This window comes from Sorex fumeus, unplaced genomic scaffold (genome assembly GCF_029834395.1).
Source record: "Sorex fumeus unplaced genomic scaffold, SorFum_2.1 ptg000130l, whole genome shotgun sequence".
NCBI lineage: Eukaryota > Metazoa > Chordata > Mammalia > Eulipotyphla > Soricidae > Sorex > Sorex fumeus.
The window spans coordinates 712,096-781,866 of record NW_026606187.1 but is presented as its reverse complement, the minus strand read 5'-3'; the positions used below and the strand labels follow the sequence as shown (position 1 = coordinate 781,866).

General features: G+C 56.9%; 1 protein-coding gene and 1 long non-coding RNA gene across 3 annotated transcripts; both read left to right on the top strand.

Moving 5' to 3' along the window:
* Positions 1 to 12,351: 12,351 nt before the first annotated feature.
* Positions 12,352 to 20,083, top strand: LOC130045883 (uncharacterized). Its single transcript, XR_008795642.1, has 3 exons — positions 12,352 to 12,450; positions 15,055 to 15,189; positions 19,970 to 20,083. It is a non-coding gene; the product is annotated as an uncharacterized LOC130045883 (long non-coding RNA).
* Positions 20,084 to 27,399: 7,316 nt separating this feature from the next.
* On the top strand, positions 27,400 to 68,734 carry SBK1 (SH3 domain binding kinase 1). 2 transcript variants are annotated; one of them, XM_056138842.1, is made up of 4 exons: positions 27,400 to 27,684; positions 64,178 to 64,410; positions 66,085 to 66,287; positions 67,892 to 68,734. In XM_056138842.1, the coding sequence occupies exons 2-4, from the start codon at positions 64,185 to 64,187 to the stop codon at positions 68,714 to 68,716; spliced, it is 1,254 nt and encodes a 417-aa protein (XP_055994817.1). In that variant the 5' UTR covers positions 27,400 to 27,684; positions 64,178 to 64,184; the 3' UTR covers positions 68,717 to 68,734. The 2 variants fall into 2 exon arrangements, with proteins under 2 accessions (XP_055994817.1, XP_055994816.1); XM_056138841.1 differs by lacking the exon at positions 27,400 to 27,684 and adding an exon at positions 52,606 to 52,869.
* Positions 68,735 to 69,771: the final 1,037 nt, after the last annotated feature.

Here is a 69,771-nt window from a genome sequence, read left to right as displayed (position 1 = left end):
TGTCAGCACCTCGTGGCCCTGGGCTGCTCCTACCGCAGGATCCAGACAGAGCAACTTTGTGTGTAGGACTTTGCTCTAGTGAACTGCCATACTCCTTGCTGGTAGGCTGAGGGGTTCCAAATAATTTTTCTACAAACCCCAGTCAACTTCTGGGCAACCACTTGATGTGAGACCTGGCCCCTGGCCTGGAACCTTTGTCCTCAAAAGACTGATTGAGTCTGGAGAGATAGCAGAGCAGGTAGGGAGCTTGCCTTGCATGTGACTGACCTGGGATCATTCTACCTATAGTCTCTCAAGCTCACGAGGGGTGATCTCTGAGCACAGAGCTAGGGTTGAACCCTGAGCATAGTGGGACGCCCTTCATGAAAAAATTATAGATATATATTGAAAATATCCAAGACTCACATTGTTGGAGCCCATCTCTGTCCAACTCCAAGATATACCAGGTACCCCAGAAGTCCCAGCAACTGAGGTTCAGGCTAAACACCATCAGCCGGGACCCAGACCTTCCGCCTTCTCCTTGAGCTTGCTGCTGAAATGGACTGCAAATGTTGCCATGGAAAACTTTGGAAGAAATTATAAAGTGATACAGCAGGTCATATGTATTATTAATAGGGAAAAATGCAATTGCAATACCTCGATTCCAAACAGCATGTGTAGTGGTTATTTTTGATCTCAGTTTTTCCCAAAAACAACATCTAAATTTAGCCAACTAGTGTGTTGTGCTATTGAACAATAATTACTTTTTTTATCAGAGACAAAATGGGGAGGGTAATAAAAGCTCACAAATGGATCCAAAATATGGTGCTGACAAAGAACTGAGCCCTGGTCCGTAAACAAATGAGGACAAGTTGAGAGCAAAATAACTATTTTCTCTCTCTCTCTCTCTCTCTCTCTCTCTCTCTCTCTCTCTCTCTCGGCTTTCTGAGTCACACCCTGTGATGCTCAAGGTTTACCCCTGGCTCTGAACTCAGGAATTACTCCTGGTGGTGCTCAGGGGACCATATGGGATGCTGGGGATCCACATGGTCCAGCTGCGTGTTAGGCAAATGCCCTACCTGCTATCCTGTTGCTTCAGCCTCCAAAATAACTATGTTCTATGCAGATTAGAACAATTAAAAAAAAAGCAAAGTGAAAAAAATGAAAAGGCAACTTATGACAAAGCGATGACAAATGAAAAACCTAAGTCTGTATTGAGGACAGATATAAAGATTTATTCAGGGGCCAGAGGTCTAATTCAGAGGTTAAAGGTGCTTGCCTTGCATGCAGCTGACCCTCGACCCATTCCTGGTATCCATTCCCAAAATACCGATCCATTCCCAGTATTCCCTACTGCATATGATCCCCAGGGCAGAGCCAGGAGTGATCCTTGAGCCTGGAACCAAGAACCAGCCCTGAGCATGTTAGGCTGTGGCCCCACATCCTTCCCATAAGCAAATAAATAAATAGAACTTTACAAAAAGACTCATTATGCGATGCAGCTAGAATATGGCCAAAGTCTGAAATAAAGGTGCCACACACGTGCCCACGGTTCCTTTCTTCTCTGGCTCCTGGAAGCAAAACAGAAAATATCTTTGTTTCCCCCAAACAACAAACTCCCACCAGAGCAGTGTTTCCAGCAGAAAGACTGGTGGCTTTGAGAGAGACACATTGTTGGCCTGGTCGCCAAGTCCATCACAATGGTGCCCTCACCCCCAGCAGTCACTGGACTAGTCAGACAGGCCCATGTGGTTTCGCTGCAGCGGGAAGAACCGACACCATCACACCCCACGGGAGCACCCAAAGGCCCATTCTCTCCTTCCCCCACAGCCTTTTCTCAGCTGCCCTGCTACAAGCTTGTTGTTGTCGTTGGGCCACAGGCAAGAGTGCTCAAAGCTTACTCCTGGCTCTGTGCTCAGGAATCACTCCTGGCAAGGCATGGGGAACTCTAGGGGGTACTGGAGATCAAACCCAGGTCAGCAGCACAAAGGCAAACACCCTGCCCGCTAGACTATCAATCTGGCCTCTACAAGCTCATTCTTACCCTTAGCCCCCAGGGTCTCATCATGCCTGACTATGTAGTTCATCTCTCCTCCCTACAGAATTTCCTTCCCGGTCTCAGTTTCTCTCCCACTCTGATAGAGAGGTCATCCAACATTGCCCTCAACATTACCCCCTAGCTGTTCTCCATTCTCACCATAGGAGCTCAGCAAACAAAAGGGTCCTAATGCTGACAGCACCTTCGAAGGTGATTTTATCCCTGATTACCTGAACCAACTTGAAATCTCACCCTCAGTGCCCCGATACCCTAAGTGTTCTCTGGCCATTCTCTTTTTTTTGTTTTGTTTTGTTTTGTTTGTTTGTTTGTTTGTATGTTGTCACATCCAGCAATGCTAGAGGTTACTCCTGGCTCTGTACTCAGGAATTACTCCTGGTGGTGCTCAAGGGACCATATGGGATGCTGGGGATCAAACCTGGATCAGCCCTGTGGAAGGCAAATGCCCTGCCCGCTGTACTATCACTCCAGTCCTGTCCAGCCATTCTTGTGGATGATCCATCTTGTTACCCAGGAATGCATGATGCAGGGGACATCTGAAAATCCTACCTTTGCTCTGCAGGCCCATTTTTCCTCTACACTTAGTTCTTTTTTTTTTCCCCTGGATTTTTGGGTCACATCTGGCAATGCTCAGGGGTTACTCCTGGCTCATGCACTTAGGAATTACTCCAGGGACGATATGGGATGCTGGGAATTGAACCCCGGTTGGCAGCGTGCAAGGCAAACACCTTACCCGTTGTGCTATCGCTCCAGCCCCCTACACTTAGTTCTTGAAGTTGAGGTAGGACTGGGCCCACTGCGTGGTGTTCAGGGTCAGCATATGATCTGATTGGAACGTGGTTTCCATTCATCCAATCAAGCGCAATGTGGGATGGGGGGAAGCATGCCCACCAGAGTACAGGTGCATCTAAAACAGCATTGCCCAAAGTGGGTGATCCTGCCCGGGGGGTGGCATGGGTAGAACTTGAATGATCCAGGGCATGGGACTCTGGGTACAATTACAGGATGATTTTCTGTTTGTTCACTTAAGCATGAGTTGCTGATTTTTTTTCCTGAAAAGGAAGTAGTAAGTCAAGTAAGTTTGGAAACTTGTGATGCAGAACAATGTTTCTCAACTGTGACCACATGGCTGAGAAGTGCTGGTCAGAGGATGAAATCACAGAGGAAGAATCGGCTGGTCAGGGGCTCTGTGGATTTGGATTGTGCCCCTTCACTTCTCAGGGAGTTAGATGCGCTGTTAACTACACAGAAGTGTCTGTTTCTGATTGGCCAATAAGATATGTTGTCAAGCATCTGTCTGTCTGTTTGTTTTGTTTTGGGGGCCAGACCCAGCACCGCTCAGGGCTTAACTCCTGACTTTGCACTCAGGAATCACTCTTGGTAGAGCTCAGGGAGCAAACATCCTACATGCTGTACTATCTCTTCAGTCCCATATATTGTCAAAATTCTGAAGTTTTGTCTCTTTGGCCCCTCTTGGAGAGCCCAGAAAGCTACTGAGAATATCTCGCCCGCATGGCAAAGCCTGGCAAGCTCTCTGTGACATATTTGATATGCCAAACACAGTAACAAGTCTCACAATGGAGACGTTACTGGGCCTGCTCGAGCAAATCGATGAACAATGGGAGGACAGTGACAGTGACAGTGTCTCTTTGGGAGGTAAAAGTCTTTCTAGGCATCACAATTTTTTTGTGAAATTGTCTATGTACTTTATCCTCTGCTATTGAGTTATTGGATCATTTTATGTCAATTTCTGCTTTTTTTTCCTTTTTTGGGTCACACCTGGTGATGCACAGGAGTCACTCCTGGCTCTGCACTCAGGAATTATCCCTGGCAGTGCTCAGGGGACCATATGGGATGCTGGGAATCGAACTTGGGTCGGCCGCGTGCAAGGCAAACACCCTACCTGCTGTGCTATCACTCCAGCCCCCTGCATGTTTTTTATAAGATTAACTCTTGGTTATATATGAGTGACTTGCAAATATTTCCCCAGATTTTTATTTGTCTCTTGATTTTGCTTATACTTTTAGTTTTCCATGAAGATGGCTTTAATCAATTTTTTTAATAGTTGGATTGCAGTTTCTGGATTTTGAGTCTTAATGAGGATGTTTCTGCCAATGTTAAAAGAGAACTTTTGTCCATGCTTTCTTCATAGACTTCATGTATTTTTATAACTTTGAGGGGGGTAAATAAAGATAAATGATCTACTTGGAGTACCTTAGGGTGCCCAGTGAGAGGGAACAGTCGTAGCTGGCTGAGATCAGATAAGCAAGACCCGAAACAGTGACAGAACCCAGTTGCCAAGCCCCTTTCATTTCCAGAAAGATTCCAGGCAAATTGTCAGGACCTGATGCATGGGACAAAAGTACCCAGACCTTGTTCTGTCTGGACTCCAGATCAGCCAGCAACAACAGCATGTTTCAGTAGGTGACAGCAAGAAGCAGAATCAGAGGCCTAGTCAGCACAACAGGAAAAGGGACTGGAAGTTGCTTCCATGGTCCAGACAAACCCTCCACATGACTTGACCTTGGAAACTCCAGTGACTCCCCGTCTCCTGTCTGTTCTTATCCCAAACACAACTGATCTGAAAGTAGAGGCCTTGGAGGATGGCCCTTAGCCCAGAGAATGCTCATTCTGAAGGGAGAGTTGTAGGAGTCTCCCCAATCCTACTCCCTAAGCAAAGTAAAGATCAAGGAACATGAACCAATACAGTTTTTTTTGGGGGGAAGGTGCTTGGGGGGGTGGGGAACCATATCCAGTAGTGCTTAGAGCTAACTCCTGGCTCATCATTCCTGGCAGATTCAGGGGGCCATATGGGATATCAGGAATTGAACCTGGTCGGCCACATAGAAGGCAAACGCCCTCCTGCTGTGCTACAGCTCCTACCCCAGAACCAATAAGTTCTGACCAAGAGGACTGGCTGAGGAGAGAAGAACACACTAGCTGGGCCCCAAAAAGCTGGTGAACTTTGGAGTTTGGGGCTTGTTTGTTCTAATTATAATACATTTGCTTTTGTTTTGTTTTGTTTGGCGAGGAGGGTTACACCTGACAATGCACAGGGCTCTGCACTCAGGAATTACCCCTGGTGGTGCTCAGGGGACCATATAGGATGCTGGGAATCGAACCCAGGTCAGCCGCATGCAAGGCAAACGCCCTACCCACTGTGCTATTGCTCCAGCCTCGATATAATACGTTTTAAGAGAAGTGACTCCTGCTCAAGAACAAAGCCAAGAGTAAACCCTGAGCACTGCCGGGTGTGGCCCCCAAACAAACAAACAAACAAACAAAAAGAGTAACATTTGAGTGCTGCAAATATTTCATAAGGAAAAAAATTGCTAGTCCACGCATTCAGTCTTCTTTTTATCTTCCATCTGCGTTTGCAGGGATCTCTCTTAGAGATGTTATGCACTTCTTATTAAGACTATTCCTAGCTCTTTACCTTTCAAGTTGTTACTGTAAATGGGGTCACCACTTCTTCTGTGTCTTCTAAGTGATTGCTGTTGGTGTAAAGAGGGAAGCTATTGATTTCCTTAGTTTAATTTTAGATCCAGCCAACTAACTGTTTTTATTGTTTCATTTTCCAGGGATCCACTTGTGCTTTCCAGATGTAAAACTCTCATCTGCAAACCTGGTTCATTCTACACCCCTTTTTCCATTTTCTGGAAAGAGCTAAAAGCGTCCACACTTTTCATTTCCAGCCCTCCGTGTTCAGTGAGGAGGAACAGGAGAGAAAGGCCCATTGCCTGCGGTCTGTCTGGCCTTTACAAATGGCCTTTGCCCTCCACTCTTGTTGCAAAGTGGATCTCTAGGTAAGCTGGAGATCAAAAGCCACCTCCGCTGAGAGGCCCTCCTTGACCTCTTAGCCATGTCTAGCCAGCCTTTACTTCTCCATAGCGGGGTCCACCCCCAACTCTCTCACCAAATTATAGGAGTATGTGGGTCTGGGCTTCCCCTGGCGAGAATTCTGAGAGGGAAGAGTACGTGTTCTTTAGAGGCACGGTGGGGAGGTTTCCGTCTGCCGGCTCCATGCTGAGTGCCACCAGCCAGTATTGAAATATTTCTTTTTTTTTCGTGGGGGGTGCATAATGATGAAGGGGATTTGGGCAACACCCAGCAGTACTCAGGGCTCAGGACTTACTCCTGGCTCTGTGCTCAGGGATCATTCCTGGTGAGACTCAGCGGTGCTGGGGGCTTGAACCCGGGTGCAAGGGTACAAGGCAAGCATCCTATTCATTGTACTGTCACTCCAGCCCAGAAATAACCCTGTTTCCCATAGCGGGAGTACAGGGCCTAGCAGGAAGGATGTCTCCCTGGGAACCTGAGATCCTTGTGCTTCAGGACGCAGTGCCCACGCTGCGTGACAAGTCCTTATTCCCAGCCCTGAAGCTGCCATTCCCAAGTTCCTGACCGACTCCAGAAGAGCACAGGCCTGAGAATTTCCCTTTGGCTTAGATTCAGCACAGTCAATGCCAGGGAGCTGCCATGCTCATAGACACCCTGAAATCTTAGTGACTTCACACTCGTGTTTATTTTCGGTTCATGCCCCAGTGTACCCCCTTTTAGGTCCCTCTTTGGTCTTTGGGATGTGCTGGTAAGAAGAGGAGAATGCATGGCAGATTCTGAAGGAGCCTGGAGATACCCTTTTGCCATTTCCACTCCAAATTCCATCACTGTCACTGTCACTGTCCTCCCATTGTTCATCGATTTGCTTGAGCGGACCCAGTAATATCTCCATTGTGAGACTTGTTGTTACTGTGTTTGGCATATCGAATACATCAGGGGTAGCTTGCCAGGCTTTGCGAGATACTCTTGGTAGCTTGCAGGGCTCTACGAGAGGGGTGGAGGAATCAAACATGTGGAATCAAGGAATCAAGCATGTGGTCAGGTCGGCCACATGCAAGGCAGACGCCCTACCACTGTGCTATTTCTGTGACCCCCAGGCAAAGGAGGCTAAGAATCGCCTAATGGCCCAGCAGGAAATTCCTCAGTAGTAAAGCCTAGATGGAAGCCTAAATGTAAGTCAGAGCAGGGGAGAGCCTGAGAGAGGCAGTGTGTAGGCCTGAGCCTCCCCCGGCACAGAGAGACAGAGAAGGAAGGCCCACCGCCACGAGACCAGAGAGGAGGGAAGGACTGAAATGAAGAATATCTCAGGACCTGCTGAAACAGAGATAATGACTCACCTTTTCTCCTTTTCCCGTGATCTGTCCTACAACAAGACGCCAAATTTAATAGTAATGAAGGTAATAGTAATACAAAGTAATAAAGGAACACAGTTCTGGACTTGACCCTCCTGGCCTTTTTCTGAAACCCCACACCTGTGTGTAATCTCTGCTTACAAAGACATGTAATCTTTTAAAAAGCAAATGCCAGAGAGATAGGACAGCGGTTAAGGCGCTTGCCTTGCATGTGGCCAGCTCGGGTTTGATCTACAGCACCACACATGGTTCCCCAAGCACTGCCAGGAGTGAGGACTAATTCCTGGGTATTTCCAGGTATGGCCCGAAACACAAAGAATCAAACACCCAGGGGACGCCAAGCCAGGTTAGATCCCAGCATCCTGCATGGTCCCATGAGCACGGCCGGGAATAAATTACTGAGTGCAGTAACACCTGTTACAAGTTGGGGTGCTGGTGATTTTTTTCCTGCCAAAGATTGCCTACCCCCTGGCTTCGACAAGCCTAACATTGCTTTCTGCTTAAGAGGAAGGAAGAAAGCAAGGGAGGGAGGGAGGGAGGAAGGGAGGTTAGTCTGAGTGCTAGGAGAAAAAAGAAGTAATGGGGGAGGGTCAGGGCTGTAGTTCAGTACTAGAGCAGCATGAGGTCTTGAGTTGAATCCCCAGCACCCCTACATGCCTATTGTGAGTCCAGTAGCATGGAACAACCAAATGCAAGCACCTCAACCAAGTAGGCAGTCCCTGGACATCACAACAACAACAACTGCAACGGAGGCAAGAGAAAGACAAAAAAATAAATAAACAAAACCGACTATAGCTTGCCGCCAGCCAAGTGCATCTTGACCCATACATTCATCACTGTATTTTTGGCCTCTCCCCCAGGGACCTGCTGGAAAGTGTGCATGCAATATTTATGCAATAAACAAGTGAGTCACGTGTCACACTGCTTGTCCTCACAACAGCCTTCATCTTCTGAACATTGTTAGCTGACTCCCAGACGGCCTCCTCCCTGCTAGGGGCCCTTGTCCTCTGCTTCAGAGCCAGACTCAGGCCTGGGGAACAGGAGCCTCAGGCCCTCCTCCAGCCAGGGAGACTGTACACTGGAGGAATGCTGGCTGCACAGAGAGCACTTGGGCCTGGGAAATGCTCAGAGGTGAAGCAAGGCTCCCCAGCAGAGCAAACTCATCATGTGTGCACGCCATCTCGAGATCTCTCTGGATCCAGCCCTGGTCCGTCCGTGCTCTGCGCTGGGGCCGACAGCAGGCAAGCCGGGCTTCAGGCCTCATCCTCGCCACCTTCACGACACCTTATTTGCCAGGAGCCCAGAGTCTCAACATAGTTGGTTTGTGAGAAAAGCGAATCAAACTGCCTTTCACAAACAGGCTGGAGTGATAGGACAGCGGGTAGGGTGTTCACCTTGCACGCGGGTTTGATCCCCGGCATCCCTAAGCACCGCCAGGAATAATCCCTGAGCACTGCTGGTTGTGACCCCCCGAAACCAGGGTGATTTTCTGATTTCCATATACAGAAATCTGCCTCTGTGTGGCTTTCAGATCCAGGACTTCTGCCAGGTGCCTGGGGCTTGGTCTTTCTCTGGGGGAGTAGGGGCCCACCTGGCCTTGCTCAGTACACACAAGGCAAGCATCCTTCCCCAGGAGGGGAAACCAGCCTGACTACCCTAAGTGTAGTCAGAACCTTCCTGAGGTATCCTGACAGGCCCTTAGAGGCCTGCAGCACCCAGGCCTGGGTTTCCCTAAAGGCAACAGGCCCCAGGAGGGAGGTGGGGCCAGGTTCCCTTTCTCCAATGTCTTTGAAGAGCCCAGGTTTATTTTATTTTTATTATTATTATTGTCGTTGTTGGGCTGGAGCGATAGCACAGTGGGTAGGGCATTTGCCTTGCATGCGGCCAACCCGGGTTCAATTCCTCTATCCCTCTCGAAGAGCCCGTCAACCTACTGAGAATATCCCGCCCGCACGGCAGAGCCTGACAAGCTCCCTGTGGCATATTCAATATGCCAAAACCAGTAACAACAAGTCTTACAACAGAGACATTACTGGTGCCCGCTCGAGCAAATCGATGAACAACAGGAGGACAGTGCTACAGAAAGTGCTATTGTTGTTGTTTTGTGTTTTGAGGCCACACCTAAATGGTGCTCAGGGCTTACTCCTGACTCTGCACCCAGGAATCACCCTGGAAGACTTAGGGGACTATTTGGGGTGCCAGGGATTGATCCCAGGTCAGCCACATGCAAGGCAAGCACCCTACCTGCTGTACTGTTGCTCTGGCCCGGAGACCCAAGATTTTCTTAGAATGTTCGAGCTGGCAGGGGACCACTGGGACAGAGCCAGGAGTCACCAGGAAAGGGGGACAAGGAACTTTCTTGCATCACTGAGTTAAGGTGGCCACACCTGCCCCAGTTAGTGACAATAAAGAGAGACCCGCTGTGCTGAGGGAAATAAAGTCACAGTGCTTGCAGCAGCCACAAAGACCCAAAGGGAAGCCTTAAGTCAGAAAGAGAACTCAAACGCCTGACTGTGCATTTGCTTTATTTGGTTTGGGGGCCATACCCAGCCGTGTTCAGGGCTTATTCCTGGCTCTGAGCTCAGGGATAACTCCTGGCCGGTCACAAGGTAACTTATGGGATGCTGGGGAATGAACCCAGGTTGGCTGCACGCAACGCAAGCGCCTTACGCACCCTCCTATTGCTCAGGCCCCGCCTATATCTTTTGCACGTGGTAGCCCTGGGTTCAATCCCGAGAACCTTACGTTCGCCATGCACTGCTAGGAGTGACACCCCCCTGCCCCCGCCCCCACCTGGCACTGAGCCAGCCCTCATGCCACAGAAATGCCAAAAGGAGTTGGGGGTGTGGGTGGGGCTGTCTTATTTTTGTTGCATAGTGGCAACTGAGATATGCAGCTCCTCGGTGATACCATGGTCTCTGGGATTCTAAGCTTTGCATGCAGTGGGAGCAGGATGGGATCATGTCCATGGAATTATAGGAAAGAGATGGGTCAGCCACCCCTGCCCTGTCTTTGGGCAGGTCAAAAGCCTTCCGAGGAAACTTGGCCAGCCTCCTCCTCCCACCTTATTGATTAGAACTGAGAAATCCTGTTTCTCTGAACTGCAAGAAAGGCAGGGAAAGGACACACTTAACTCTTCTAGAACATATTGTAGCTGGAGCAAGAGAAAAGGAGGTAAGGAATGACCAGTGGCTCTTTCCTGTAAATGCAACGGGATAATGTCATTCCTTGCAGAGTTTCTTGTAAACGTGACAGGATAATGTCTGGGACCTCCATACAGCCTCATTTTCTGATATTTCCTCTTGGTCCCTGATGTCAAGTCAAAACCTGTCCTTGGGGCTGGAGCGATAGCACAGCGGGTAGGGCATTTGCCTTGCACCTGGCCAGCCTGGGTTCAATTCCCAGCATCCCATTTGGTCCCCCGATCACCACCAGAAGTAATTCCTGAGTGAAGAGCCAGGAGTAACCCCTGTGCATCACCAGGTGTGACCCAAAAAGAAAATTTAAAAAACTGTCCTTGTCATTTCTAGAAGAAGAAAGTGAGAAGGTGGGCAGGAGGGAAAAGGAAACAAAACACACGCATCCAGAATGTTTGTGTTCCAAACCTCAGTCCCCGCTGGAGAAATAGAAAATCCAGAAACAAGCCTCACGTCTTCCGACCTGTATGCAGACAGGAAGAGGAGAGGAACAGAAAGGGTTCGAGAAGTCTCCAAGGACCAGCCCCTGGCTCCAGTTCCTGGGAACTGTGCCAGCTCCAGTGATCTGAGCCTTGAGGAGGGTCCAGAAGAGGCCATAGGAGCAGCCCCGCCAGGAGTGTGGGCACGGGGAGCGAGCCAGGGAGGCAGCACATCAGAGGCCTTCAGGCCAGGCCCGCCCACACTGCCCACACTGCCTGCCGGCCACGTGGAAGGCCACACAGGAATAAGGCTCATTTGCACAAACAGGTGGCAGGGCCAGGCCTCACACAAGCCTCGCATGTGTGAGGCCCTGGGTTCGATCCCTGCAACCACAGGGTCCCCCAAGTGTCCCTCAGTGGAGTCCTCATGATGAAGGGCACCAGCATTTTCCCACCTTATAAAAAATGCAAAGAGGGAAAGGTGTTTGATCATTGTATGACCGAGACAAACCTGAAAGCTTTGTAACTTTTCTCACTGTGATTCAATAAATAAATATAAGGCAAAAAAATAAAAATAAAATAAAATAAAAAATGCAAAGAAAATTCTGCACCATTGAGCATGTGGGCTGAACCTGTGGTCTGGGGCAGAGACGTTGGATTTTCTTCTACCATCCATTTTCCTCTTTATTCTTAGGGGGAAGGGGCCTCCCTAACAGCTAGGCGGGCCATGTTCTGACCATGTGGCAGTGAGGGGCTTCGGGGCTCCACCAGGCACTGTCAGCAAGCTCAAGGGGCCTCACAGTCAGAGATGGAATGGGGGGGGGGGGCGCTCATACATGTGAAGTCTGAGCCTCTGACCTTGAACCATCTCCCAGCTTCCTCCCCTTGCTCCTGAAGAATAAGTGGCGAAAGCACTTGCGTTGCCAGGGAGTGGCCATGGGTTCAATCCCCAGAACCTTCCTAAGCACCATCTTAGTGATTCTTGTTGTCTGGGAGCACTGCGATTCAACAGAGAGGGTGAGCTCTGGGATACCGCAGCCAGGCAAGGATGAGTGCCACGACTTGCCTCCAGGGGTGCCACGGCTGAAACTGAGCAAGCCCAGCGGGCAGACATGTGATCACAACTAAGGAAAGTTTGCCATCCTGCCCAGTGCCATGACCAAGCAAGCAAACAGGAAAAATAAATGCTGAAAGAAAGAGAAAAAGAAGGACCAGAGAGAGAGAGAGAGAGAGAGAGTTCAGGGCTTACGCCTGCCTCACACGTGGCTGATCCTGATTCAATCCCTGGATCCCATATGACTCCCAAGCACTGCCAAGAGTGAAACCTGAGTGCAGAGCCAGGAGTGAACTCTGAGCGCAGTTGGCTGTGGCCTCAAAAACCAAACAGACAAGCAAAAAGAGACCCCTGCACAGTTCCCAGCATCCCTTGCAGCGAGGTGTGGTCACATGACTAAGCCATAGTCAATGAGATGTAAGCAAACTTGCCCTGTGGACTTTCCAGTGGTCACTGTGAATGGAAGGGAGACGCTTTGTTCCTTCTTGTTGTACCCCAGAGCAAGGAAGCCCCTCTAGCCATCTCCACTCAGACATGGCCTTGGAAACAGAAGGTGAAGCCTGAGGTCACACAGTTCGCACTGTTCTATCTCGGGCTGTGTTTTTTTGTTTGTTTGTTTTTTGTATTGGGGGTGTGGAATTCTGGTTTTGGTTTTTTCATCTATACCTGGTCATGCTCAGGGCTTGCTCTTGACTCTCTATTCAGGGATCACTGGGGGGCGGGGGAAGGCTCAGGGGACCATCTGCAGAACTGGGCATCAAACTTGGGTCGTCTGTGTGCGCGGCAAGCACCTTACCTCTTGAACTATCTCTCCAGTTCCTGTTTTGGTCTTGTTTGATTTGGATCATTTTTACGGATCACACCTTACAGTGTTCTGTGCTCCTCGTGGAGCCAAGGACCAAGCCTGGGCAACCCACAGGCAAAGCTGCTGGCATTCCCCCGGCCTGTTGATCTGTCTGGCCAGCCCTCCTGGGTTGCTTCCAGTTAGTCTGAGGCCTGTGGTCAGATCACTCCTGCAGTGCTGGGGACTGAGCCGGGGCCTCTGGAGAGAAGCATGCTCTCCAGCACACCAAGCTACTCTCCAGTCCCTCCAGGGTTATCTGACACGAAAACTAACAAACTGGGTTAGTCTGTTCAGCCAGCTCGAGCTGGGAGACTTAAACCTCTGTCAGTTAAGTGGCAATCACTTTTTCCTGGAATTGAAGTTGCTGTGAAGCGGTCCAAGGACCAGTGGGCTGGAAACCAGCTTAAATAGAAACTTCCTCACAATTGCAGGGTCCACGAGTCCACAACCAAGGCTCCACGGGCCTCTGGCTGTATCTGCCTCCAGTCTTCACCTGGTCATCCCTCTGTGCGCCCACGTCCCCATCTCCTCCTCCTCTTCTTTTTTTTTTGGGGGGGGGTCACACTCAGCAATGCACAAGGGTTACTCCTGGCTCTGCACTCAGGAATTACTCCTGGCGGTGCTCAAGGGACCATATGGGATGCTGGGAATCGAACCCGGGTCGGCCGCATGCAAGGAATACGCCCTACCCACTATATTATCGCTCCAGCCCCCCCCTTCTTAAGACAACATGCCAGTCTGATTGGTGAGGAACACCCCCTGACCTCATCCCCCTTCACTGCCTCTCCCAGGATTTCATCTCCAGGGCCCGAGTGATAGTATAGCATGTTAGGTACTTCCCTTACACACGGCTGACCCGGATTAGATCCCTGCTGTCCCATATGGTCCCCTGAATGGTGCCAGAAGTGATTCCTGAGTGCAGAGCCAGGAGTGAGTAACCCCTGAGCATCACTTGGTGAGACCCCAAAACAAAAAACCAAGATTCCATCTCCAAACCCAGTATGTCCTGGGGTCCTGAGGTCAGGAGGTGAAGATGTAAATGATGGGGTTGGCGTGGGGGGCACTGCTCAGCCCACCCCAGTGCTCGCTGCCTGCTCTGTGGGTAGCCCCCTGCGCTTCTTAAGCCTCAGTTTCTTCCAGGACCCAAGGGGCTTCCATGCTGAAGGTTGCTGTTGCCAATTTTTCTTTCTGAAATTTCCCTCTGGGGGCTGCTTTTCTGCTAAATTTAGGGCCAATCTGTCCCCAGTGTGAGCGTGGTGAGGAAGGGAGTGGGTGGACACCCTGAGTGATGGCTGCAGGCCTGCAGCGTCCCCTCCCCCTGCTTCCAGACCAACTCCCTTCCTCAGTCACCTTCTGAGCCTGCGGCATCCTGGCCGGGCTCTCCTCTGGCCGCTGACTCAATTCCCAGGATGCCTTTGGAGGAGCTCTGGACAGGCCTGTTCCCAAGTCTCAGGTCCGCAGCAGCCTCCTTGGTGGACTCAGAGAAGGAATATGAATCATTTGACACACTTAGTGCTTTGCATCACAAACTCAAGAACTCTCATCTCAAGGATAGAGAAACTTGGGTCTAGGGTGATAGGACAGCGGGTAGTGTTTGCTTGCATGCGGCTGACCCGGATTCAATCCCCAGCATCCCATATGGTCCCCCAGCACCGTCAGGAGTGATTCCTGAATGCAGAGCCAGGAGTGCATCGCTGGGTGTGAACCCCCTGTGCATCGCTGGGTGTGAACCCCCAACACCCCCCAAAAAATGATAGAGAAACTGAGTCAAATTCCTATATTTGGAGCTGGACCTGGATTTCTGCTTCTTAAGAACTTCTCTCTTCGTTTTCCAGCCATTTCCTCTGTCTCAAGTGGAATCCATAAACTGTGTTGGGGAGGGGGTTAGCACTGCTCTGTGGCCCTGTGGCCACTCTTGCCGGTACTTGGCTGATGGGTCCGGATGGGTCAGTGCTTGGGACCAAGGATGCAGCATTGTTTGGGCACAGTGGAGCTGGGGCGACCAGGACCACCCAGTGGAGCTTGAGGGTCTCCAGGGCTACACTCAGCAGTGCTTGGGGTGGAGGGCAGAGGGGTGGGAAAGGCCATGCAGGGCTGGGGATCAAAATTAGGGTCCTCATGACCCCTGAGCTATCTCCCCAATTCCCCAGTTGACTTTTTTTTTTTTTTGAGCCACATCCAGCAGTGCTCAAGGGCTACTCAGGGATCACTCCCAAAGGTACTTGAGGGACTATGCAGTTCAGGCATCCAGCCCAGGTCCTCTACGTGCAGAGCACGCACTCAGACTTTGTATTATCTCTTCAACTTTCCAAGGACTTTTCCCCTTTTTGGTGGTCCCGGGAATTCAAACCCAGAAGGGGCTCCACACAGACTGGGCAAGAGCTCCATGCGTGGGATCCGCTGAACTACACCCCAGTCCAGATGTTCCATTGACTTCGAAAAGAGTAGGTAAGTCAGCAGTTCAAGTTTTCAAAGGTAAACTAAAGCAGCTGGAGAGAGAGTTCAGAGGTTAATGCACTTCCCTTGCGTGGAACCAACCTGGATTTGATCCCAGCACCGCCAGGAGTAAGTCCTGAGCACCAACCACGGTGTGGCTCAAAAAACAAAAAAACAAACAAAAAAAATATTTCAAATATTAAAAAATATTTTTAAGAAAATAAAGTAAAAGCAAAATTACTAAAAAAAATGAGGGGGCCTAGCAGTGCTCAGGATTTACTCGTGGTTCTTGGCTTTGCACTCAGGGGTCACCCTGGCAGGTTCAGGAAGATCATATGGGGTGCCAGAGGGGGAACCCTGGTTGGCCTTATGCAAGGCAAGCACCCCACCTTCTGTACAGCTCCAGCTCCAACAAAAATAAGATCACGTTTGTCACTCCTGTTTTCCATTCTTTATACCCTGATCCCTTTGTGCTACTAATCACTTATTAGCTATTTTCCTAGCTTTTTTTAATGCAACTACAAATGAATTTTTATCTTTCCCTTTCCTCCCACATCTTACACAAAGGATGACTTTTTGCATTTTACAACTCACGTAAAAATCTTCATTGCAATACGAAAAACTTCCTCCATTTTTCATAGTAGCAAATATTTTGGCGCATGATCTCCAATTCATTTTATCGGTCCCCTAGTGATAGCCTCTTGGATTACTTCCAATCTTGTGAGAAAAGCAACACACACACACACACATTTATATCTTCTCTTTCTTCTTCCTTTTTGCTATTGTTGTGTGATGCTTTACTTCCAGTATCTGCACACATGCTTGAGCTGGTCATGCTCCCTGAGTTGTAGAGTTTGTGCATATTCTGGTTATCTTGATTCTTGGGGGTCATGGTGCTCACACACATCTCCCCAGGGGTCACTGAGGTGCTTACACAGTGCTCGCTCGCTGAGGCTCACACACATTCATCCACATTAAACAGCTCTGCAGTCTGATTGCCCAGAAGAGAAACTGCTGAAGGATAAACATGTCTGTAACTTCGAGAATGACAAGGGGCTGTGCAAACGTCCATAACCCACCAGAACACACACAAGAGCCTCTGCCTCTCCTGCCTTGGGAAGCTCAACAGAAAAATGACGAACCGAAGAAGAATCCTGGCAACTTGTATTACAGAAGACTTTTGGTCTAACATACAGAATTCTTAAAATCAACAAGGAAGGGCTGGGGAGATGATACGGTGGGTAGAACACTTGCCTTGTGCAAGACTGACCCGGGTTTGATCTCTGGCATGACGTATGGTCCCCCAAGCACTGCCAGGAGCGATCCCTGAGCATGGAACCAGGAGTAAGTCCTGAGCACTGCCGGGTGCAGCTCCAAAGTGAACAAAATCAACAAGGAAAAGAAAATCAGTGAACCAATAGAAAAACAGGTGAAACATAAAAAGAAGATATTCTCTAAAGAGAAACTTGTCCTAAATCTAGTCACCACATTAAGAGACATGGACAGCACAGATGCTGCCCGAGCCCATGTGCTGCTTGCGTCCACGTGGCTGACCACATGTGGTGCCTGAGCACATGTGTCGCCCGCATCTCCCCTCTTGAGATGTGTACTTTAGTGCTTTCATGTCTAATCCTGGGATGTGTTTAGGGGCCTCTCCGCCTTTGGAGAAGCCCGCATTCTCTCTTGAATGCATTACTCTCTCTCCCTCTCTCCCCCTGCCCTCTTCCCCTTCACACCTTCAAAAACCTCCAAATAAAATCTGTTTTACTTCAAAAAAAAAAAAAAGAGGCATGGACATCCTGACCATACTGGAAGGCTGACTTTTATTTTTGGTTGGGGGGTGGGCACACCCAACTGTACCTTAGTTACTCCTGGCTCTGCACTCAGAAATCACTCCTGACGATGATCAGGGGTGTCAGGGATGGAATCCCAGTTAACCACATGCAGGATAGTTTAGTGCTGTACTATCACTTCAACTCTCAAATCCAAACTCCTGTTGACTGGACACCCTGCTGCCCACCAGCTTCATCCCACCATGGCCTGACCCAGAGGGCTTGGGGCATCCTCCCGCCTGTGGTGGTGTAATTCAGGCCCCCCGGGCATTTCATATGTGCCCGCAGTGACACTGAGTGACCGGAGTGCAAGCCGGGCGACAGCCTGGGACAGGGTTGCAGGGAAGGAGCCAAAGCACAAAGACCTTCGGGGCAACAAAGAGGTTGCGTCTTCCCTGCAGACTTATCACATCTCAGACCTGCTGGCCACGTTGGCTCACCCTGCCACCATTTGGTCCTTTCCTAGTGTACAAGTGAAGCTGTATCAAGGTTGTCAGCTCTTATATGTCATTGGTATCACACACTTGACTGTAGCACCGTAGCACTGTCCTCCCGTTGTTCATCGATTTGCTCAAGCGGGCACCAGTAACGTCTCCATTGTGAGACTTGTTGTTACTGTTTTGGCATATTGAATATGCTATGAGGAGCTTGCCAGGCTTTGCCGCGTGGGTGAGATACTCTCAGTAGCTTGCCGGGCTCTCAGAGAGGGGCGGAGGAATCGAACCTGAGTCGACTGCATGCAAGGCAAACGCCCTACCCGCTGTGCTATTGCTCCAGTCTTATCTTCTTCCTATCACACACTTTAAAAAAAAATTCCATTTCTGTTTATTTGATTTGGATACTTTTGCTGTGCAGATTAAAAACATTACTGTGTGTATATGTGTGGAGGGTGTGGGGGGGTGTTAGTACAGCAGGTAGGGTGCTTGCCTTGCATGCCGCTCCCTGGCGTCACATAGAGTCCCCCAGGCACCACCAGGAGTGAGTCCAGAGTGCAGAGCTAGGAGAAAGCCCTGGGCATTGCCAGGAGTGGCCCAAAAACCAAATACAACAACAACATCATCATCATCATCATCATCATCATCATCACTGTCACTGTCCTCCCGTTGTTCATCAATTTTCTCAAGCAGGCCCAGTAACATCTCCATCGTGAGACTTGTTGTTACTGTGTTTGGCATATCGAGTACATCATGGGTAGCTTGCCAGACTCTGCCGTGCGGGTGAGATACTCTTGGTAGCTTGCCAGGCTCTCCAAGAGGGGCGGAGGAATCAAACCCAGCTCGACCGGGCTGGCTGCGTGCAAGGCAGATGCCTTACCCACTGTGCTATCGCTCCAGCCCAAAAATAATAATAATAATAATAATAATTTTTTCTAGTAAAATGTATTTCCAAACTTAGTTTATCCCCTAAAAAGGACCCGATTTTCCTATTGAAATTATATTTTAAAATGTACTTGCATTTTCTTCTAATTCTCCCAGAGTTTTATAAATTTAACTTTGGAATCTTTGATCCGTCCGGTTTCCAATGCTTCAAAGACTGAGGTAGCTATACTGCGAGGGAGGATCAAAGACTGTTGAATAGTCCATCTTCTCCTCGCTCATTTGAAATATCTGGGCCAGTTTTTTAACCCTCTGGGAACCCTGCCTTGCAATGCCAAGGCTGGGGTTCCCACTCTGCTCCCCCAGTCACCGGCTGTGGTAGACCCTGCCCATAGGGGGCACTGGAGTCCAACTTCCAGGCTGGAGGGAGAAGGACTCAGGATCCTGATACAGTGGCTCAGGGGCCACAGAAGTGGCCTGAGGGGCTCAGCCACGCTAGCACCACAGCCAAGCTCAGGAGCACCAGCTCTTCCTCCCAGAACTCTAACCCCACCTCTTCCTCTTCCGGTCAGAGAAAAAATGCTGGAACCCACCTCCCCTGCCCTCTGGAAACACCAAGAGGCCCCAGGAGCTGCTCACCCTGACCCACATCCAGCCAGCTGAGGCCTGCAACAGCTCCCAGGCCCACCAGACTCCCCTCTGCAAAGCCAAACCTTCCAAAAGGACCTCCCTGGCTCCCCCGTGGTTCCTGCACCCCACCACTGACCATGTTGGAAGGGCCACAGGGGCCCCTGGGAGCCAGCCCTGGGGCCACATGGCCTCCTGCCCTGCGCAGGGTCTCATGGCGGCGGCTCCCTCTGAGCTTCTGCTGCCAGAGCTGTGGAACCCAGGAGTCCTTCTTCTCAGACTGGTGGTCTTCAAGCACGATGGCCACTTAATACCTCTATTGCAAACCACAACACCCAAAGAGAGAGAGGGAGAGAGAGAGAGAGAAAGAGAGAGAGAGAGAGGGAACGCGCTGCCACAGAGGTGGGGTTGGGGGGATGGGGTGTGGGTGGTGGGAGGGGTGCTGGGACCATTGGTGGTGGAGAATGGGCATTGGTGGAGGGATGGGTATTTGATCATTGTATGACTGAAACGCAAGCACGAAAGTTTGTAAGTCTGTAACTGTACCTCACAGTGATTCACTAATTAAAATTAAAGATAAATAAATTTTAAAAAAAGACTGGTGGTTTTATCAGTGCTGACTGAGGTGGGGGAGAGCTGGTGAGTTCCCCATCCCCCTGGTTATTCACACAGCATGACCCTCAGCTCCCTCAGATTCGTCCTTCCAGTGTCCCCTGGGCACTGAGACCATCCGGGACCAGCCCTGGCTCCTTCCCTCTTCCTCGTTCCCCTTTTCTAGCACTTCCAGCATCCACTGGATCAATTCCTCTTACTCATTTCTTGTCTTCCCCTGCAGTGTGTAAGTCCCATGAGGAGGCAGGACTTTATGTCACAGGCTTTCTTCACAACAGACTCGCTCGTGTCCAAAACCATGCCCGGCACATAGTAGGCACTCAACACGTTTCTGTGGGACAAATGCATTTCTCCAGCTCCCTGGCGAGGTTAAATCTTGTTTTCATTCCCGTTTCTCAACTACAGACACAGAAGTGCATGAAGATGGAGTCTCCCCCACGCTGCACCCAGTGTCCACCAGAGAATATGCTTATTACAGCATTGTCTGCAGCGAAGGAATCCTGGAATCCAACTAATTTCCCATCACGAGGGGCGTGGATACGTGAATGACAGGACAAGGCTTTCTGTAATAGCCTATAAAAGCAACCTATAAACGCATCAAGCAGATCTTTATGTGCTTATTTGGATCCATCTCCAAAATCTTGATGAGTGAAATGGCAAAGTGAGTCACCTGTGTCCAGCTCCATGACCGGAGGCAGGACACGCCCGCACACAGGTGGAGACTCCCACATGCGTGCTCTAGAACGGACAGCTGCTGGCTACAGGCAGAGGAAGGACCTTTGTCCCTTTTCTGTATTGTTGGGATATTTAGATCATGTGCAAGGTTAATTTCTTTCAACAACAAAAATCTCCCACATAGCTTAAAATTAAAACTAGATTTAAAAATAAAAACTATTAAAAAAATTAAAATGAGCAACCTGTGGGTAGGGCACTTGCCTTGTACACGACCAGCCCGGGTTTGATCCCCCACCACCACATATGGTCCCCTGAGCTCTGTCAGGGCGGATTCCTGAATGCAGAGTCAGCCCTAAGCATCTCCAGGTCTGATCTCCAAAACCAAAGCAACAATAATAATTTAAAATATTCACACCCCCTCCCCTTTACAATTCAAATTTCCTGTAGGTCTCTTGCTAAAGGCAACGAGCTCACAGAGCTACTGATTTTGTTTGCCCACTGCTTTCTAAACCAGGTTTCTCAAACTTTAAGGAGTGTCTGAATCACCTGTAAATAGTTTCTGATTGAACAGTTCTGGGGTAGCTTCCAAGGTTTTGCATTTCTAGCAAGTTCCCAGTAATGCTGATGCTGAGGGCTCAGAGATCATTAATTGAATGGCATGCCAAGGTAGCTCTCTCTTTTATTTCCCCACCCCTGGTTTGGCTTCCTAGCATGGAAAATAAAAATTTGATTCTCTTCTGTTCTCACGCCCCCACCCCCCCCCCACACACACACACATTCTGCTCCCATCCTACCAAAATAATCCATATACTTTTGGGTTAAAATATTCTTTACTATTTATATTATTATGCTTTTGTGAATAATACAGCTTGGGCAAAAAAGTATACTAAGATTTTCTTTCTATGCAATTTTTTGTTTTTTCTGGAGTTGATTGTTGCTTTTTCCCCCCCAATTTGCCTTCATCAATGCATTCTCCAATCCTCCCGACAAAATTAAAAATCACTTCTTTTGGGGGTAGGGCACATGCCAGTGTTGCCTGAGGGCTACTCCTGGCATGATATTCAGGGGAACATATAGTGCTGGGGATCAAACCCAGGGCTCTCACATTGAAAATCACTTCTTGGTGAATTCAAACACAAATACTCTAAAATCTACATCTAAAAACTTATTGGTCACTCCGCCTGCACCAGATGAACCCCAGCAGCACTAAACCTCCAGTGACCAATCGCCTCCACCCTCACGAATGATCTTCACAGACTTGTCCTGGGGCCCCCACACAAGAGACTAAATCCTCTGAGAAAGAAAGTCAGGAATGCGGGACCAGTGACTCAAAGCACTAGGCCTCATGGGGTTGGGACTGGTCAATCCCTTCCCATCTCCCCGCCCTCCCAGAGTCCTGGCTGTCACGCCCACAAACTGCCTCTGGTTGTTTTTTAAGTCCTTTAAGGACCAACATCCAGAGACTCATATATGAATCTCGGAACTGAGCAGCTTGCAGCAGGGATGGCTCTGGACCCCAATTATTTACATTTTTATGATCCCAGGAGCACACAACCGCAAAGATGGCCACACAATATAATATACCCTTTTTGTTGTTGGTGGTGTTGGTGTTGAATTACTATGTGAGATAGACCCTTATAGACATCTTATACTATTCTTTTTTTTTTTTTTGGCTTTTTGGGTCACACCTGGTGATGCGCAGGGGTTAATCCTGGCTCTGCACTCAGTAATTACTCCTGGTGGTAACTCAGGGGACCATATGAGATACTGGGAATCAAACCCGGGTCAGTCACATGCAAGCAAATGCCCTACTCGCTGTGCTATTGCTCCAGCCCCATCTTATACTATTCTTAACAGGAAATCCAGAATAAATTATCTAGCATCTGCCTGTGGGGCAGACTTGAGTGGGAAACTTAGAAATACTGGTGGTGAGAAGATGTAATGGTGGTGGGATTGGTGCTGAAATAGCACAGCAGGTAGGGCGTTCGCCTTACACGCGGCCAACATGGCCGACCCGAGTTCGATTCCTCCGCCCCTCTCGGAGAGCCCGGCAAGCTACCGAGAGTATTCAATATGCCAGACACAGTAACAACAAAGTCTCCGATGGAGACGTTACTGGGCCCGCTCGAGCAAATCGACGATCAACGGGAGGGCCTTTTATGATAATGAAATTTAAAAAAATTTTTAAAAAAGTATTGATCACATATAGATTGATTCTACTTATTTTCTTAATTTAAAAGTTAACTAATGGGGCCAAAGAGATAGTACAGAGATTAAGCCAGCAGGAGGGGGGTGAGTCCAGTTCAAATCCCCAACCCCACCTGAGCACAGGGCCAGGGATAATCCCTGAGCATTGCCAGGTGTGAGCCCGAATCCCTCACTCAGGAAAAGGACAAGTGAATAGTACGTGACAAGCAACTGAGGAAAGAGTCCAGAGCCTCAAGAAGGTGCTGACCTTTGCCGCAGTGCCCTCCTCTCCCTTCTTCCTGTTAGTGACCCTCAGCCCTTGGCTGTCCCCAATTCCCTCCCACAGGGGGACCAGTAACTTGCTGACAAAATCTAAGTGGAAGTAAGGATCCCCCCACCCATCGCTCCATCCTTCCACCCGCCTGAGGACTAAAAGAGGGTTCGAGAAGCTTCTGCCAAGGGAACTTCTGGACTGTTCTGGACTGTTTTTCACTCTGTGATCTGAAGAGAAGTAAGATTCCACCTTGTGGTGAGGAAAACATGTACTGGAACCTAATGCAAGGCAGAACTTTCCCATGTCTTGCCAGCCACATCCTCCTTCTGGGAAGACACGGGCAGGCTTGCCAAACATTCACAAAATACTGATAAACATAATTCAAGGAAAACTTCTTCAAGGAAGCACATTTCCGGTCCTCACCACTGTCAGTCCTTCGTTCGGCTCTGAAGGGGCCGTGTCAGGCTCTTCTTGAGTCTAAGCAGTGTCAGGAGACCTGCTTGGGTCCCTGGGGCCTGAGGTCTCTGCTCTGGAGCACAGCACCATGACCCCCCAGGAGGGACCCCCTATGTCAGAGTGCAGTCTGACATAGGGGTCCACCCAGTGACCTCTGAGCCTGAGTTTGGAAAGGGAGCCTGGGTATCTGCTTGCCTCCCCCCTCAGACCACGCGCAGCTGAGTGTCTGGGCCAGAGTCTGGGCTATTCTCCAGTGAACCCAAAAACCCATCCAGCCTCAGGTGTGCCAAAGAGGAAGGAGTTTTGGCCGAACTTCTAGAGCCCTGGGGAGGAGCTGGAGAGGAGGTGGGACAGCTACCGGCCAGTGCAGACACGTCCACTCGCAGCAGCCTCCCAGCCAAACCACGGAGGGGGTGGTTTCTGTCGCTTTGGCTTTTGTTTTGTTTGGGGTTCGGGGCCACACCCAGGGGTGCTCAGGGCTGACTCCTGGTGGGGTTCAGGTGACCGTATGGGGTGCTGAGGATTGAACTTTTTATTTATTTATTTATTTATTGCATTTTGGGTCACACCTGGTGATGCTCAGGGGTTCCTCCTGGCTCTGCATCAGGAATTACTCCTGGTGGTGCTCAGGGGACCCTATGGGATGCTGGGAATCAAACCTGGGTTGGCCGCGTGCAAGGCAAACGCCCTACCCACTGTGTTATCGCTCCAGCCCTCGGATTAAGCTTCTAAGGGAAGCAGCTTAATACCTCAACTCTCTCCAGTCTTTTCCTTTTATTTTGTTTTGTTGGTTGCCCACTTTGGTTTTGGTTTGGCGATAACACCCAGGTATGTTTGGGGGCTCCCTCCAGTTCAGTGCTCAGGGGTCACTCCTGGTGATACTGGGGGGGAGCATGAAGTGCCAGGGATCCAACCCAGGGCTGCCACATGCACACACTCAGCTCATTAATCAATCTCTCATATGTGGGTACTTGGAACAAACCTCACCGGTGTGTCCCTTCCCGGGGAGAAAAGGGGGATGGGAAAGTGGCTGAAGGCCAGGGAGGGCTTCAGGGAGCAGGGAGAGCAGAGGGGAGAGGCGAGCTCACCCATCGGCCCACCCAGAAAAGAGGCTTCTCTGCAGGATCCCGGGTGAACGGCACGGATGGGAACCCAGGCCCCAGGGTGTGTGGGTGGGGGGCCAGGACAGATGAGGCTCTGGGGTATGTGTGGGTGTGCTGCCCCCCACCTGCAGAGCCGGGGTACAGCCAGGCTGGGACCCTGGAAGTTCCATGCTCCGGGAACAGACAGCAGGGTCATGCCAGGGTAGCGGGCTCAGGTTGCTCCCATCATAAAGGCCTGTTGTGGGGGCTGGAGCGATAGCACAGCGAAGAGGGAGAGGGCATTTGCCTTGCACGCGGCTGACCTGGGTTTGATCCCCAGCATCCCATGTGGTCCCCCGAGCACCATCAGGAGTAATTCCTGAGTGCATGAGCCAGGAATAAGCCCTGTGCATCACTGGGTGTGACCCAAAAAGCAAAATAAAATCAAAATAAAGGCGTGCTGTGTTCTGGAGCACAAAGAAACGCCAGAAACAGTATTAGGAAGGCAGTGGTGGAGCTAAAATGTTTACAGTTGCCTAATTAACAGTTTGAATGGGTGCACACACACACACACACACACACACACACACGGCTGAGGGAGGAAGGCTGCGGACTGAGAGGAGGATGCTGAATGCCCTGTGAGGGGTGAGGCCTCCATCCTGGCCTGTCGACTGTCTGTCAGACTGCACGGTCATAGAAGCTCCCTGGGGACAGGAGCCGTGGACAGCAGCTTCTCCCCACAGCTCGCCACTGCCCGTGGCGCCGGCAGGCACTGCCCAAGCCCCTTCTTTTCCAGGATGCCCCCTTAGGCCCCAAGCCCCCAGGCCGAGAGCCGTAGGGAGGACTCCAGCGCCACTGCCCCAACCCCAAAGCCAGGAGCTGCACCCCCGCAGGACCTCCCCTAGGGTCTGGGGGCCCAGATGTTCCAGCTGCCCCGGGCCTCAGGGGTGGAGCACGGGAGGGGGGAAAGGGAGAGGGAGAGGGGCCGCCTAGGCTGAGTCCCCACGTCCCACCCAGCCCGGAGCCCTGCCACCCAGCAAGACAGACAGCTTCACAGCCACCACAGAATTAAAACCCATTGATTTTGCCCATTAGCTGGGGAAGGCCATCAGAGTGCATTAAAGCCAGGCATTGCCCCAGAATCATGAATAATTAACATCCACAAATGACAACCCCAGGGGGCCAGGCAGGGACTGGGAGGGGCCACCCACTCCCACCTCAGGGGGCCAGAGCCCGCCTGGCAGCCTGGCCTCTCCCTCCCCTCCTCTGCCCCCCAGGAAGCCCCTCGAGGTGCGAGGTGCGTGGCCCAGGCTTTGCAGCAGAGTAACCACGAGAACCTGGGGCCACTGGGTGTTCCCCCAACCCCAGTCTGGGGGGCACCTTTGTGGCTATCAGATGAGAACCCTGCTTTTTGATAGAGCAATTCCCCACTGGGTCGACCCGTTGGAGAAAGGCCACGGGCTGCTATCACAGTTCCAAAGGTGCAAGGCTTGACTGGGCATCGACCTCACCCACCCTCTGCCAGACTTCAGCCCCTGCCCACCCTCTGCCAGGCTATCCTTGGGCAGTGCACATCCTAAGCAAGAGTACATGGCGACTTGTGCCCAGCCCTTACCTCATCCAGGCTACGGAGACCAAAGGCTGTCCTAGCCAGTGGGTTCGGCTCAAGAAATCTAGCCGTTTCCTTCAGAATGGCTCTACCCTCCCCTCTTTCCTTCAATTTCTGTTTCCAACCCCTCGCCCCCACCCAAAAACCCCTTCTCAGAGCCCTGGGAGGGCCAGAGGTGGACTGAGCACCTTCTAGTCGGGGGCCAGGTCACCATCTTCCTGGCTCATGGGTACCATCTGCTGGGGCCACCCCACCTCATGCCTCCCCTGGAAAATTCTGCTCTTCATGCATGAAAGCCATCCCCACTCCCCACAACCAGCTTCTCCTGCCCTCCAGCAAGGCTCTGGTTGCTGCCCCAGGACCTTTGTACCTGCTGCTTCCTGTTCCTGGCCCCTCCTCCCTCCAGATCTGCTCCTGCTGCTGCTGCACTAAGTTCCTAGCAAACCCTCCTTGGCGGTGGCCCGGGCGGCGTCATAGTGACTCCCCATCAGCCTCCCTCACATCCTCCGCTTCTTGCTTCCACTGTCTCTCCTTCGTTTACTAGGCCACTGTGCGGGTGCTTGTGGAACACGGCAGGGAAGGTGAGTGGGTCCCCAGGCCGTGGGGATTCCCCCCACACCCCACTCCCAGGCTGAGGCGGGGGCTGCACCCTCCCAGGGGGACTGCCGTAAATGTGTCACCAGCAAAGTCTCGGTTCCACCCCCAGAAGCCTCACCAGCTCGGCAGGCTGTGGGTGTCCCAGGCCGGGATCAGGGGGCGCCCAGAAAGTCAACCACCAGCTGAACTGGGGCCTGGACCAGAGGGCGCCTGGGGGGACAAGGGGGAGCCCAGGGGTGGACGTGAGTGCAAATATCCCCAGGCTGGTGTCCCAGGGGTGCTGCCTGGGACGCCCCAGCAGGTCCTGGCTGTGGGGCCACATGCAGCCTCCGGGGCCGGAATCGGCCCCACGGCCCCCGCAGGGGGCACCTGGAGGGGTCTGGGCGAAGACCCCATCCTGCCCCTCGTTTCCTGCAGCCCCCAGCGGCCCCGCCAAGCCTCCCGCACTCTGGCAGGGAAGGAGTTAACCTCCCGGCTTCTCAGCGTGAATGTGGAGCTATTAATACCCACCGCCAAGCCGGTCTGCCGCGCCGCCGCCGAGTCGGAGCGGCAGAGGGAGCCGGAGGCAGAGCCGGACCCCAGGGGCCAGCCCTTCTCCCGGGGCGCCTCACCTGCGCCCGCCGCCCTCCTGCCCGGGGTCCCCGCCCTCCCGGGGCCACCCCCGCCCGGCCCGCAAGGAGAACAAACTTTCTAAGGGGAACCTCCTCTGGCCCGGCCAGCCGACCCCGAGGAGCGAGTGGCCAGCCCCAGCAGACAGCTGCCCGCGCGACAGCAGCTGGACGGAGCGTCCACGGGCTGACCCCGCAGTTCCACTTCAAGGAGGGCAGAGACGGCAGCCGGCAGCCGCGGGGGGGACGAGGCTCCCGCAGGGACAACCGGCCCCAGTGAGCCGGCAGAGCCCGGGGCTGGAAGCCCCCGGCCCCCTGTGAGACCCCCGCAGGCCCACCAGCCGGAGCCCCCGGCTCTTCCCCCGCTGAGCAACGGGGAACCTAAGTGGAAAGACACAGGTGGCAGGTGGACAGGCGCGGGGCCCCGAGGCTCACAGGCTGCTGACCCTGGAGGGCCCGGGCTCGGGCACACCCTCCCAGGCCGAGGACCATGTGGCCGAGGTCACCGGCAGCCACCCCTGCCCCGTCCTGGAGCTGCCTCCAGCCTGGCCCCTGGGCTGTGGGGCCGAAGAGGTGCCAGCCTTCTGCTTCGTCTGCCTCCGCCGCGGGGAGGAGGAAGAACCCCTGCAGAGGTCAGTGTGGGGCAGCGGGCAGGGTGGGCTCTGGGTTCGCGACCCCCCGCCGGCCTGGAGCGCCTGCTTCTCCATCTCCGGTCACCACACTCTGCCCCGCGGACTCCCCCCAGAGCCTCCATCTCCCCCTCGGGGCCCAGCCGGACCTGCCGATCCCCTCCCTGTGCTCATGGACTTCTGCTCCAAGAGGGCCATTGCCTGGGCATTCAAGGCTGGTGTGATCGGGCAGTGCCCCACCTCCTTCATCTCACTCTGCTCCCCTGTATGTGCCAGGGAAAGGCTCAACGTTCCTTCCATCCAGGTTCCATTGAAATAGCTCCTCCTTCAGGAAGCCCTCCAGGAACTCTCTGCCCCACCTAGAGCTAAGGACTACCTTTCCCAGTAGCCTTACACTGATGCTTGATAGTATCTGTTGTCATAAGTTATAAGTTAAAATATCTCTGTGTGTGTGTGTGTGTGTGTGTGTCCGTGCAGGTGTACATGTGTGTAAGGCAGGAGGTTTGTATCTGTGTGGTTCTGGGGATTTGGGAATGAGTGTGTGTCTATGTACCTCTGTGTGTGAAGGACTGAAAGTTTGTGTGTCGGTGTTACTGGGCACTCGGGAGCGTGTGTGTGTGTGTTTGTGTGTGTGTGTGAGCCTGTGTGCTTGTGGAAGTGGGCTTGAGTCTCCGCAGCCGTGCGGGCAGCAGTCCACCTCCGCCCAGGTCGGGGTTCATGCCGTAGGGCCATTATCCCTCTGGCCTGCTCTCCCCACCCCCACCTGTAGGGAGATGGAAGCTCCCTCAAGTGCATTACCCAGTGGTGACCACAGACTCTGGGAAGGGACAGGAAATCTGACGGGAGCCAGGGGTCACCTCCACTGCAGCCCAGCAGCCTGAGTCAGCAGGCGTGGCCGGGATGGACAGGCAGGCCTAGGGGTCCAGGCCTGCACGGGGGGGTGGGGTGCGGCTCCTGCCCGGACCTGGGGCCTCCGACTCCTCAGCCCCGAGACGGGGTGCTGCCGGTGGGGGCCCGGCACCCACGGCCTCTGGGAGACACGAGCAAGCAGCTGCAGTTGGCAGAGAACGGGGTGCCCCGTGCCGGGCCGACCAGCCCTGCCAGCCTGGGTGAGCCCGGAGCCCGTCCCGGGCAAGCAGAGTGGCAGCAGCTGGGCCAGGGCAGAAGCTTCGAATTGGGGGGTTCGTGGACCGCATGGGCTACACCTCAGGGAACCCTACCCTCGGAGCCCAGGACCATGCTGGGGGGTTCGGGGACCCCGTTCCAGGAAACGCAAGACAGGAGACGGGGGGCTCCAGGTGTGGGGGCCGCTTCTTGGGGAAGGAAGGGGCTGCTCGAGCGTCACAGTCAAGGACTCCTGAGTGCCCGTCCCTTCCATAGGAGGCCCCCAGCTTGTCGCATGAACGCAGGTGACCCGGGAGGACAGACGCCAGATCCGTCTGACAATCCACTCCCTGCCCCGTCTGCCTGTGAGCAAACACAGCCCAGACCTGACTGGCCCGAGCCCAGATCCCTGCAGCCCTGTGGGAGATGGACCGTCCCATTCACCAGGCCTCAAAGTGAGAGCGGGTCAGACCCAGGAGGTCCTCTGCTTCCGCGGGGAGGGCGCCCCTCTGCCTGCTGCACCAGGGAGACAGCGCGTAGGCGCTGGCCCTTTAAGCCTGGGGCAGAGACTCCGCCAGGCTGGGCAGAGACAGTGACCACAGGTGCCAGGTGGTGAAGCTAAAAATATGGAGTGATGTGGACGTCCCGGCAGAGCTGGTGGGGAGAGTGGGAGGAAGGTGCTGGAACAGAGCAGAACTGCGGGGGTCACCTTGGGGCCCGCCCTCCACCCCCACCTCTCTCATCCTGTCTCCTGCTCCCACGGGTCACCCCCTACTCCTGAAGCTGGGGTGTCCCCATGCTGCCTGGGGCCGCTGTCTCTTCCCTCGGCACAATGCAAGAGCTGGGCTGGCACACGCACATTAGGGGCACGGAGGCAACGTGGAGCATCACGGGCGGCTTCACCGAACCTTCCAGGCCCTGGAGGTGAACACGGCGGGGCTCTCCCCTGGAGCCGTGGGCAGGAGGGTCCGGATGACGCCCCTCCAACAGCGAACGCCAGGCGCTGTGCCCCACGGCCGTGGCGGGTGGTTCTGAAACACACGCCTCTGCCCGGGTTGAAAATTTGTCAGCAAAAGCATCTCCTGGTGGTGCTCACTCAGTACCACCCACCAGGAGGGCGCTCTGGGTAGAAATTAAGGCGAAACCAGTTGTTGGAACAACTAAGTCCAAAAATAAGGACTCAGGAAAGCCCCGAAGCCAGCCGAGCTGAGCCACAGGTGTGAACCCCTGAGGAGCCTGAGCAGCCTGAACTGAAGGCCCCTCCCCAGCGAGGCAGGACCCTGTGGGCCCCCAGACCCCGCATTAGCCAGCAGATGCAGAAGAAAGGGGCGCGCATGGAGGTTTGCCTGGGGGCAAGGAGGCTCAGGGGCTGCCCCCCCACACACACAAGGGCGCTGGTGACCTAAAAGCGTTGGTGTCCGGAAGCCCGTGCGTGTGCGTTTGCATCCATTCATTCATTCGTTCATTCAGACGCCGTGGGCTGGGCCGGCCCTTGCTCTCCTGGTCAGGCTGCCACAGAGTGGGAGAAAGACACCCACGGCCACGAATCCCCCACTCAGCACAGGCCCGGAGCCTCAGCTAGGTCAGAGTCAGAGGCGGGCGCTGCCCTTTGCACAAAGGACACTTTCATCTAAGGCCAGCAAGGGGGTCTGAGCAATGTGGGGGTGCAAGATTCCAGCTAGGAAAACAGAGTGGGCAGGGACAGGCTAGAGGGTGGGAGGGGTAAGGCTTGTCACCCTCTCTGGAGCAGATCACGTGAAGGGAAGCGTGGGGGGGTGCAGAGGCTGAGACCCCAGTTGGCCCACCCCGGGGTGTTGGTCCCTGTGAGGAACTGAGTTTTGTGTAGATGGGTTAGGAAGCCTTGGGGGGCTTTGGAGGTGGAGTGATGGCTCACTGAGCCTGGGCAGCTGGGGAGACTCTGGGTGCTGGAAACAGATGTGGGCATGGTGCCTCCTGACACGGTGCCAGTGGCTCTTGGGGACTGTGCAAACGCTGGTCCCTCTGACCAGAGTCCCCCAGGTGGGCTGCACCAGCTGGGCACAGGCTCAGCGGAACAGGAAGGGGCAGTATCTCGGGTGCTGTGTGTATATGTGTGTGTGTGGGGGGGGGTTGCTTTTTGCTTGTTGCATGAGATGCTCAGTGGGCAGCACACAGTGGGTACTTGCAGCCAAGTCCCAGCACCCCAGAGGGTCCCCCGAGCTCGGCCACAGCTCACCCTGAAGGACAGTCAGGAGGAAGCCCTGAGCCCCGAGGGGTGTGGCCGCCCACCTGGAAGTTGCCCAGGGGGCACCAGTGCTGGTGGCTTGTTTTCCTTTTCCAGAAACAAGGCAGTGAGTTCGAGAGGCTGAGTGAGAGAAAGAGGGCGTGGGCTGTAGGGAGGGGGGTCTGGGTGAGGGGGCCAGATGGGCCCCAGGAAGGGAGATGTGGTGGGGACCATGTCCACGTGGGCACCCAAGGCTTCCCGGGGAGGCCCCGCTCACAGCCTCCCTTGGCGGGTGACGCTGTTGGTGACGTCAGTGCCAGAAGCCGGTGTGCCACGGGGCTGACAGGCTGCCAGCTGGAGGCAAGCGGCCAGCACCCCTCGGGCAAGGAGAATGGGCCAGACTGCGCAGGGAGAGGCGGGAAGGAGGCGATCAGATGTCTCTCGAGGAGGTGCAGGGGGTGAGGAGGGACCCTGGCTCAGGAGAGGCGGTGCACCCCCCTGGGAAGGCCGTGCCCCGCAGATGCCCCAAAGGTCGGAACTGCATTGCTTAAGATCCCCAAGAAATACAAACGAAAAAGATGGTGCAATGGGACGGGACAGCAGGAAAGCCGCCCAGCGTCGTAGGAGACTCACCCCACGTTCCATCCCCGCCCCCTCCGGAGCCCGGGGGAAACCCTGAGCACCCCCAGCTGTGCTCCAGAAACCGAGGGGCCAGCCAAGCGCCGTGCACACGTGGCGCTGCGGGGCCCTAACCACTGACCACACTTCTTGCAGCCCCGCACCAGGCACCTTCGCGCCTGAACCAGTCTCCCGCGCCCCGCCTGCAGCCACGCCCCTCCGAGGGGCTTCTGGGCCTGGGCTTTACTGACCAACCCCTCCCCAAAGCTCTCTGCAGCGCAGCGTGTTCCCTCCCCTGACCACAGGGCTACCTCCAAAGCCCCCCGCCACCGCCCGCAGGCGTCTTCAGCCCAGCAGGAAAACGCCCACCTGCACGGGGCTGGCCCGGACCTGGGAGCCCGACCTGGGAGCCGTCACGAGTGACACTTGCAACCAGCACCAGGGCTGGAGCCCTTAACACTGCCCCAGGGTCCGGGGGAGGAGGCAGCCCCCACTGGGACCCAGACACGCAGGGGGGCGCAGGAATCCCCCACCCCATCTGAAGGTGCTGGTGTTGCTGGCTAAGCCCCTCCGGACTTGGGGAGAAGCTGGGCCCCGATGGGGAGGCTGCTCCGCGCGACCCCCAGACTCTTGTCCCTGCCCTGCAGACAGAGACAGAGAAAGGACAAGGACGCTGGTCTCCGGCTAGGACACGGCAGAGAAGGGCCTCCGGACACCCTTGCGGCAAACTGGAACTCTGCCCTGGCCCTCCTAACCCTCAACCCAGCTCTGAATGGTCGTGTCGGCTCTTTCAGTTCCTCTTTGTTCGTTTTCGTTTTCTTCTTGCTTACTTTTTGTTTCCTCCATAATTGCTTTTTTTAAAAAAAAATTTTTTTTAAAGTTCTTTTGGGGCCACACCCTGTGTTGCTCTGGTCTACTCCTTGGACAGTGCTCAGAGATCCCTGAAGGGGCTGGGAATAGAACTCACGGCTTCTACCTGTGCTCAGGTCCCCCTTGCCCCCAAGTTACTTTTTTTTTTTAAATAAAGTATTAAGGCTCCGTGATTTCCATAGTTGTCACAGCTGAATCTCCGACGACAATGCCCCAAAGCCCGTCCACCGCCAGTGTGGCCTTCCCTCCACCAATTCAAACTGCCTTTTTCTGCTCACATTAGTTCTGCCTTTTCATCCTAGGGACAAAGAGCTCCGGAGGCTCACATTTGGGAGTTCCCAGGAAACGGCCGGACCAGACTCCTCCATACCGAGCTCCCGCTGCGCACCCCCCCTTAGCCTCACACCCCACCCCCTACTCCCCGCACCAGCTGTTTCTGTTTCTGGTTTGGTATCACCACCGCTGCTCTCTTTATCATTGCAGTGCACTTGTTTGTGGCACTTACGGGTCAGACTTTTCTTCCTCTGTGGCTCTCATGCCCTGCTTGGGGTGATCCCGGGTGGGCGGTGCTCACTCACACAGTGCTCACGGGCTCTGACTCTAGCCACAGTGCTTGGTGCCTACTGGACAGGAGCCACAGCAGAGCCCCGACCCTCAGACGGCAGATCAGGGGCCACTAGGGATTCAACTCGCAGCTTCCTATCTGCAAAGTGGGTGCTTTCCCCACAACTGTTCTGCACCCCCTGTGGTGTTTTTTTTTTTTTGCTTATTTGCTTTTTGTTTTTGTAGTTTTAGGCTCACACATGGCAGTGCTCAGGGCTTACTCCTGGCTCTGTGCTCAAGGATCACTCCGGGCAGGGCTCAGGGGACCATATGGGATGCCAAGCATAGAAACCGGGTTGGCCAAGGGCAAGGCAAACGCCCTCCCCACTGTACTATCGCTCCAGTCTCATCTCGTGTTTTTATATTCTTGAATCAAAGCATACTTTCCTTATCGTGGAACGCGAAGGTCTTTCGAGCGGTGTTTAGGTTTCTGAGAAATGTGCTTACCTGTGGAATCCACACTTCAGCCAAGAAATAGAACATTTCTGCCCCCACCCCAGAAATCTCCTCCGGCCCCCGCCTTTGCAGCTGCCACATAGAGACAGCCCCAAATTCTGCCGTCTTGGCCCACGTCTGGCATCTGAGCGGATAACCCCAGGCCTGAGATATTTGTAAACAACCTCTAATAGAAGAGGCGGCACAGAAAGGAACAGAAGAACAGAACTTGGAGGTCACAGAATAGGCAGGGAGAAGGAAAAGTTAAAAATAGAGATAGGGTTACTAAATTTGGGGATTCCGGAAAATATGACAACAATAAAAAAAAAAAAAACCAGTGTCTGGGACGAGAGAGAGTCAGAAGGCCTGGAGCTCTGGCCGGGCATGGAGGGGGGCCACGGTGTCCCTTCCCCGGCACTGCACTGCCAGAGATGCCCCCCAGACACAGCAAAATCAGAAGCGATTGGGGGCTGTTTGCTTGTATGCTTGGGGGTCACACCTAGGAGTGCTCAGGTCTACTTCCTGTTGAGAGGGTGCTCCTGGCAGTACCCACGGGGTCATGCGGGCAGAGACCCTAGATGCCATTCGTAGGTGCTTTTTTGCTTTTTTTTTTTTTTTTTTGCTTTTTGCGTCACACCCGGCAATGCACAGGGGTTACCTCCTGGCTCTGCACTCAGGAATTACTCCTGGTGGTGCTCAAGGGACCATATGGGATACTGGGAATCAAACCGGGGTCAGTCGCGTGCAAGGCAAATGCCCTACCCGCTGTACTATCGCTCCAGCCCCTCGTAGGTGTTTTTGTGAAAGCAAAAGTGCGTGGAATATGCAGGAGTGAGTGGAAAATGGAGCGGAGAACCTTAGAAATGGAAACTCAGGGCTGGAGGCCAGGGTCTTCCAGGAAGGGGGGTCGGGGTAGGTGCCGCCTGGGAGAGGAAAGGAGGAAGCCCCCCAGAGCAGAGGGAACAAACAAGTCCCTGACCCCCCCAGTGGAGGGCCCACACTGAGCAGGCACTAAGGGGCACCTGGGTGGGTAATTGCCTCGCTCCGTCGTTGGCTTAGGGGAGATCTTGGTAGCGGCTGGTGGCAAAGGCACTAACTGGGGTCAGAGTGTTCCCCCAAGGAGACACCAGACAGGAGATCCTACTGAAAATATGTAAAGAAATCACACAACTCAACAACAACAAAGACAATTTAGGGGCCGGAGTGGTAGTACAGTGGGGAGGGCGCTTGCCTTGCACAGAGCCAACCCGGCTTCTAACGCCGGCACCTGAGCACCACTGGGAGTGATCTCTGAGTGCAGAGCTAGGAATAAGCCCTGAGCATCGCCCAGTGTGATCCCCCCACAAAAAGCAAATTAAAATGGACAGAAAATGCAAATAGATTTCTCAAAAAAAGGTGGCCAACAGGCACACAGGGAAAAAAAAGCTCAACTTGGGGCCCAGAGCTGCAGAGCTGAGCAGCGTCTGCCTTCCAGGCCCGAGGCTTAGAGTTTAGTCCCAAGCACCAGCCCACGTGCCGAGGGCGATCCCGGCAGCGCTGTGGTTTGGGATTCTCGTTTGGGATTCTCGGTGCTACCACAAGCAAGTGTGTGACCGCCCCCCCCCCCCCGCCCACAAGCTACTCCTGCACCCCGTGAAGGGGCCCTGTCTCAGAAAGTCCCCAGAAGACAAAGAGTTGGCCAGGGCAGGGAGAAGGGGCCTCTCACGCCCTGTGGGTCAGAAAGCAAATTGATGCCTCCTCTACGGCTGTGGAGACTCCTTAGAAAACTAAGGGGCCAGAGAGATAGTACAGTGGGTAGGGCACCTGCCTTATATGCAGCGGTCCTGAGTTTGGTCCCTGGGGCCCCATAGGGTCCCCCAAGTCCTGAGCACTGTTGGGTCTAGCCAAAAACCAAAAGGAAAAAAAATCAAGAGAGAAAATAAAATGAGCTCGCTCAGCATGGGAGATGCATGCTGAAAGTAGACTACGGACCGGGCATTATGGCCACTTAGTACCCCTATTGCGAACCGTAACACCCAAAAGGAGAGAGAGAGTAAAAGGGAATGTGCCTGCCACAGAGGCGGAGGGGGGGAGAATAAGAGGGTGGTGGGGGGATACTGGGAACATTGGTGGTGGAGAATGGGCACTGGTGGAGGGATGGGTACTCGATTGTTGTATAAAGGTAAAGGTAAAGGCCCTCCCGTTGATCGTCGATTTGCTCGAGCGGGCCCAGTAACGTCTCCATTGGAGACTTTGTTGTTACTGTGTCTGGCATATCGAATACTCTCGGTAGCTTGCCGGGCTCTCCGAGAGGGGCAGAGGAATCGAACTCGGGTCGGCCATGTTGGCCGCTTGTAAGGCGAATGCCCTACCCGCTGTGCTATCGCTCCAGTACTCGATTGTTGTATAACTGAAACATATTCCTGAAAGTTCGTAAATCTGTAACTGTATCTCACAGTGATTCATTAAAAAAAATTTTTTTTTAAAAAAAGAAAACTAAAAACCCAGATGATCCAGTATTGCCACTCCTAGATATTTATCCAAAGAAAATGAAAACAGCAATTTGAAAAAATAAAATCAGGAAAACCCTGTTCGTAGAAACATTAATGGCAACATCCAAGACGGGAGTGATCGAAAGGCCCCTGGATGCTGCCGGGGATAAGAGTTTTGCTAAATATACCGCAGGCAATGCAACACGGCTACTAAAAAAAGATGAAAAATCTTGCCTTTTGCAGCAGAATGGATGGAACTGGAGGGGATCATGCTAAGTGAACCCAGTCAGAAGAGAGAGACAATTACTGGAAGGGTTCTCTCGTGGACGCAGTATAAGTATAACAAACAAGTTAGCAGATCCAAACAAAAATAACTCTGAGACTTTGTGAAAATCCTGGTGGGAGGTGGAAAGAGAAGGGGGGAGTGTCAGTCTGCTCGTGGAAATGGCCCTAGAATGTTGGGGTGAGAGCCGTGAGAAACGGCAATGGGAAACTCCGCTCCCCAATTTTATGCAGCAATGTCAAGTCATTGCAAGTCAATACAATTTTATATTAAAAAGTTGATGGATGGTGTCAGAGAGATAGTCCGGGGGTTAAGGTTCGATCCCTGGCACTGCCCATGGTCCCCCAAGCACTGCCAGGAGTAAGCCCCGAGCACAGAGCCAAGAGCAAGGCCAGGGAACAGAGCCAGGAGTAAGCCCTGGGCACCACAGGGCCTGGCCCCAAGACCATAACAGTAATAACAAGTTGATAGAACCCAATATATTCCAACGTTTGAGAGATGGCCGTGTCGGCCAAGGTGAGCAGGGGCTCAAGCAGGCATTCCCTGGACATACCAAGCCCTCCCTTTGCTCCCCAAGGAGAGATTTCTCAATCCCAAGAAAATCCCAAATTTTGTGCAGAAGAGAAAGAAACTGGAAATGGAAAACTGCTCTGCAAAAGACATCTTAAGAAAATGAGAAAACAAGCCACAGAATGGGAGAAAACTGCAGAGGACCTCTCATCTGACAAAGAACAGTTTCTCTGGCAAAGGGCTATTATCCCAGCTGACAAACACACTTCAGACTCAAGAAGAAGGAAGTCGGGGCTGGAGCAATAGCACAGCGGGTAGGGCGTTTGCCTTGCACGTGGCCGACCCAGGTTCGATTCCCAGCATCCCATATGGTCCCCCGAGCACCGCTGGGAGTAATTCCTGAGTACATGAGCCAGGAGTAACCCCTGTGCATCGCCAGATGTGACCCAAAAAAGAAAAAAAAGGAGATCAACAACCTGATTAAAAATTGGGCAAAGGAGGGGCTGGAGCGATAGCTCAGCGGGTAGGGCATTTTTCTTGCACGCGGCTGATCCGTGTTCGATTCTCAGCATCGCATATGGTCCCCTGAGCACCACTGGGAGTAATTCCTGAGTGCATGAGCCAGGAGTGACCCCTGGGCATCATCAGGTGAGACCCAAAAAGCAAAAAAAAAAAATTGGGCAAAGGAGGTGGACAGACACAAACATGCAGGATAGACACAGATGGACAGAGTCCACCCTGATGTCACACGTCACAAGGGCTCTCAGGGGAGAACACCCGTGGGAAGAGCCGGGGCAGGGGACTCCTGGAGGCACCTCTTTCTATCCTTATTTTGTTGGGGCTTTTTTCTTTTTTTCCAGGCGGGTTTCCGTGCTCAGGAGACTCGGGGGCTGGCGGCTCAATGCAGGGGTCCGAGGACACAGCACGGCTCCCTCAGTGGGGCTGAGTTCCGGGTAACCCCCGCGGTGCTGGGGTCTCCAGGGCTGCACCTGGTGGGGATGGTTGATTTTTTTTCACGGATGAATGTTGAATGACTGGAGAGATAGCACAGCGGGTAGGGCTTGCAAGCGGCCGACCCAGGTTCGATTCCTCCAACCCCTCTTGGAGAGCCCAGCAAGTTACTGAGAGTATCTCGCCCTCACGGCAAAGCCTGGCAAGCTCCCCGTGACGTATTCGATATGCCAAAAAACAGTAACAACAAGTCTCACAATGGAGACATTGCTGGACCCGCTGGAGGAAATCAATGAATAATGGAAGACAGTGACAGTGAATGTTGAATCTTGCCGAAAGCTTTCTCTGCATGGATGGTATCATATGGTTTTAGCCTTCCCTTTTGTTGATTTGCACCTGTTGATTCATTGTTGTATCCCTGGGATCAATCCCACCAGATCATGGTCCATGAGCCTTTGGAGATAGTGTCGGATTCGGTTCACGAAGTTTGTTGTGGCTCTTTCACTGACAGCCATCAGGGATGTCGTTTTCCTCCTTCGGGACTTCTCTGTGACATCTCGTGACATCTCTGTGACATCCTCGTGACATCTCAGTATCTGTGCAACATGGCTTCAGAGATGTGGTTGGAAAGGAGTTCAATTTCTTTGCAATTTTTTTTTGGGGGGAGGAGCACACCTGGTGGGCTCAGGGCTTATTTCTGGCTCTGTGATCAGGGATCACTTCTGGTGGGGTTAGGCAAGCGCCTTACCTACTGTACATCTCTCCAGCCCCTATTTTATTTTTCACACCTGGGTCCCACCCAGGTGATGCTCGGGGGTTACTGCTGCTCTGCATTCACTCTGGCAGTGCTCGGTGGGTGGGGGGAGCCATATAGGATACTGGGTATAGAACCCGGGTTGGCCGCGCACAAGGCAAGTGCCCTACTTGTTATACTATTGTTCCGGCCCCTTCTCTATTTTTGGAAGAGCTGGAGGGACGTAGGCAGTGTCTTCTTTGAAGACTTAGCAGAACTCACCCGGGCCCCATCTGGTTCTGAGCATTTGTTCTGGGGAAGGGGGTCCCTGCACACACACCCCACACCAGGTCAGCCCCCAGCCGGCACCACCCTGGAGAGAGCAGCCTGGTGGGGTCCGTGCGTTGCTGGGGACCTGGGGCGCCTGTCTTCCCTGTGAAGGGGGGCTCTAGCTGGATAACGGGGGCAAGGGTCTCCTCACTGAGAATGGGGGCAGGGGCTGACCAGCTGCCTCTGCGCTCCTCTGGCAGTACCTCAAGGTCCTGTGCCCACGCAGAGATGCTGAGACGCAGCTCAGAGAGTGGGGGCAGGCAGGGTGGGGTACTGGGTGATCTATTCCAGGGGCTAAGCGGCCCGGGTGGGACTCTCCAAGCAGGTGGGGTGCCACAGGGTGGGAGTGAGGGGGAAGCAGGGACTTGGGGAGTGACTGAGGAATGGGGTGTCCAAGGGGATCAGGCAGAGGGTGGTGGCAGAAGCGGGGCCCTTGGGCATTGGAATGAGACTGAACAACTGCTGCGCGCAGGGTTTTTGAAACGAGATGAAAACGTGGCTGAGTGGAAGGACCACGGCTTGGAGACTGTCCCATTTGCATCCCCTCTCCCCACAATTTTAAGTGCCTGGGACTGGCACAGCTGGCAGCTAGACCAGGGAAGGAGGCTTGAACAGGTCTGCAGAGTAAGGCGGGGGGCGGGGGGATGCATGAGCGGAGCGTAGAGGTGAGCTGTGGGTGTTCTTGGTGGGCCCCGCCCGGCGCGCGCTACGAAAGACCAGGAGGGACCTCGCCTGGGCGCGCCCAGCGTCCTGCACTGCGGGTGACCGGCCGCTAGAGGGCGCGCGGCGCCCACACACGGGGAGTTTGGCGGCTTCAGAATTCTTGGTCGGAAAAGGAAGGTTTTCTGATTTTTCAGCACACGAGACCTAGGTTCAAGAGCTAAATCCGGATCTCATTACGTGCCGCCCGTGCAACCTGGGCCGGGTTACACCGCAGCTCTGTGACCCAGTTTTATCTGCTAAAACAGACACATCCGTTATGAAGGGTGTGTGTGTCTGTGTGTGTCTGTGTCTGTGTGTGTGTCTGTGTGTCTGTGTTGATCTCTCTCTCTCTCTCTCTCTCTCTCTCTCTCTGTCTCTCTACCCCCCCTCCTCCTGCTACCCCTCAGGCAGTCCTGCCCAACCTGGGATGGAAGTGGGGTGCACCCAGTGTCCCTTCTCCTGCTCAGTCTGGGTTTTCCTCCTCTCACACCTCACCCCGGGATCCATACCTGCCATGGGCTGACCCTCTGGACCCCACCCCCTTCTCCAGAGCGCCCAGTGGAGTAGCCACACATTAGGGTCCCTTCCTGCTCACCTGCTCCCAGACCGGCGGGGTGGGGGGGGGTTGCAGAAATAAAGAAGACCCTTTAGGCAAGGAATCGGGGACCAAAGAGAGCAGCCGTGGGTCCTCAGCCAGTCACAGATCTAAAGACCTGTTCAGACTTGGCCCCCAGCAAACACACACACGCACGCACACGCACATGCGCACGCTCACACTCGTACACACTCATGCACTCACACACTCGCGCACACACATTCATACACACATACAGACACATGCACCCACACTCACAGGCATACACAGACACATGTACACAGTCACACTCACACTCCCGCACCCTCACCCCTGTTGGCCATGTCTCCTCATTTCCTCTGCTGCTGGTGGAGTACAGCTCTCCTCCGTCCCCTTCTATCGCAGGGCGTGCTGTGACACCCAAGATGCACCTTGACCCTCTCTGCTCCTCTTTGGAAGCAGCTCCCAGCTCCCAGGACACTTCTGTCTTCTCCGGCTCCTCAGCCTCCTGCCTGCGCCTCAGGGCCTTTGCACTAGCCTGTGAGACTTCCAGTGTGCTCTGTATGTGGCCCCTTTACTTCTTCCCAGGGGACTCATGCCTAACCCTGGACCCAGAGGCCTCCCCATCTCCCGGGAGTTGGCACCAGCTCTGCGCCCTCAGACACGATGAGCAGACACAGAAGCGGGAAGTCACGTGGGAGCATGTGGGTGGCTGCAAGGACCAAGTAATGCCAGGCAAGGCCATGCTGGGGGTCCCATGTCTGCCCCAGACAGCCTGATGCTCGTGGCTGGCACCTGACCGTCTTTGATCAGCACTGACTGGCGTTTAGACCTCCCACTCCAGCGCTGAGGCTGTTCCTGGCCACGGGCCACCCCAGGGCTCGCCTGTCTGGGGGCTGCCTCCCAGCCCAGCACTTTGCAATTCTTCTGTCTTAGCAGGGGCGTGGGGCCACACCTAGCGAAGCTCAGGGGTTTCTGCTGACTCTGCACTCAGGGATCACTCCTGGTGGTGCTCAGGGGACCATAGCAGGTGGTGGGGGGGAGTGAACCCGGGTCGGCTGTGTGCAAGACAGCGCCCTCCTCACTGTACTATTGCTCTGGCCCCAGTACTTTGCAATTCTTTTTTTTTTTTTTTTTGGGCATTTTGGGTCACACCAAGCAATGCACAAGGGTTCCCCCTGTCTCTGCACTCAGGAATTACTCCTGGCGGTGCTCAGGGGACCCTATGGGATGCTGGGAATTGAACTCGGGTTAGCCACATGCAAGGCAAATGCCCTCCCCGCTGTGCTATCACTCCAGCCCCAACTTTGCAGTTCTTAACAGCTTCGTCTTGGAAACTGCCAGCCCTGTCTGTTGCAGGCACTCCCCTCGGGGGTCAGGCAGGGCCTAGACTCCACTGAGAGTCTTTGTGTCTCCAGTGCCCAGGAGCAGGGCCACCAGGGGTGAGTGAGAAGCTGCCTCCTTCCTGCTCTGAACCAGAGGCCACACTCTCCGCATACCCTCCCCAGTTCCATGCTCCAGCCTGGGAGCCGGCAGGGGGCCGGGGACCAGAGGGCCCAGGACAGAGGGTGGCTTTGGGTGGCCATCTTGGGGTTGAGAGAGAAAATTATCCTCCTGACACATATGCCACCACACACACACCATACACACAGCACACACCACACACAGACACCACACCATACACACATCACAGACACTACCACAAGACACTACACCCACTGACACTACACAGAAACCACACACACCGCAAAACATACCACACAGACTTACACGTGTATGGTGTGCCACACACACACTATCACAAGACACTACACACACAGACACTACACACAGACACCACACATACCACAAAACACACTACACACAAACACACCATACACAGACACCACACAAACATTACACACACCACACACACCACCACAAGACACTATACACATACACCACACACAGACACCACTTACACACCACAGAACACACCACACACAGATACCACACACCACAAAACATACCACACACCACATCACACATCCGCATACCACATACAGACATCACCCATACACACAACCACACACCACACACATATACACTCATGACACAAACACACCACATGTAGACAAACACCACACATACCACACATACATGTGCATAACACATGTACACACACTACCACATGCATATACACACATGACACATATACACATCAGCATCACACACACGTACACATCACACACACACTGCGCCTAAGCAGAGACTGAAGTGAGCCAGCCCAAGTCCTTTCCCACCTGGCCTCAGTCTCCACATCCGGGAGCTGGGCCACACATCCAGCCTGAGAGGCAGTATCCCCGTAGCGGGTGGAGGCTGAGGTCACGGTTCCCTCCGTCACAGGGACTGTCGGAAAGGTCCTGAGTCAGGGCTCAGTTTCCACCCCCGCGTCCCCAGTTCCCAGAGAGATTGGTGACAGGTGACCTGGATTCGCAACCCTGTGACGGCCTGTGCCCCGGGGAACTTGGTGCCAGCCAGAGCTCGGGCGGCTGCAGGTACAGGGGCGGCCACAGTGGCCTCAGACTGCAGCGGCACCAGCTACAGACTCAATGCCCGGGCACTGCCAGGCAGTCCAGCCCCTCCCTCCCCTGCCCAGCCCCTCACCCCACTCGCTTTCTCCAGGATTCGCTTAATTAGCCAAGCTCATTAACTCCCACGGGCTTCTCCGCCCCACCTAATTAACTGACTTAATTAGGCTGCGGCCCGGCCCCCAGCACCTGCCCCCTCTCCCGGCTCTCCCCCAGGCCCGATGAGAGGCCCCCGCAGCAGCCTGGAGATCAGCAGCCTCTGGCAGGGGGAGGATGACTGAGGCGAGTGGAGGGGTGAGGTGGGCGGGCGGGCACAGGCGGGGAGCGAGGGCCTGGGCTGTGAGCCTGCTTGGGTTTGAGCCCTTGCCCTGCCCCCAACATCCTCACGTGGGGGCAGTCTCATGCGCCCGCCAAATGCACAGATCCCTGCTTATTAAACAGCCGGCAGCCAGTTCCTGAATGCAGGGTGCAAGGGGCACCCAGCCAGAGGGCCTGTGTGGAGGGCAGCTGAGGGGCCAGCTAGGACAGGCCCTGAGCCCTGAGAGTTTCAAGGGACAACAGGCAAGAAGGCTGCAGGCGGCCCCAAGAGGCTGGCCTTGTCCCCTTTTTTTTTCTTTTTGGGTCACACCCGGCAATGCACAGGGGTTACTCCTGGCTCTGCACTCGGAATTACTCATGGCGGTGCTTGGGGGACCCTATGGGATGCTGGGAATCGAACCCGGGTTGGCTGCGTGCCAGGCAAACGCCCTCCCCGCTGTGCTATCGCTCCAGCCCCAGACCTTGTCCCTTTAGAGCCCCTGCTCTCAGCTCCCATGCCTCAGTTTCCCCTCTTGGGGAGGCCAGGCCATGTGGCTGTGCCAGGCACACTTAGAGCATCTGTGGACTCACCTGACAAAGGTGAGGATGTGAAAGCCAGGGCTGGGGGCTCCGTGGGGAGCCAGTGAAGGAAACTGGGCCATTGGCCGCATGGGGCTGCCAGGCGGGGGAGCACAGGCTCTGGCCGGGAGGAGGGACTGTACTGAGGGGGCACCAGAACCCAATACTTGTGGTGGGCTCCGTGTCCTGTGGCCCAGCTAGAACAGAAACCCCTGGAGGCATCAGGCTGGCCATGCCGGGCTCCCTTCAGGTAGGCCCTTTAAGAAGGCGAGTGAGCAACTGAATGAATGAACAAATAAATGAATGAGTGAAAACCCTGTCCAGGAACCCAGGGAAAGGAGCTCTTACAGCCAGACACCCCTAGGGACCCTCACAGCTCATCGCATGACCCCAAGGACTCCCCTACTCCAGGGATCTGAACCTCCTGTTTTTTGGGGGGTGGCCTCAAAGCGCTGAATGCTGAGGACAAAGAGTGGCGGGGTTAGAAGAGAAAGTCATTTCCCCTGCGTTGTATTTATTTATTTTGATTTGGGGGGGCGGGGGGTTTCGCGGAGTCACTCCCGGAATTGCGGTCAGGAATTACTCCCGGTGGGCTTGGGGGGGGGGGGACCCTGCGGGATGGGCTGCCGGGGATGGAACCCTGCGGGCGCCCTGCCCATCGCCCGCGCGCGCCGCGTTCCCGGGATGCTCCAGCGGCGGTCAACCGGCTCAGTGGACGGCTCCGCGTGGACTGGAGGTCAGGTGCGGCCGAGGCTCCCCGCTGCAGGCTGCTGCCCTCGGCCGGGGCCTCCCGCTGCCCTCGGTCAGGGCCTCCCGCTGCGGCGGGCACAGGCGGAACGTGGCGCGGCGGGGACTCGCGCGGGAACGCTGCGCTTCACACGGGCGCCGTGGCCGGGGGACCCGGGACGCGCGGGCGCCGCTGGGCAGCCGGCCCGCACGCTGGGCCTCTCTGATCTCCGGGCGGAACGCTCGGTTTCCAGAAGCTCTTGATGGTGCCGGAGCGAGAATGAATGAAAGAAATGAAAATGCTGAGTAAATGCTCAGACTCAGGAGGTAGCAGAGTTTCCTGGCAAGTAGAAAAGAAAGGAAAAGGACCTCCCCGTTGGGGCGAAACTGGGTATAGGACTAAGTTAACCATGGATCCGGTTTGTGGAGGGGTTATAGGAAAACTGGGGTCTTAATGTTACAGAGAATGAAGGGAAGTGAAGGATAAAGGTGTGTGTGTGTGTGTGTGTGTGTGTGTGTGTGTGTGTGTGCGCGTGAGCGCGCATAGATCCTTTCATTTTTATCAGTTTGGTTTTTGGGTCACACTTGGTGATGCTCAGGGGTTACTTCTGGCTCTGCACTCAAGAATTACTCCTGGAAGAGCTTGAGGGACCGTATGGGATGCCGGAGACTGAACCCAGGTTGGCCACATGCAAGGCAAGTGCCATACTCTGGCCCAGGTGAATGTCTTTTGGAATGAAAATTGGGCTTTGCCTTTCCAGTTGACAAGAATGCTACAGAGAATTCAAGAATCCAACAGATCCTCGTCTGGCCCTTTGCTTAGGTGCTGCCTGCTATTCGAGCCTTCCCGCAAGCCTAGGTTCTGGGGCAGAATTTCATGTTGGATAATTGTTAACTCCCTGTTTATCAGAAAGAGCCCAAGAATTCACAGAAAGTCAAAAATGTAGGATGGGGCAGCCAAAAATGGGACCCCTTGGGGCCGAAACCTTGCGTGTAGCCGACCCGGGTTTAATCCTTGGCACCCCATATGGTCTTCTAAATACCACCAAGAGTGATTCCTGAGCAGAGTCAGGAATAAGCCCTGAGTATTGCCGGGTGTGCCCCACCACCACCTACACACACACACACACACACACACACACACACAATGGAACCTCACAGCAGCTAGCGTGGGAAAACAGTGGCTTCCTCAGCTGCTGACTACACACCTGGGCCTCAAATACCTACCCCCACAGCCCCCTAAACTGAGCCGACTCCCAGGGACCCTGTCAGCTGAGGGGCTGGTCCCTAGTTTGCAGTGTCCTGGGCCACACAACTGTGGTCACTCCTGTACGGCGTGACCATCATAATGCAGACGGACTAGCTGCCTCTCCATCACACTGGGCACATGAGCCATCAGAGCATCCAGGGTCAGACTGGAGAAGCCCCCCAGTGCCCACCTTTCCCCCAGCTGGAGCAATGTTCCACAGGTGCGTTTCAGCAGAGGGCTAGGGTTTGCCAAATCCTCTCATTCTGAAATATTCGATGTGTCCTCTCCAGTGGACAGAAACGACTGGCATGGCCCTCTCCATTCTCTCCAGCTGTAGCAGGAACATCTGACACATCAATGGAAACCTCAAGGGCTGATGTGCCGGTCCCAGGCCTGGGCTTCCTGGTCCCAGTGCTTCTTGCACCAAGTGGCAGTGGATGCCCCTTTCTGCGCTCCCCTCTCGGGCCAGCACAGAAGAGAGCGCTGGGCGGTCACTGGAGACTTGTTTTCTGACGTTTCTTCTGTGTTACTATGGAAATTACAGCCAAGTTTCATCTCTGGGTTCTGCTATCCAAATCACCCGTCAGGACTGTCTCTGGAAAGGCAGCATTGCCATGGATACAAACTTTGAGCTGGCAAGAGAGGAGCATTCCTGGGTGTCAAGGAAAAGGTGCCATGGGGCGGCCACTGCTCTAGTTCCATCCTCCTCCAAGAACCAGGCCCAGAGGGGTCAGATGCAGGAGGGAAGTCAGGAGGAAGGAAGGAAGGAAGGAAGGAAGGAAGGAAGGAAGGAAGGGAGGGAGGGAGGGAGGGAGGGAGGAAAGAAGAAACAAAGGAGAAAATGAGAGGAACGAGGGAAGAAGAAAGAAGGAAGGAAGGGAGGGAGGGAGGGAGGAAGGAAGGAAGGAAGGAAGGAAGGAGAAAACGGGAGTAAGGAGGGAAGGAGAAGAAGGAAGAAAGGAAGGAAGGAAGGAAGGAAGGGAGGGAGGGAGGGAGGAAGAAAGGAAGGAAAGAAGAAACAGGAGAAAACGAGAGGAACGAGGGAAGAAAAAAGAAGGAAGGAAGGGAAGGAGGGAGGGAGGGAGGAAGGAAGGAAGGAAGGAAGGAAGGAAGGAAGGAAGGAAGGAAGAGAGGAAGAAAGGAAGGAGAAAGTGGGAAGGAAGAAGGGAAGGAGAAGGAAGGAAGGGAGGAAGGAGGAAGGAAGGAAAAGAAAGGAAAAAAGGAGGGAGGGAGAGAAAAAGATGGAAAACGGGAGGAAGGAGACAGAAGAAAGGGAGGAAGGAAAGAAGAAGAAAGGGAGGGAGGGAGGGAGGGAGGAAGCTAACAAGTGCCTTAGGCTGCAGCGCCATGTTGAGATTTCCCAGCTGAAGACAGCGCAGGAGTTAAATCCTTGCCTTGCACTTGAAGTACCACAGGCTCAACCCCCAGCACCCCACACAGTCCCCTAAGCCCTGCCAGGAGTGATCCCCGAGCACAGAACCAGGAGTAAGCCCTGAGCACAGCCGGTGTGGCCCCAAAGCAAACTAACCAAAGAAGGTTCCACGGAAACCAGTGGGGAGCCCTTGGCCCCGGTCTGCCTGCGGTGACTCCGGGAAAGGGCGCTCAGGTCACCGAGCCCCAGAGGCTTCCCTCTGTGACACTAGAGACACCCCAGCATTTGGAGACAGGGGTGCGTCTCCACGGCCAACCACATCCAGCACCCCCTGCCCACCGCCCCCCCAACAGTCATGGCTCTAACTTTTCTGCATTTGGCAGCAGGTCTGTCCCGCGTCCCCTCTCAGTTCCACCCCACAATCCTCTCTGGTCATCACCCCCACCTCGGTCCCCGCGCACGGCAGGACTCTGTGAGTCACACAGGCTATGATTTTGTCCTCAGGCCTCTTTTGGGCTGGAGCGATAGCACAGTGGGTAGGGCGTCTGCCTTGCAAGCAGCCAACATGGCCGACCCGAGTTCGATTCCTCCGCCCCTCTCGGAGAGCCCGGCAAGCTACCGAGAGTATTCGATATGCCAGACACAGTAACAACAAAGTCTCCAATGGAGACGTTACTGGGCCCGCTCGAGCAAATCGATGATCAACGGGAGGGCCTTTACCTTTACCTTTACCTTGCCTCTTTTGGGACACCCATGGACCCACCATAGCAGTGCCATTCCCATGTGTTTTCTGACCTGTCCCCCTCTTTCTTTTATTTCTTTTTAAAATTGATTCATTTTTTAATTTTATTTCCCCCTTCCACTTTATATAAACACTGTGGTTTACGAAGTTGTTCATGATGATTTGTTACAGACATTCAAAATTCCAACACCAACCCCACCACTATTACACCTTCCCATCACAATTATTCTCAAATTTCCCAACCACTCCGTAAGCCTCCCCCCGCCACAAACCATAGCAGGCAGGCCCTCAATAAGTTATTTTATATTGCTTGTTACAAATAATTTGCTAAAAGATCAAAATATGTTTCCTTAGAAGAAAGTTAGTGAAGATTGTTGTGGCTCACCATGGAGCTATCAAGCCCACATGTAAGAGATTACTAACATGTTGGGACAGGTTAAGCCTTCTGTGTTACTATTTGGTTAGTCAGGATTGGTTGCCATTCAGTGTCACATCCCATCTAATCTGGAGTACTACTACGGATTATCGGTGTTGTAGAATTTGGAGATGTTGCACTGCTGTGCACTCCAGGAAGTTAAAAATTTATACATGGTGTTAAAGCTGGAGATTTTTAACTGGGTGGTGGCCGTGTGTGGGTGTGTGTGTGTGTGGTGTGTGACTACCAAGGCTTCCGGAAGTACAGGGAGATGGGGGAAGTAGCCCATCCCAACTCTGTGGAAGCCTAGAGATTTCAATCAGAAAACCCGCACATCTGAGTTTTTCAATAGATTAATTTCTGGATGAGGCTTGTCCCGAGCAGTGGAGTCCGGCTGGGAATATGGTGGTGATCGTGGAGTGTGGAGGTTTTCGGCTGTTGGCACTCTGCTAGGTTGGCGCGGGGCTCACCTACCCCCTCCCAGGTTGCTTCAGTACGACTCAGCATTGCACGGGATCTGGAATCTCTGCCCTGTGCCCTCTTCCTAAAAATATCCTGTACAAACATGCCTCGACTGGCTTGAGGTTCCCTTCTAGTTCAACCCTTTGAGCTGACCCAGAGTCACTTTAATCTGGACTTCTCTCCTTCCAGGCTGGGCTGGGTCCAGAGCTCATGGGGTCCAAAGTGGCAGCAGCCACAACTTCCAATGTTCATGGCAGCCGCCTGCTGTGCTCCTTTTGGGGATCAGGACTTGCCTCCCTGCAGAGCTCAGGGGGTGTGTGGGGATTTGATGACCTACAACGCTCTTTGGCAAACCTTTGCTAATTGCGTATTTAATAATAAATCCCCAGCACAGAGATCAGGGAAGGCTGGCGTGGGAGGTGGCCTTGAGCAGCATTATTGGTGATCATCCCGGCTGGGAGCGTTTCAAGGCCTGACTCTACCCTCACCGTTGGTAGGGAGATGACTGTCCCCGTCTGTGAAAAGAGGAAAGTCTCCTAGGTCCTGATGCTCTGGGCATCGTTGTTAAGACACAGGAAGATGTTCTTCTCTCTTCCGTGACCCCCACCTGCCTGCTAGCTCACACCCCTCCGTTAGTTTCTTCGCAGCAACAAAGCCCAATAAGGCCTGGCTCAGAGAGGCTTCCGGCAAGGTGAGGATCAGCATGGGGAAATCCGCTGTGCTAATTAGCAGCAGAGGGAAGGGTAGGAGGGGAAAGTGTCAGAGAAAGTGTTGGTGGTACTGCTGGAGGGTGGATGGGGGTGAACTTGTTTTGTTTTTCCCATTTTTTCTTTTTTTTTTTTTTGGCTTTTTGGGTCACACCTGGCAATGCACAGGGGTTACTCCTGGCTCTGCACTCAGGAATTACCCCTGGCGGTGATCAGGGAACCATATGGGATGCTGGAATCAAACGCGTGCAAAGCAAACGCCCTACCCGCTGTGCTATCGCTCCAGCCCCCTCCATTTTTTTCCTTTTGAGGCCACACCCGGAAGTGCTCAGGGTTCACTCCTGACTCTGCATTCAGGCATCAATCCTGGAGCGGCTCACCAGGTGTGCTACATGCAGGGCAAGTGCCCTACCTGCTGTACTACTGATGCACCTCCTTTGTCTGTTTCAGTTTGGTTTGGTTTGGGGGCTACACCCGGCACTGCTCAGGGGTTACTCCTGCACTCAGGAATTGCTCCTGGTGGTGCCCAGGGGACCAACTGGGATCCTGGGGATAGGACCCAAGTCACCTGCATGAAAGGCAAACGCCCTCCCCTGTGTACTCTCACCATCTTTTCTTTATGCAGGCATTGTGATTTACAAAACTGTTCACAGACTTCCATGCCCCACCGATGTCCCCAGGTTACTTCCTGCCATTGGAGCTCTCTGGGGAGGCTGTCATAGCCTCAGGTACAATTGAGGGTGCCTTCTGCTTGTTCACCTAGAGAAGGCAGAGGTGGGGGGCACTGCGGGATTTTTCTCTGCATGCAGTTCATGTCTCTGAACTGGGGTGATAGGCCACGTAGTCTGGGGACCTCTTTGTAGGCAGCAGAAGCAGCATATGGCAGAAGCGTGAGAAAGCAGGCATTCTTGAATACTGGTGAGTTCAAGGCTGAATGGGGGAATCGGGGATCTCAGAGAAGAAAGGCAGGAAGGCCCCCGAAGGCAGAAGGCTTTGGTTTTCGGGGGGTGTTCATTATGGAGTGACTACTCCTGATCATGTGCTCGGGGTGGCTTCCAGCAGAGCTCAGAGGACTATGAAGTATCTGTGCCCAGTTCTTCACTAGACTCGTGTTCTCCAGCCCTTTGAGCACCTCCCTCGCTCCAGGCAGAAGGCTTTGAAATGCGGGATAAGGAGTTTTAACCCCAGAGGGAGCCATGAGTTATATAGAGGATGAACCCAGTCTACCGTGTGCTTCACGGTACTGAGGGTCCCAGAACTCAGATTCTAGAAAAAGGAGTGTAGAGAGAGGAAGGGAAGAGACGCTGGGAACCAGGCAGTGTTCTCATGAGCAAACTGGGTTCCACAGCCAGATGCTCCCATAACAGCTAGGCCAGGGGCTGGAGTGATAGGACGGCAGGTGGGGCCTCGCCTTGCCCACAGCTGACCAGGGTTCAATCTCCGGCATCCCATATGGTCCTCTGAGCAACCCCAGGAATAATTCCTGAGTGCAGAGCCAGGAATTATTCACCGGGTGTGACCCCCCAACAATTTTTTTTAAAAAAGAAACAAAAACAAAAACCTAGGCCATCCTGTGTCCTGGGACAAGTCACTGCCTGAATTTGAAGAATTACTTTTATTTTGTTCTTATGGTGCCAGGGAAGGAATTCAGGTCCCCACATGCGTGAGGCAAACTCCCTAGTGCCAAGGGATTACTTTTTAACAGCTAGCTGCTAGATTTTATATTACACTGTGGATTCTCTGCTTTTCCTGGAAAAATGCCATCCCACACCCAGCCCACTGTGCTCCTGTGTTCCCTCTTCACCACGCCCGGCACCCCACATGCTGATGTCATCTGCGGGGACCTGTAGGTACTTGAGTTTTCCATCTCTGGCTCTAAAAATCCTAGAAACGGTCAGGGCAGCTGGGTTCAAAAATCCTGTCAGGGAGGAGAAAACCTGAGAGAAGAGAAGAAGCTGGGAAGGTGAAGCTGTGTTGGGACTTTGTCCTGAGTAAGGAGCGTGGCCAGGTTGCCTGCTCAGTCTCTCCTAACTCCATCCTCAACTTCCAGTTTCAAACCCACAAGACCTCTTCACACCAAGGTGGTACCCTGATCCCAGCTGCACCCCCAAGACTCCCAGGAATCCTGGTCTCTTTACTGCAGGGTCAGAAAACCAACCGGGGTGGGCGCGGGCTTCCAGCCCCAGGCTTCCGTGTACAGATGGAGCTGTCAGGGAGACCTCGGAATAAGACGGATGGACAGACGGGCAGACAGAAGGATGCATCCATGAGGCTGAAGCGATAGCACAATGGGTGGGGCATTTGCCTTGCACGCGGCTGACCTGGGTTCGATTCCCAGCATCCCACATGGTCTGGTCACCCAGCACCGCCAGGGGTAATTCCTGAGTGCATGAGCCAGGAGTAACCCCTGTGCATTGCCGGGTGTGATCCAAAAAGCCAAAAAAGAAGAAAAAAAGGATGCATTCATGAGTACACAGCCCACCCTGACAGACGGACAGAAGGATGCGTCCATCGATACACAGCCCACTGCGGGCCTGGGCCGTTTCCCTTCTAGAAGCAGACACGGGCACCCCCAAGAACAGACTGGGACAGTCTGGGGCAGCGCGGTCCCTCCGGGTTCAAGAGTCTGGACCAGGTGACACTCTCAGCCTCCCCCGGGGTCCTCTCCTAACCTCGTTCTCGTCCCCTCGTGGGCTCTGACCTAGAAAAATGGGGGTGGCGGCGAGACCCGGAGCCCACGGGCGCTAGGACCCAGCGCGGCCGGAAGGCGGGGTGGGGGCCCCGAGAGCGGCTCCCCGGGCGCCCGCGCGGGAGGGCGCGGCGGCGGCGGCGGCGGCGGGCGCGCGCGCGGGGCGGCGGGGGCGCGCGGGCGGGGGCGCGGGCGCGCGCGCCGCGCGGGGCGGACAAAGGGGCGGGCGGCGGCGCGCGCGCCGGGGGGCGGAGCCCGGGCCGGCGGGCAGGTGCGCGCGGGCCGGAGGGCGGAGCCGCGAGGCCGCGATGGAGCGGAGCCCGGGCGGGCGCCGGGGCCGGGGCCCGAGCACCAGGCGGAGCGCGAGCCGGAGCCGCAGTCACTGCCCGGACCAGGCCGGGGCCCGCGAGCGCAGGGCCCGGCTGCTCGCGGCGGCGGCGGCCGAGCCCCCCAGCGGCTGAGGGCCCTCCGCGAGCCCCCGCCGGCGGACCCCGCGGCCGGGCGGCGCGGGGACCCCCTGTCCCAGGAAAGCGGGAACCCCTGCAGCTCCCGCAGAGCGCTCGCCCCCGGGCAGGCGGAAGCTTCCTCCGCATCCAGAAGCCAGCGACCACCCTGCGGCGCCGAGAAGCCCCCACCCCACCGATCCGGGCCCCCGGGACGCTTTGCCTGCCCTCCCGGCAGGGACCGCGGGGACCCCCGCTCGCGACCCTGCCCCTTGCAGCCGCACACCTCGAGACGCCGAGACACGGCTCCGCACGCCCCTCGATCCCGGACGCCCCCCGGCCCCGGGAGCCCGCACCCCGGGACCCGCACCGGCAGGAGGCCTCGGGACCCCTCGGCGCTGCAGGATCGGGGCGCCCGAGCCCCCCGCGGCGCCGTTCGCATCCCAGCCCATGGTCGCGGCGCCCTGAGCCCCCCCACCCCGGGCCGGGCTGACGGAACCGAGACGGCGCCGAGACCCCCCGCCGCGGCGTCCCCGCGGCCCCAGCCCAGGTAAGCGGGGTCCCGGGCCGCAGGTGGGCCAGTCGCGGCGCGCGGCCCCTCCCGCCGTAGCCATGGAGCCCGGGCTGAAGGACGTCTCTTTGTGTCTCGCTGGAGGAGCCGCCCCCTCCGCCTCTCCCCTCCCCGCCCCCCACCCCAGCCCCGGGGTTCGGGCTCCGCTCCCAGCGCCCCCCGCACCACCGAGGGGGGAGAAGGTGCGGAGCCCCCCCAGCTGGAGCTCTTCGTCGTCGTTCTTGGCGTGTATGTACCCCCCTCCAGTCCCCCGCCCGAGGAATTGGGGGTGCCCACAGGTGGGGGGGCTGCAGCCTGTCTGTCTTTGTCTGAAGCGGGCAAGAGGGGTGTGTGTGTGTGTGTGTGTGTGTGTGTGTGTGTGTGTGTGTTTGAAGCTCTGATTTTCTTTGACTCCAGGGCTCAAGTCGGGGTGCGCATCCAGTCCAGCCTCAGGGTGGGTCAGGTCCTTCCCATAGGGAGGCCCCGGGGGCAGGTAGCCTCCACTAAAGAGCCTTCTGGGCAGTGCACCTTGCTGTCCCCTTGTACAAACCCTGGAGAGTCTGCTCCTGACCCAGGACCACGCCTCTGGCTGGGCCAGTGAATCCCCCATACTCAGACTCCCCGACACCCCCCTCCCCCCGGGGCCATTGTCCGCCCTCCCCCAACCAGCATCCACCCCAGTGAGACCCCAGCTCCCAGCCCTGAGTACACGGAAGATGAGGGCCCCTTGGATGCTGTACCCTGAAATTTTGCATCTGATTTTTCTGAATGGGGATGGCTCTGGCCGAGGGAGCACTATGGGATGTCGGGGTACCCCCCCACCCCCTTGTCTGAGGCAGGCAGTGACGCTGGGGGAGCCCCAGCAGAGGAGGCTTCCTGCCTTCCTGCCGCTGCAGACCTTTAGATGGTGTCCCCGCCTTTGGCTCCGCCACCCCGCCCTGTCCCCAGGCCCGGCCTGGCCCCTTGGGGCTGCTCTGGGGCCCAGGTCCTGCCTGGTTGGGCCCAGCTGCCCTGTTCTCGTCCCCACCCCTGACGCACCGGATGCCGTTCTGCTGAAGAGTTGGGGGACACGGGGTGGGGGGGGCAATTCTCTTCCCGTCGTTTCCAGCACCGAGTGCCCCCACATCCACCTGCTGCTGCCCCCAACCCAGGAGACGATGTCAGGGGTGGGGGGGGTTAGATCTGCCCTCAACGACCCTCCTACAGGCTCCCAGACGGGGGAGCAGCCCCCCTCAGCCCAGGCTGCCAGTCACCTTGGGTGGCACTGGGCACCTCCCAGTGGGCACGGCGGGGTGTGTGGGCCTGGAGAAGCTTCTCCCCAGACCTGTCTGGGTGCCGGCAGGCTCTGAAGGGGGTCCTGGTGGCTGGCGAGCAGTGTCCCCGAGAGGGCCCCCCCCCACTCCAGGTGTCAAGGTTCTGCGTGTCCCACATGTCCCCTCCTCCCTCCCACCCTCCACTTCTCTCTTCGCCCCTCCCTGTCTGCATCTGGTCCCATGCCCCCCCAATCCCCCCCAAACTGCAAAGCTCCTCAGACCTCCTCTAGGTCCCTAGCACGAGGGACTGCCCGGAAGGTCCTTCACCTAAGCGACCCGCCCCCCCCCCCATCTCAGGGCTCCCTCTGGGAAGGGCCTCCTGAGCGAGACTGTGGCGTGTCCTCCACGTGCTGGGCCGCGTCCAGGCGCGTCTGTGGCTGTGGTGTTTGTTCTGGTGCCTCCCTTTGTTGCCGGTGCTGGGGGAAAAACGATCTCGTATATAAATGCTGATTTTTGCATCCTTTGGAAAGAGTCAGATGATGTGGCAATAGGCCAGAGCCAGAGTGACCTTTAGACAGGGCGCTCACCCCCAGGTCCTCCTGGGTCCCTCCCGGCCTGCCCGTCTGTATGGGAGCAGGGACCTCCCCAGCAGGCATCTGCCTCTGCCCCAGAGTTTGCACCTGATCTGACCTTCATCCCAGTGGGATTGTGTCCCCGGCGCCCCCTGCCTCCCTCAGCCCCATGAGAACATGCCATACACCGTCACCTCCGTCAGACTGCGGCGCTGTGACCGAGGCGGAGGCCTGGTCCTCCTGTCCTGGTCCTCCCTGTGCCAGGCCCCTTCTGAGGGTCCCACCTGCTCAGGAGCAAAAATGTCCACAGACTTACCTCCAGGTCTTGGTGACTGCCCTCCACCACGCCTTCCCCAAGCTAGTAACGTGGCTCTCTGGGCCTCAGTCTCCCTGTGTGACCCGCGAGGAACTGGACAAAATGTTCTCTGAGCGCCGAGCTGTTTCCTTGTCCTCACCGCTTGGGATGGCCCAGCAGCTCGTGAGCTTGGGCCGGGCGGGAGGTGGGTGCCTGGCAGGTGCCCCGTTCAGGAAGACCCACAGCCCCTGAGCACTAAGCCGGGGTGTGGGCAAGGAGAGGAGCGGGGGCCAGCACGATATCCCAGCCACCGGGACAGGGCCCGCAGGCTGCAACTGGGCTGCAACTGGAGAGACAGCACTGCATAGTACTTCAGGGTTGGAAAGGTGCCCCTGAGGCCGTGGGGGTGCCCCGTGACCATGAGGTGTCCCTGTGGCCGTGGGGTGTCCCTGTGACCGTGGGATGCCCCTGTGACCATGAGGTGTCCCTGTGGCCGTGGGGTGCATCTGATTGTGGGGTTCCCTATGACTCGGGTGCCCAGTGAGCATGGGGTCCCCCTGTGACCATGTAGTGCCCCTGTGACCGTGGGTGACCTGAGTTCTCAGGACCCCATCCTTACACATCTATTCCTAGAGGTTCCTGCTAGGGTGAGTCTCCAGTGTCTGGTGGCCCCAGGGGCTCCTCAAGGCCCACACCCCTGAGGTTCCCAGAAGCCAAGTGGGTTAGTCTAGAGGGCCAGCGAAGCCACCCCCTCTCCTGGTCGGCCCCTGCGGTCCCACAGTCTGGACTGGGCAGGGGTGCAGGCACCGGCCCAGCCCCCCACGGGTCAGTGGCCATCTCTGCAGTCAGGGGCGGGGGCACATGTACGTGTCGGTGCCAACTGGACACTGCACCCCATTTTCTCATCTAGCCCTGGGAGGATGGGAGCTGCCACAGGTTGCTGGGTCTGGCGAGGCCGCCTGGTGCCCAGCCCCTCGCCACGCCCCCCTCACCACAGGCCTCCCCCTCCCCGCGGGTGGCCACCTGGGCCGTGTGCCACCCTTGCCCGGGCTCTGGAGTGGGCCTGCGGGCAGTTGTCACCCAGGTTCTGTGGGGGGTGAGGAGCCCGGGGACCCGCCTTGAGCAGTCCCTGCCTGTGTGGGATGTTTGCTCTCGCATCAGGCAGGCCTGCAATCTTCCACATGGCTTTAGCAGAGAGTGTCCCCGAGGGGCCATAGAGGGGGGTCTCCACCCACCAATTCTCCATGACAGGGCGGCACCCAGGGTCTGCTAGACCCTGTCCCCACCATAGCCAGAGCACCTTGGCATTACCCAGTGACCTCAGGGGGTCCCCGGGGGTGCCTGCCAGCCCAGACCCCAGCTACAGCCACAGCAGTGAGAACCTCTAGACCCCATTGGGAGGCTGGACATGTACAGAGTCGAGGCCCCCAGTCTGATGCCAGAGCTGGGTTAGCACTGACCAGAGGGCAGCGAGTGGGGCCGGGGTTCAGGGAGGCCCCCTCTGTCCAGGGCCTCTCCCTGGAGCCCTGACATGGTCCTCCCCCTCCCTCTAGGGGCTGCTCCGGCAGTCCCTTCCCTCACGGCTTGACCTTGGGGCGCTTTGAGGTCTGGATTTGGGGACACCGCCACCCCTTTTGGCTCGGCCCGTGCCCATCACTGAGCCTCCTCACTGCCCCCAGCATGCCCCGCGTGCCCCCACTCTGGTCCCCTGGAAGGCACTTACACCTGACAGCCACAGGCTTCCCGGGGCTCCGTGTTTCCCAGCCCACATTTCCAGGGCCCCTGCCCTACCCCACCCCCTGCCCAAACTCCCTCACGCATCCCCCCGACCTGGCCCTGAGCACATGGCTGGGGGTTTGCTTCCTGGGTGCCCCGGCTCTGCACCGTGATGCCCCCAATTTCCAGGGCCAGATCTGAGCTGCCCGTGGGCCTGGGGACAGCAGAATGGGTTGTTGGGCAGCGTGGGAGGCTGCCCTGGCGGGAACTGCCCGGCTCACTGAGGAGAGGGACACCGGGCCCAGGTGTCCCTGCGCCTCAGTGGGAACCGGCATGGGGGCTTGTCCCTTCCGGGGCCTCTGCACCCCTAGCCATCCCCGGGGTCCCACCAGGGCCCTGACAGTCAGGCCAGCCCTGCTCCTGTCATCCTGCTGTCAGTACCCTGCCCTGCTGTCACCCTGCTCTCTGCTGAACCCAGACCTGCTGTCACCCTGCTCTCTGCTGAATCCAGACCTGCTGTCACCCTGCTCTCTATTGTCACCCTGTTGTCACCCTGCCCTGCTGTCACCCTGCTCAGCAAGACACCAGCCTTTGGGGCTCCTTCCCCTTCCCTGCCTCGTGGTCCCTGGCAGGGCGTGGCTTCTCTGGGGAGGGGGCCGAGAGCCAGGGCAGCTCTGGGCACCAGCTGCTGGCCGGCACGTCACAGGCTATTAATAATGCTGAGGACACGGCCCGGGAGGGCCAGGCGGCACCAGCCAGTGGGGAGGCTGAGGCTGGGGCCGGGTGCGGGGAGCCCCCAGTGCTGCCGGTGGGGCAGGGGTGCTTCGGTTTCCACAGCCTGACCTTGGACGAGGGCATCTCTTCTCAACCTCCTCCCGGGCACAGAGCCAGGCCGGGACCCCGGAGCCTAAGGGCCCCACTGACGGCCGAGACCCGGGACAGGCCGATGGCGCAGCCGTGGGACACAGAGGCAGGTCCCGTCGGCCCGCAGGACCACCCTATGCGAGGGGCTTCTGGCCCTTCCCAACGGGCACACTGAGGCAGAATGTGTCGGCGTCATGGGGATGGGGGCTTGGTCTGGAGTCTTTTGAGGGTCCCTACACCCTGATTTTGGATGTGGCAGCACTGAGGGGTGGGTAGGCTCGTGTCCCGGGGAACGGTGCTGAGCATCCAGACCCCCTGCAATGTGAGGGCCGGGCGGGGCTGTGGGGTGCTGCCGGGCAGCCTGGGAGCGGCTGTGGCGGGAGCTTGACCAGCACCCAGCTCAATTTCTGGGGTCCAGGGCTGGGCTCTGGGCCCTCCTCCCTGAGAGCAAGCAAGAGGGAACACCCCGGGGTGAGGAAGGCTGAGGGGAGGAGGGGAAACATAGGGGTGCCACCTGGGGGTAGGAGGGGTCCCCCACTTTCTTGGGCACAGGCTCGCTGGCTGTGGGAAATCAGGGACCCTGCTGGACTGCTCCTGCCCGCCACGCTGGTCTCCCTGCCCCCGATTCCCAGTGCCTTCACTCTCCAGCCCGGAGGTCCCGCGTGCAAGCCGCTTCCCACGGTCCCTCTGCCCCATCCCTGCCCTCCCCGGGGAGTGACTGGACGGCTCTCGCCAAGGAGGCCAGCCTGGATTACGTAACACCCCAGAAAGGACACAGCCACTCTCCAGGGGAAGAGAGGGTACGGGGAGTGTGGTGGGTGTCACCGGGAGGCCTCGAGGACATGGGGGGTACGTGAGGTTCTGCGAGAGAACAGAGTAGCTCCCAGTGGGTTGGGGGGAGTGGGCCATTTGGGAGCAATGGGAAGACCCCAGAGAGTGGAGCAGAGAAGGAAGGGGACAGGTTCAGGGGCCCGTCGGGGCGAGTGGGGCACAGTGCTGGGGGAAGCACTGTCCACTTGGCTTTGGCCAGGCTCGAGGTCCCACAGCAGTGAGACAGGTGGGAGCGCCCAGGTGGTGGGACACTTCCTCCAGAGCTGCGGGCACGGGCCGACCAGGGTCGTGTCCCCCGTGCGCCCAGGGAACAGCGCGACAGAGGCCCTGTGCGGCCAGGGAACCGGAAGCCATCAGCAGGTCCCAGACAGGCATCCATGACAGGCATGACGCACGTGTGCTCCATTGCTGGTTTGGTGGACCCTGTCTCCTGGGTCCCCCCTCCCTGTGTTCCATCAGTGTGAGAAGTCGGGGTGCCGGGGTGTTTGGAGGCACCTGCCCAGCCCAGTACGTGGTTCCAACTTCTCAGATTGTCATCTCGAGTCTCCTGCTGAGGCTGTTTTGTTGTTGTTGTTGTTGTTGTTGTTGTTTTAGGTTTTTTTTTCGTTTTGGGGGCACACCCGGTGATGCACAGGCGACACTCCTAGCTCTGCACTCAGGAATTACCCCGGCAGTGCTTGGGGACCATGTGGGATGCTGGAAATCGAACCCGGGTCAGCCGCGGGCAAGGCAAAGGCCCTCCCTGCTGTGCTATTGCTCCAGCCCCTGCTGAAACTGTCTTACACATTGAACACCATCAGTCAGTCCGGGTAGAACCCAGCGCCTGTCTGGGCCTCAACCCCATCTTGCAGAGGGTCTCCACGGGTAAGGGGGGCCGGGGGCTTACTGCCAATCCACTTGTAGCCTGCTAGCTTTCCAGCCCTAGAAACCAGGGCCTGCATCCAGTCCCTCTGCTGGCCTCAGGCACTTGGTGCTGGTGGGGTGCTGTCCACGCCATGGTGCTGAAGGCAGGGAGGCCACCCGAACCACTGACTGACCGACAGGAGCAGAGAAACCCCAGGCTGGGTCTGTGTGCCCCAGGACCTGGTGAGGGGCCCCGGCAGCCTCTGAGTCCAGTGCGGGAGAAGCTTCAGCAAACGCACACGCCTTCCCACACCGTGCCCGAGGCGGTGGGAGGGTTTGTGGCGAAGCTTCGCCACAAACCCTCCCACCGCTGGCTTGGTAACACCCAGAAGTGAATCCTGCCTCTCCAGGTGATCTCAAGCCAGGGACTGCCCGCTCTGGGCCTCCAGGCCCTCCTGGGTAAGCGGACAGTGGCAGTAGTTAGAGTGGACGGGCTAAGTTGTGTGTGACATCCCGCGGGTGCCCTGAGTGTCAGCTCTGACTCTCCTACTCCCCGTCACCACTCTTCCCGCCCTGCCCGCCGCCCCCCACCCCGGGGGTTCCCTTCTCTGTGGGACTGGCTGACAGGGGGAACCAGCACCTTCCCTGACCCCGCTCTGTGCCCGGCTTGCTCTGTGTTTTTGAGTATCAGGGTCTATGTCTGGGAAACGGGTCTTGGTGATGCCTCAGCAGAGCACCAGGACCCTCGCCAGCAAAGTCATGTTCAGGAAGGGCCCAGAGCAGCGGCAGAACAGCAGGGATGGTGCTTGCCTAGCACGCGGCCAGTTCAGGTTCTGTCCACCCCATCTGGCCCCCTGAGCAGCGCCAAGAGTGGTTCCTGAGTGTAGAGCCAGGAATAACCCCTGAGCATCGCCAGGTGTCTCAAAAAAAAAAAAGTTACATTCAAGAAAACCAAGATATAAAAAGTCACAACTTCCCGAGCACGTAAGGAATTATTCACCGAGCATTTGTCACACTCGAAGAGCTAGGAATAGCAAGATGATTAAGGCATGGGGCTTCCTTTCAAGGAGCTTTTACCGGATTATTAATCCCCCTTTAAGGGCCTTCCAGGTATCACCCCCTCCAGGAAGCCACCCTGATCCCCACTCCAGTGCCCCCCTGGGGAATGCTGGCCGATGTCTTTCCGACCACCTGGTTACGTGGGGCTTTGTTTTCTCAGCCTCTGGGGTCTGTGGGCTGTCACTAATGCATCACTAACCTCCTCGGCCTACTTGTCTACATCAGGATGCATTAACTCAACTCAAAGTGACTTAAGCCAAAACGGTCCACCGACGCGCACACATGCGGCACACCTGACGTCAGGTGTACCGCAGTGTCCCCATTGTGCCACTCTGCACCTCTCTTCATGGCTCCATCCTCTGACAACCCCCTTCCTGGCAGCAGAGTTCCCCCCGCCTGTTCAACCCAGGGGTCCCCGTTCCTCACAGGCTCATCTCGGAAGCCCTCACAGTGACCAGGCAGGTGACCTGTGTCAGGCCTGCTCCACAGCCTGGGTGGTGATGCAGTGGCCCGAGAGATAACGCCGTTCCCCAGCTAGAGGACCCTGAGGCCTGGCAGGAAGAGCATGCATTCTAGAACCTGCCAGGAGTCTGATGGGTTTCAGTCTCTGGCTTCAGGTGGTCAGGCTCCACCCCATAGGCTGAGGGAAAGAAACTCCAGTCCTCACTCTACCTAGAAGTGGGAGGCTGGAGCCCCGCCCCCTTGCCATTCCATCTCTGACTCTCCAGGGACCCACCGCGACCAGCCACCTGCCCCGCTGCCCTCCCAGCCAGGCTCAGAGAAGACTCGAGTGGGCCCGGGCTGAGGGACGGGCCCGAGTGGGGGAAGCAAGACCATCATCACCCCCAGGGACTCCCTGGAGCACTGTCCAAGGAGCCCTTCCAGACACGCTCACTCGTGGGGACCCAGCCTGTGCCCGGGCCACTCATCAGCTCCTGGGCACGTTGTGGCAGCCTGTGCCTCTGTCTCCTCCTGAAATATGGGGGGACCAGCAGCTGACACACCCCCCCAGGTTTCTTGTGATGGTGGACGGCGGCCCTGGCAGCCCCCGCGAGGGGCGAACCCTCGCTGTTCGCCCTTCCCCTCCCAGTCCCGCCATCCTCTGCCTCCTGCAGCCACACTGCCACCCGCCCCCCTGCGCCCTCGTCACCGGGGCGGCTTTTGCTGGCCATCTGCAGCCATTCGGACCGATGATGGAGGTTCCGTTCTTGCTTTGCCTGCCGGACGCTTCCCTTGCATGCAGCCACCACCAGCCTGGAGCCCGGCAGCTTCTCACGATGGAGGTTCGCTTCTGGCTCTCATGACACAAAACAGGCGACTCCCCCCTAGACAGGGGACTAGCAGCAGCCCATCGCGGAGGGCTTGGAGCCATCTGCAAATAGAGACGGAGGCTCGCGGGCACTGCCTGCCACCCTTCCTGTTCACATCCCCTGGGGAGCCGAGGGCCCCGGCATAGCGCTGTTGGCACACAGAGAGCGGATTGGCCTTAACTGCCAACCGCCAGCCCCTCCCGAGTTCTCGTGGACGCGGTGAGTGGGATTTTCATGGGAGTCAAAGCCAACTTTAGCCACCGCCAACAGGAAGTGGGGGAGGCTCATCAGTCTCCATGCTCCCCTTGCTGGGGCCCCCTCCCCCACAATCCTAGCCCACACACCAACAGAGCCAAGAGCCACTGCCGCGAGGACTCGGTGACGCGCCCCCACCTGGGTCACACAGCAATCCAGGTACAGGGCACGTGGGGTCCTGGGGCTCCCAATGCAGGTCATCCACACGGGGCGACCCCCACCCTTCTGCACACAAGTGGGAGCTGTCCCGTGCCGGCTGCTCTTGTGAGCAGAGGCACCAGCAGTGCCACCAACTGCCCCAGGGGACAGTTCAGACAGAAGCGTCCTGGGGTATGGGAACTCTTGCTTCGCCTGGGAAAGGGGCACCAGGGCCAGCTCTCACTGGGTCCCACGGGGCGCGTTTGACCTCTCAGGGATCTGGACAAAGTGCAAGAACCCCAACTTGACTGGGGGCTGGGGCGCACGCCTGGCATGTATGAGGCCCCGGGTTCCCTTCCTGGCACCACTCGGCCCCCAGCACACTGCAGTGAGCACCGGCCTTCAGGGCTGAGAATCACCAGAGTAAGCTGCACCCCCACCTTCAACAAAAGGCACTTCCACCTGGGGCAGTGTCCGGTGTCCTCAGCCACCTCTGCCCCCTCTCGGCCCCTGCACACCCAGCACTGTCCTCTCCGTCTTCCAACCGCAGGAGCTGAGACCCCGAGGAGGTCTGCGACTTGCTGAAGGTCACCCAGCGAGAAAGTGGCACACGTCAGGATGAAGGCCACGCCGAGGGCTGCGGAGCCCCAAGGCCAGTGCCGGCTGTGGCGCCCCGCTGTGTCCCCTGCCCCAGAATTGGGTCAGAGGCACCCCGCAGGGCCACTTCCTGCATCACCCCCACCCCCACCCAGAAATGGCAATGGAGACCCCCAACACTGGACCCTAGGAAGCGGGAGGGAGAGTTGGATCTGGTCTGACCTCGGCCTGGGAGCAGAGGTGGGGACTCTGCCTGTTTAATGGGTCAAATGGGGACACTGCGGGAATCTGGGACCCTGAGAGAGGAGGAGGGATGGAGCGGGAGCGTGAGGAGCAGCTGGACGCCGCCTGCAGGTGGGACACAGGCCATGCGGTGTGGGCCGGGGCCAGAGCACTGTCAAGCCCAGATCCAGGGATGGAGGTGACCCCAGCCCAGCCTGGCACCTATTCTTGGGCTGAAGAGACCAAAGCAGGGGCACGAGCAGGAACAGCTACAGATACTTGGGGGGCGCACTTGGGGGCACGGGGACCTCTGGCGGCAGACAGGGTTGCCCCTCTGCTGGGAGGGTCCTCCTCGGAGGGTCCTCCCCACCTCACAGGAGCTGTAGCAGAGGTGATGGCCCAGCCCACTGGGACTCAGTCGCGTGGCTGGGTCTGCGGGCTCCATTCCGTTCTCTGGCGTCGTCTGTTCCTGAGTCTGTCTGGGGAGTTTCGGAGCCGGCCCTGCTCATGAATGGAGGGGAAGGGGGCTGGGTGGGGAACAGGAGCTGGGAGGAGGCGGGAGGATGCGCAGATGGAGATCCGCCGGGCTGGGTGGGAAGCCAGGAAGCTCCCTCCTGATGTTCCTCGCGGCGGCGCCAAGTGGGAGGCTGGGTCGTGCCGGAGGGTAGGGAAGGCAGCGCAGGAGATGAGAGTCTGCGCCGGGAGCTTGTGGGGCCAGCTGCGCCCTGCTCACGCCCCCCCCCCTCCCGGGGCCCCTCCTGAAGGAGACAGACACAGCATCAGGACCACAGTCTGAACCTTCATGCCAGCAAGTGACAGGGAAGCAGGAGGGGGGCGGCGCCAAGAGAAGGTTCTGGAGCCTTCTGTAGAGGCCATCATACACACCTGCTTGTGGGCTCCCCCCCCACTTCACCCCACAGGGCACGCAGAGGTGCAGCGCCCCTGAGCTGTGTGATCTCGAACGGGTGTGGTGTTGGCCCTGGGGGTGCCCATGGCTGAGGGGTGACAGGATGCCCCCTGACTGCCCGTGATTCCCAGGACAACAGTGTCTTGCTTCTTTGTCCAGTGCTGAGCCCTCCGAACTGCAAACCACCTGGCAAGCAGGTGCTGGTGATCCCAGCCTTCCTGCGACCTGGATACATGACATGTCCTCTGTGGCAGTGTCTGGTGAGAACAGGAGACACCAGGAGGCAGGCCGAGGACAGCGCTGGGAGGGGAGCACTCGCCTGGCACTGAACCCAGGGAAAGGGGGAGCCGCTTCTCCCTCGTGGCTGCCTTGGCCCTGGCATGGCCGTCCTGGCATTCAGAGGGAGGAGGTGACTGACGGTGCGCCCCGTGTTGTCCCCCCAACAGGGAGAAGATGAGCGTGGGCTGCCCAGAGCCGGAGCCACCCCGCTCCCTGCCGTGCTGTGGGCCCGGGGCCGCCCCTGGGCTGGGTGCAGGGGTGCCCCTGCTCACGGAGGACATGCAGGCCCTCACTCTGCGCACACTGGCTGCCAGTGATGTCACCAAACACTACGAACTCGTGCGGGAGCTGGGCAAGGGCACCTATGGGAAGGTCGACCTGGTGGCCTACAAGGGGACAGGTGAGTACAGGTGACCTGGTGGCCTACAAGGGGACAGGGGAATGCAGGTGGCCTGGTGGCCTCAGGGGGACAGGTGAGTGCAGGTGACCTGGCGGCCTACAGGGACAGGTGGGTGCAGGTGACCTGGTGGCCTCAGGGGGATAGGTGAGTGCAGGTGACCTGGTGGCCTACAAGGGGACAGGTGAGTGCAGGTGGCCTGGTGGCCTCAGGGGGACAGGTGAGTGCAGATGGCCTCGTGGAGAGGGACATAGCTGGGCATGGGTGGGGCAGGTGGCCAGCAGGAAGCTCACAGTGGAGGGCATGATGGGTCAGTGGCACCCAGGAGAGGTGTGGGCAGGCCATGGTGTTTGGTACGTCATTTGGGCTCCAGGTTCATAAGGGCTGGGAGAGACCCCCTGGCTGTCTCTATTTCTCAGATGGGGAATATGGTCTCTCTGCCAAGGGGGCTTGAGCTCAGGTGAGCACCCCCTACCAAAACCTTCTTGCTTTGCCATGAAGCTTGCAGCCTTCCCAAGGGAGACTCACAGGGCCCGCCCCAGTCAGCCAGGTTAGACCTGCACCAGCTCCCGCAGTAGCACAGACCTGGGCGGGGGCAGGAGCAGTACACTTGGGCTCACCTGAGTTTTGCAGTTCACTTGCTATGTGGCCTCAGGTAGGAGACTTAACCTCTCTGGGCCTAGATTTTTGAGTGTCCCTCCCACAGGGTCACTCTGAAGAGCTGGGACTAGAGGGCTAGAGGTGTGTGTGTTCTGGGGACACGGTACCCAGCGGGGCACCCCAGTGAGGACAGATCCCCAGATGCCTTCTGTGTTTAATTTCTTCTTTTTTAAATTATTTTTATGTGGACCATATGGGATGCCGGGGGATTGAACCTGGGTTGACTTCGTGGAAGGCAAACACCCTCCCCACTGTACTATGGCTCTGGCCTGTTGAGTTCCTTCTTTTTTTTTTTTGTTCACACCCAGAAATACTCAGGGGTTACTCCTGGCTCTGCACTCAGGAATTACTCCTGGCAGTGCTGGGGGACCATATGGGATGCCGGGGATCCAACCCAGGTCGGCCTCGTGGAAGGCAAACTCCCTACCCGCTGTACTATGATTGCTTGGGCCCGTTGAGTTCCTTCTTATCCATCCATTGAGCAAGCATTTGGTTTTGTTCTGTTTTGTTGGGGCCAACCCCCATGGTGCTCAGTGGCCTCTCCCAGCTTAGTGCGAGGTGGCTCCTACTGGTCTCAGGGGACCCTGCATGCCAGGGTCCTGCCTCTGGTGGCTTGAGTCTCACTCCCGGGCTGAGAAGCATGTGTCCAGCAGCGCCACCTGCCGACGGCTCTGGGAACCCTGCAGGGCACGAGAGAACCGGTCCTGCTGGACTGTTCTCTTCCCCCGGAGGAGCTGGGGGGCCAGACAGGCAGGGCACGAAGTGGAAGGTGTGTCAGAAGAAAAATGAGAGACGGCAGTGGAGGGGCTGCCGGCTGCCCCGCTCTGTGGAACCTTTGCCAAATCCTCCTCACTAGGCCCGCCACGCCTCCCTTGTAATCCAGGTGTCCCTGCCTCTTACCCCAAGCCCCCACACCACCCCACCCCCCAAAGAAGGGAAAGACCAGACTGCAGGGCTGCGCCTGTCCAGTGCAGGGGCGCGGGCAGACGGGCCTCAGCATGGCTCTTGCCCCTGCAGGCATGAAAATGGCACTGAAGTTCGTGAACAAGAGCAAGACCAAGCTGAAGAACTTCCTGCGGGAGGTGAGCGTCACCAACAGCCTCTCGTCCAGCCCTTTCATCATCAAGGTCTTCGATGTGGTGTTTGAGACGGAGGACTGCTACGTGTTCGCTCAGGAGTACGCGCCGGCTGGGGACCTGTTTGACATCATCCCTCCTCAGGTATGGGAGGGAGACGGGCGGGGGAGGGCGGGGGGGGGGGGGTTGTGTGGCCAGCTTCAGCCAAGGCACAGAAACTTGGTGAGGGGCTCCTGTTTGGAGCCCTGGGCGGTCACCACTGGGCTCTCTCCCACTGTCCAGAAGGCTCCCAGGGGAACCTGGGTGGTGACAGCAAGGGCTCTCTCCCACTGTCTAGAAGGCCCCCAGGGGGGAGCTGGGTGGTCACCGTGGGGCTCTCCCCCACTGTTCAGGAGACCACCCGGGGGAGCTGGGGCTCTCTCCCACTATCCAGGAGGCCCCTGGGGGGAGATGGGTGGTCACTGTGGGGCTCTCTCCCACTGTCCAGGAGGCCCCTGGGGGGGAGCTGGGTGGTCACCGTAGGGCTCTCCCCCACTGTCCAGGAGGACCCCCCCCCCGGGGAGGTGGGTGGTCACAGTGGGGCTCTCTCCCGCTGTCCAGAAGGCTCCCAGGGGGACCTGGGTGGTCACAGCAAGGGCTCTCTCCCACTGTCCAGAAGGCCCCCGGGGGGAAGCTGGGTGGTCACCGTGGGGCTCTCTCCCACTGTCCAGAAGACCCCCAGGGGGGAGCTGGGTGGTCACCGTGGGGCTCTCTCCCACTGTCCAGGAGGCCGCCGGGGGGAGCTGGGTGGTCACCGTGGGGCTCTCTCCCACTGTCCAGGAGGCCCCCGGGGGGAGCTGGGTGGTCACTGTGGGGCTCTCTCCCACTGTCCAGGAGGCCCCCGGGGGGAGCTGGGTGGTCACCGTAGGGCTCTCTCCCACTGTCCAGGAGGCCCCCGGGGGGAGCTGGGTGGTCACTGTGGGGCTCTCTCCCACTGTCCAGGAGGCCCCTGGGGGGAGATGGGTGGTCACCGTGGGGCTCTCCCCCACTGTTCAGGAGACCACCCGGGAGAGCTGGGTGGTCACTGTGGGGCTCTCTCCCACTGTCCAGGAGGCCCCCGGGGGGAGCTGGGTGGTCACCGTAGGGCTCTCTCCCACTGTCCAGGAGGCCCCCGGGGGGAGCTGGGTGGTCACCGTAGGGCTCTCCCCCACTGTCCAGGAGGACCCCCCCCGGGGAGGTGGGTGGTCACCGTGGGGCTCTCTCCCGCTGTCCAGAAGGCTCCCAGGGGGACCTGGGTGGTCACAGCAAGGACTCTCTCCCACTGTCCAGAAGGCCCCCAGGGGGGAGCTGGGTGGTCACCGTGGGGCTCTCTCCCACTGTCCAGGAGGCCCCCGGGAGGAGCTGGGTGGTCACCGTAGGGCTCTCCCCCACTGTCCAGGAGGACCCCCCCCCCCGGGGGAGGTGGGTGGTCCCCGTGGGGCTCTCTCCCGCTGTCCAGAAGGCCTGGAGCAGGAGGTGGCTGGGCCATCCCAGGAGCTGCCCTGGACTGCGGGGTGGGGGGGGGGGATGCCAGGAGGAACTGGGTTTGACAGTAGGGCTGGCTGGACAAAGCCCGAGCCACAGTGACCACTGGTGGGGGCAAAGGCAGGGTCTGAGAGCGGGGGCGCCCGGAGGCTCAAGGAGTGGGAGGGGGTGAGGAAGCAGGAGCCGGGGGTCCCGCGGGAGGACGCGGGCGCCCCTGAGCGCCGCCCCGGCCCTGCCGCCCGCAGGTGGGGCTCCCCGAGGACACGGTGAAGCGCTGCGTGCAGCAGCTGGGCCTGGCGCTGGACTTCATGCACGGGCGGCAGCTGGTGCACCGCGACATCAAGCCCGAGAACGTGCTGCTGTTCGACCGCGAGTGCCGGCGCGTGAAGCTGGCCGACTTCGGCATGACGCGCCGCGTGGGCTGCCGCGTGAAGCGCGTGAGCGGCACCATCCCCTACACGGCGCCCGAGGTGTGCCAGGCGGGCCGCGCCGACGGCTTCGCCGTGGACACGGGCGTGGACGTGTGGGCCTTCGGCGTGCTCATCTTCTGCGTGCTCACCGGCAACTTCCCGTGGGAGGCGGCGTCGGGCGCCGACGCCTTCTTCGAGGAGTTCGTGCGCTGGCAGCGCGGCCGCCTGCCCGGGCTGCCGTCGCAGTGGCGCCGCTTCACGGAGCCCGCGCTGCGCATGTTCCAGCGGCTGCTGGCGCTCGAACCCGAGCGGCGCGGGCCGGCCAAGGAGGTGTTCCGCTTCCTGCGGCACGAGCTCACGTCCGAGCTGCGCCGCCGGCCGTCGCACCGCGCGCGCAAGCCCCCCGGGGACCGCCTGCCGGCCGGGCCGCTGCGCCTCGAGGCGCCCGGGCCGCTCAAGCGGACGGTGCTGACCGAGAGCGGCGGCGGCGGCGGCCCCCGGCCCGCGCCCCCCGCCGTCGGGCCGGTGCCCGTGCCCGTGCCCGTGCCGGTGCCCGACGCCGGCCTGGCGCCCCCGGGGCCCGCCGGCAGGACGGACGGGCGCCCGGACAAGAGCAAAGGGCAGGTGGTGCTGGCCACGGCCATCGAGATCTGCGTGTGAGCCGGGGCGCCCGGCACGCGGCCGGCCGAGCGAGCGAGCGAGCGAGCGAGCGCGGGGCGGCGCCCCCGCACCGAGCGCCCCCCGAGCGAGCGTGCGCGCGCGCGCGGGCGGGTGGAGGCGGACTGGCCGGGCCGCGCGGCCGGCCGCGGAGAGCCCCCTCCCGCCCCCCACAGCGACCGCGGACCCTGGTGGAGGACAGGGGCTGGGCCCAGGGGGAACCGCGCCCCCGCGACCCGAGGATTCAGAGGCATCCCCCCCCAGATACACACCCGGAGCTAGGGAGCTTCCGGCGCCCCTTGGACTCGCCCACCCTCCCCGGACCCTGCGCTCCTGGCCCCGTGCACCCCCTGGCAGATCAGCCCGACCTGACCCAGCGCCTGCCCTCCCGGCCACTCTCCCTGGGCAGGAAGGAGCTGAGCGGTGGCGCAGAGGAGGGCCCGGGAGGGGGCCCTGAGCTGAGGGCAGGGGTGCAGCTCAGTCTCCCCAAGCCCAGCCTCTGCAAAATGTAGCAAACGTCTGGATGCGGTGCGTGTGAGTGAGCACGAGTGTGTGTGTGTGTGTGTGTGTGTACACGCGTGTGTGCGCGCGCCTGTGTTCCAGCTGGCGGTTCCGCACAGACCCCAGGAATCCTGTGACTCCCCCACACACTGTGCTGAGGACAGAGCCCCTCAGGAGGGCCTTGGAAACGGGGTGCTCTGCCAGCCCTTACCCTCCGCAGACTGTCCTCCCGGAACTGAGGGGCCCGGGTGCTGAAACAAGGGGCTATGCCCCTGCTGGCCGGCTGACTCCCCCCAGGGACCCTCACTCCTCCCGCTCAGCCCACACGTCACCTTCCCCCACGCCCCGCTTCTCGGGCAGCCACACAAACTGTGCTGGATGTGTCACTCGGGGTTGCGTTAGGGTCTGTCCCCGTAGCCCATGTCTGCTCAGCCCCCTGAGGCCACCACGGTGGGTGAGTGTCAGGACTGTGTGTGTCTGGGCGCAGCGGTCAGCGCAGTTTGCCTGGAGCTGTGCGTGTCCCTGACTGCATCTAGACCCCCTCGGTCAACCCCCAA

Bases quoted from the DNA above. Each gene is read 5' to 3' on its own strand.
- SBK1 (XM_056138842.1), top strand. From the start codon at position 64,185: ATGAGCGTGGGCTGCCCAGAGCCGGAGCCACCCCGCTCCCTGCCGTGC. The intron at 64,411-66,084 runs GTGAGTACAGGT...TTGCCCCTGCAG, and splicing joins GGTGGCCTACAAGGGGACAG to GCATGAAAATGGCACTGAAG. The intron at 66,288-67,891 runs GTATGGGAGGGA...TGCCGCCCGCAG, and splicing joins TTGACATCATCCCTCCTCAG to GTGGGGCTCCCCGAGGACAC.